The following is a 55262-nucleotide window of genomic DNA, read 5'->3' as shown; positions in this document are numbered from 1 at the left end:
TCAGCGTCATAGGCGGACATGCTAACCTCTGCGCTACGATGGCTCAATGGGTACGTTAATTAGTAGAATTGTCGATTTTTGGATTGAAGATCAGCCAGAAGCATTGCAAGAGCTACCAATGCATACATGAAAAGTCACAGTTTAGTGCGGTTTATGGGCTGGTGGCTTCATCTTCAAAGATGATGCGAATCGTTACATAACTGTGAATGGTGAGCGCTATCGTGAGATGACATCCAACTTTTTTTGCCCAAAATGCAAGAGCTTGACATGCATTACATGTGGTTACAACAATACAGTGCCACATGCCACACAGCACGCGTAACAATAAACTTATTGAGAGGCGAGTTCTGTGAACATTTTATTTCACGTTCGGGACCGGCCAATTGGCCGCCTAGATCAAGCGATTTAATGCCTTTAGACTATTTTTGTGGGGCTATTTTAACGTTTATATCTATAAAGGTAAGCCCGCTTCAATTGACGCATTAGAAGACAACATTGATGCATTCATTTGTGAGATACCGGCCAAAATGATGAAAAGAGTATGCACTAAGCGAATGGACCATTTGAGCCGCAGTCACGGTCACGGTCAACACTTGCATGAAATAATCTTCAAACATTATATTATATTGGACAATTTAACGATGTCCATGTGTCTGTCCGTCTACCCGTCCGACTGTTGAAATCACTCTAAAGGCTTCAAAAATTGAGATATTGAGCTCAGATACGAGATATTGAGCACAGATACGTCTTTTTGATGCACGCTGGTTAAGTTTTTGAACGGGAATCGGAACATATTTGGCTATAGCTGCTATACAGACCGATTTTCCGACAAAGGGTCTAATGCCCATAAAAACTTCAATTTGCATCCTATTTCGCTGAAATTTGAAACAGACAGTTGTTTAGGCCTCCCGATATCTGATTCAAATATGGTTCAGATTGGAATATATTTAGATATAGCTGCCATATAGACCGATCTGCCGATAAAGGGTCTGAAGCCCATAAAAGCATTATTTATTTCCCAATTTTGCTGAAATTTAAAACCGTGGGTTATTTTAAGCCATCTGACCTAAATATGGTTCAGATCGGAATATATTTAGATATAGCTGCTATATAGACCGATCTTCCGATAAAGGGTCTGAAGCCCATAAGAGATTTATTTTTTTTATTCGATTTCGCTAAAATTTAAAACAGAGATTAGCTTTAAGAATACAAACATCTGGCCCAAATATAGTTTAGATCGGACTATATTTAGATATAGCTGCCATATAGACCGATCTTCCGACAAAGGGTCTGAAGCCCATAAAAGCTTTATTATACCCACCACCGACGGATGGGGGTATATTCATTTTGTCATTCCGTTTGCAACACATTGAAATATCCATTTCCGACCCTATAAAGTATATATATTCTTGATCAGCGTAAAAATCTAAAACGATCTAGACATGTCCGTCCGTCTGTCCGTCTGTCTGTTGAAATCACGCTACAGTCTCCAAAAATAGAGATATTGAGCTGAAATTTTGCACAGATTCCTTTTTTGTCCATAAGCAGGTTAAGTTCGAAGACTGGCTATATCGGACTATATCTTGATATAGTCCCCATATAGACCGATCCGCCGATTTAGGGTCTTAGGCCCATAAAAGCCACATTTATTGTCCGATTTCGCTGAAATTTGGGACAGTGAGTTGTGTTAGGCCATTCGACTTCCTTCGTTAATTTGGATCAGATCGGTTCAGGTTTGGATATAGCTGCCATATAGACTGATCCTCCGATTTAGGGTCTTAGGCCCATAAAAGTCACATTTATTATCCGATTTTGATGAAATTTGGGACAGTGAATTGTGTTAGGCCCATCGGCATCCTCCGTCAATTTGACTCAGATCGGTACAGATTTGGATATAGCTACCATATAGACCGATCCTCCGATTTTGGGTCTTAGGCCCATAAAAGCCACATTTATTATCCGATTTTGCAGAAGTTTGGGACGGTGAGTTGTCTTAGGCCTTTCGACATCTTTCTTCAATTTGGCCCAGATCGGATCAGATTTGGATGTAGCTGCCATATAGACCGATTTCTTGATTTAAGGTTTTGGGCCTATAAAATTCTCATTTATGGTCCGATGTCGCCGAAATTCGGGACAGTGAGTTAATTAAGCCCCGATCGCACAGATCGGTCTAGATTTGGATATAGCTGTCATATAGACCGATATCTAGGTTTTAGGTTTTGGGGCCATAAAAGACGCATTTATTGTCCGATGTCGCTGAAATTTGAGACAGTGAGTTTACTTAAGCTCATCGACGTCCATCTTTAATTTGGACCAGATCGGCCCAGATTTGAATATAGCTGCCATATAGACCGATCTCTCGATTTAAGGTTTTGGGCGTATAAAAGGCGAGTTATTGTTCGATTTCGCCGAAATTCGGAACAGTGCTTTGTGTTAGGCTCTTCTACATTTTTCTGCAACTTGGCCCAAATCGGTCCAGATTTGTGTATAGCTGCCATGTAGACAGATATGTCTATTTAAATCTTGGCCGCATAGAAGTTGCATTTATAATCCAATTTCACTGAAATTTGACACAGTGACTTATGTTAGGCTTTTTGACATCCGTGTCGTATATGGTTCAGATCGATTTATTTTTAGATATAGCTACTACGCTTATAAGTATTTGGTCCAAATCGGATCATAATCTTATATAACTGCTATGGGACATAAGATATATTTTCACCGAATTTTGATGAAAGGTGGTTAACATATATACCCGAGGTGGTGGGTATCCAAAGTTCGGCCCGGCCGAACTTAACGCCTTTTTACTTGTTAATTGATAAAATTTAAGTCAATATTTTTTTCTGTGGTGGTCTTGTTGGGTACCTTTTGCACAACCTAACTTAAAAGTTACTTCTCAGAATTTTTTTTTTATCACAGACATTTATTACCCAATCACATTCTCATCAACTAACACATCGCCCACACGAATCAAACCGATATGAGTCATCGGTGGTTGCATTTGCCCCAAATGGTGATTCGGGCCTTACAGGCACATAATGCATTCCTCTCGAGCGGCCAGCATTGGCAAACCCCATAATTGATCTGGGGCCGCTGCATGTTTTCCTAGCCAAATCCTGATAGTCTTCGCACTGATACCCAATAAAGTTTAGCTCATTGCCGGGATAAATAGATTCGGCAAGATATTGTATGGAGATTTCATGGGAACAACGAATATTTATTCCGCATCCTTTTCTTGTGGGAGAGAGTCCTCCTGGAAAGAAATCTACATCACCCAATAACTCCTCCGTGCCAAGTTCCGATGGATTTGAGTGGATAATATCGGTGAATTGGGCGTAGCCTCTTTGTAAACTTGGAAAAATGGAAGGAGTTCGAAAACAAGGCCGTGCTGGATCTAGACCTGTGATTCGTGCTATTTTCCGCCCTGTTAGTTTGTAATAATAGCGCCCAGCAATACCCACAATATGGGCACCCAAACTATGACCAACTAAATGTATCCGATTGGGTGAAAGCCCCAGATTGCGCAAACCTATGGCCAAAAATCTACCCAGCTTGCCGGTGTTGTAGGCGGTGTTGGCATATAAAGTCGCCAGATAAGTTCCAGTGTTGTATAGCTGCAACGAGAGAGAGAGCAAATTACGATTAAGCACTTGGTTAACATCAATTTGAAGTATATCTTCTCACCACAAAGTTGTAACCTCCTCGGCAATTATAGGCTTTTGCCATGTCCGAAATAAAATATATTTCAGGTGGAGCAAAAAATCCTGCCACAAAGAACACCGTCCTTCGCACCGCATTAAACTGGGGATGATTCCTTAACATGTTCGCTTGAGTTACCGAGTATTCAATACGGCCGCATGGTAGTCTCAGTTGGAATGAGACCTTTTCAATTTGAGGGTCATTTAGGGGATTTCTAGAAACAGCTTCCGCAACAGCTCTACCTGAAACAACAGTAGTTAATAGCTGTTTTTTCAACGAATCTTTGCCACATACATGCCAAATCTGCTTTATTTGAAGTTATTTCCAAAATAAGATCCGCGAAGCCATCAGCATCAACCGTACTTAACAACAGAGCTTCTACTGTAAATAAAGTAATTGCATAGAACCGCATCTTTTACACTATACTCATTAGTATTTATCGATTTATTTGTTATGGAAGCGAGAGAAATAGAAATCACCGCGAACGCTGCACTATCATAACTATTCTGAAATATTGTCCTACTTTCCGTCCGAGGTACAAAACATACAGTGTATACAATTTTTTTAATGGGTCACAAAGCCATGAATTGTCGGATAAATATAATCGCTTATTAGTCTCATTAATTCAGAGGCTACTAGCTCTAACATTCTGAATGCTGGAAATGTAGCCAACCTCTAAACATTCAAACGTATATTAGAAAAGGTAAAAAAAGTTTTTCTATCTTTGTAGAAACAGCTAAAATTTTCTTGGCGTATAATTGCCCAGTAAAATAAATTGGAAGTTATTCTAAAAGAACCACATTTCATGTATGTAAAAAGTGAACAAGTAAAAGCGTGCTAAGTTCGGCCGGGCCGAATCTTATATACCCTCCGCCATGGATCGCATTGGTCGAGTTTCATTTCTCTTCTTAGGCAAAAAAGGATTTAAGAAAAGATTTGCTCTGCTATTAGAGCGATATCAAGATATGGTCCGGTTTGGACCACAATTAAATTATATGTTGGAGACCTGTGTAAAATTTCAGTCAATTCGAATAAGAATTGCGACCTTTGGGGGCTCAAGAAGTAAAATGGAGAGATCGATTTATATGGGAGCTGTATCAAGCTATAGACCGATTCAGACCATAAAAAACTCGTATGTTGATGGTCATGAGAGGATCCGTCGTACAAAATTTCAAGCAAATCGTATAATAATTGCGACCTATAGAGACTCAAGACACAGTTGTTGAAAGTAAGAATAAAATACGTCATGCAAATTTCAGCCAAATCGGATAGGAATTGCGCCCTCTTGAAGCTCAAGAAGTCAAGTCCCCAGATCTGTTTATATGAGAGCTATATCAGGTTATGAACCGATTTGAACCATACTTAGCACAGTTGTCGGATATCATAACAAAATACTTCGTGCTAAAATTCATTCAAATCGAATAAGAATTGCGCCCTCTAGAGGCTCAAGAAGTCAAGACCCAAGATCGGTTTAAATGACAGCTATATCAGGTTATGAACCGATTTGAACCATAGTGGGCACAGTTGTTGGATATCATAACAAAATACTTCGTGCAAAATTTCATTCCAATCGGATAAGAATTGCGCACTCTATAGGCTCAAGAAGTCAAGACCCAAGATCGGTTTATATGGCAGCTATATCAGGTTATGAACCGATTTGAACTATACTTGGCACAGATGTTGGATATCATAACAAAACACGTCGTGCAAAATTTCATTCCAATCGGATAAAAATTGCGCACTCTAGAGGCTCAAGAAGTCAAGACCCAAGATCGGTTTATATGGCAGCTATATCAAAACATGGACCGATATGGCCCATTTACAATACCAACTGACCTTCACTAATAAAAAGTATTTGTGCAAAATTTCAAGCGGCTAGCTTTACTCCTTCGCAAGTTAGCGTGCTTTTGACAGACAGGCGGACGGAGGACAGACGGACGGACATGGCTAGATCGATTAAGAATGACGTGTCGATCAAGAATATATATACTTTATGGGGTCTCAGACGAATATTTCGAGTAGTTACAAACAGAATGACGAAATTAGTATCCCCCATCCTACTGTGGAGGGTATAAAAAGTTTGTTCCTATTCTACATCTTGGAAAGTATTGTATAATAACACTGCATATGCCAAATTTAAACGCTTCTATGGAATGTAGCATGGGAGAGTTAGGAATGAATTCTTGATTCAGCGTTGGACAGTGGAAGAAAAAACAAGTAAAAAGGCGTTAAGTTCGGCCGGGCCGAACTTTGGATAATCACCACCTCGGCTATATATGTAAACCACCTTTCGTCAAAATCCGGTGCAAAACTCATAACTTATGTCCCATAGCAGAAATATGTGGAGGGGCTTAACTTAACTCTTTGTCTCAAATTTCGGCAACATCGGACAATAAATGCGCTTTTTATGGCCCCAAAACCTAAAACCGAGAGATCGGTCTATATGGCAGCTTTATCCAAATCTGGACCGATCAGTGCGATAATGCAGAAGTATGTCAAGGGGCTTAACTTAACTCACTGTCCCAAATTTCGGCGACATCGGACAATAAATGCGTGTTTTATGGGCCTAAGACCCCAAATCGGAGGATCGGTCTATATGGCAGCTATATCTAAATCTGGACCGATCTGAGCCAAATTCACAGAGGATGTCGGAGGGCCTAAGACAACGCACTGTCCCAAATCATAGCAAAATTGGCTAATAAATGTGGCTTTTATGGGCCTAAGACCCCAAATCGGAGGATCGGTCTATATGGCAGCTATATCCAAATCTAGACCGATCTAAGCCATATTGACGGAGGATGTCGAAGGGCCTAACACAACTCACTGTTCCAAATTTCATCAAAATCGGATAATAAATGTGGCTTTTATGGGCCTAAGACCCTAAATCGGAGGATCGATCTATATGGCAGCTATATCCAAATCTAGACCGATCTGAGCCAAATTGACGGAGGATGTCGAAGGGCCTAACACAACTCACTGTCCCAAATTTCAGCAAAATCGGATAATAAATGTGGCTTTTATGGGCCTAAGACCCTAAATCGGCCGATCGGTCTATATCAAGATATAGTCAAGATATAGTCTGATATAGCCCATCTTCGAACTTAACCTGCTTATGGACAAAAAAAGGAATCTGTGCAAAGTTTCAGCTCAATATCTCAAAGGCTGTAGCGTGATTTCAACAGACAGACGGACGGACATGTCTAGATCGTCTTAGATTTTTACGCTGATCAAGAATATATATACTTTATAGGGTCGGAAATGGATATTTCGATGTGTTGCAAACGGAATGACAAAATGAATATACCCCCATCCTTCGGTGGTGGGTATAAAAATCTAAATAGTAAAACATATACCGTGTGAGAACGAGTAAAGATATATCTTTGAAATTTGGTTTTTCTTTGTTTCTTTTTGAATTTTGCAGATAAAAGTGCCCTTAAACAAGTAAAAAGGCGTTAAGTTCGGCCGGGCCGAACTTTGGATACCCACCACCTCGGGTATAAATATAATCACATTTCGTCAAGATCCGGTGAAAAATTCATACCTTATGCCCCATAGCAGCTATATCGAAATGTGTTCCAATTTGGACAAAATATTAATAAGTACAAGTCATTGTTCAATTGTGTATAACAAAATATTGATCTTTTCAGGAGCTATATTTAAAAATAAACCGATCTGAACCATATACGACACTGATGTTGAAAAGCCTAACATAAATCATTGTTTCAAATTTCTGTGAAATCGGATTATAAATGCACCTTTTATGGCGCAAAACTTCAAATCGAGATATAGGTCTATATGGCAGCTATATTTAAATCTGAACCCATTTGAGCCAAGTCGCAGAAAAATTTCGAAGAGCCTAACACAACTCACTGTACCAAATTTCAGCGAATTCGGACAATAAATTCTCCTTTTATGGCCCCAAAAGCTTAAATAGGGAGATCGGTCTATATGGCAAATGTATCCAATTCTGAACCGATCTGCGCCAACTTGAAAAAGAATGTCGAAGGGCCAAACACAACTCACTGTGCAAATTTCGGCGACATTGGACAGTAAATGGTCTTTTCATTGGACCAAAACCTTAAATCGAGAGATCGGTCTATATGGCAGCTATATGCAAATCTTGATCGATAAATGCGCCTTTAAAATAAAATGGGGAGATCGGTTTATAGGGGAGCTGCATTAGGCTATAAACTGACTCACGCCTTTGACGACACGTATGTTAAAGGTTATGAGAGAAGCCGTTGTACAAAATTTCAGCTAAATCGGATAATAATTTCGCACTTTAGAGGCTCAAGATCCCGGATCGGTTTATATGGCAGCTATGTATCGATTTGTGCCAAACTTAGCAAAGTTATTGGAAGTCATGACAAAACACCTCATGCAAAATTTTAGTCAAATCGGAAGAGAATTGCGCCCTCTAGAGGCTCAAGAAGTCAAGACCCAAGATCGGTTTATATGGCAGCTGTATCAAAATATGGACCGATTTGGCTCATTTACAATTCAAACTGACCTACACTTATAAAAAGTATTTTTTGCAGAATTTGAAGCGGCTAGCTTTACTCCTTCGAAAGTAAGCGTGCTTTCGACAGACAGTCGGACAGACACGGTTAGATCGACTTAAAATGACATGACAGTCAAGTTTATATACACTTTGAGGGGTCTCAGACGCATATTCGAGGTGTTACAAAGAGAATGACGAAATTAGTATACCCCCATCCTATTGTGGAAAGTATAAAAATCATATAGAATTTACTGAAAAGGATGTAGAAAAAATTTAACACTTTTTGACAATAATCCTGTCGTAAAAAAGCGGAAGTTTATTGGGATGTGTATTACACACGGCTCAAGGAATACAATAAGATTACCAGAGCGGCAAAACGTGTCTCCTGGAAGCTTTTCTGCGAACAGTGCGATAGCGTTAATGACGCCGCCAAAATAAAAAAGTTTCTCTCTAAACTGAAACTTGGTGGACGACATGGGTGTGAGAGCAGAGACAACGGAGGACATGTTGAGGCTTTTGATGAAAACCCATTTTCCACGGGATACGAAGGGACTCACGGAGACATCTGGCCAACATTTTCACAGCGTGCCTAGGACTTGCATATACTCCAAAAGCCTGGCAGGGGGCAAGGGTGGTGTTAGTTATGCGACACCAAAGGCCTACAGACCCATAACCCTTACGTCCTTTCTACTCAAAACCACGGAACATATTATAGACACCATGATAAAGAGTAGGACATCCAGCGAACTGCCCAAATACAAACAGCATGCCTATGTCAAGGGAAGGTCGGTGGAGACTGTCCTACACGAGGTTGTGCATAAAATTGTGGAATCCTTCAATGCCAAAACGTACACACTGGCGATATGCATTGACATCGAGGGGGCTTTTAATAATGTGGGGACCGACACGCTAATCCAATCCTTAGGCTTGTACCAGGTGGATCCGGTCCTTAGAGACTGCGAAAGAACAGGTGGATAAATTGTGTCTCCCAAGGCATAAATATAAGGGAGAAAGTGGCACAGGGCACGCCACAGATGGGGCATTTTATCGCCACTCCTATGGGTGACCACCACAAATGACCTATTACGGATGCTGACCGAGGAGGAATTTGAACCCGTCTGCTACGCAGACGATGTTAAAATATTTCTAAGGGGTAAGGATCCGAAGGAGCTACGCAGAAGGGCCAAAAGGATCTTGCATATCGCATATGATTGGGCTAGACCCAGAGGTCTCAATGTTAACCCAGAGAAGACGGAAATATGCCTGTTCACGAGGAAGACGAAGGTGGGCCAATTTAACGCACCACGTTTCCTCAATAAGACGATTTCGATATCTGACAAAGCAAATACTTAGGTGTGATCTTGGACAGGAAACTAAATTGGAAGTGTCACATTCGGGAGCGTACTGAGAAGGCTCACAGATGTTGGGCACTATGTAGACGGGTCGTTGGCTCTGAATGGGGCCTGAAACCTGGGATAGTCCACTGGCTCTACAGGAGCGTGATTAAACCAATACTACTTACGCCTCAGTAGTTTGGTGGACTGCTATGGAGAAAAAGTGCAATATAAGGACCATACATCAGGTTCAGAAAACATGTTGTCTTGGCATAGGAGGAGCGATGAGGACCACGCCCACTAGGGTACTGGAGACTATTCTAGATAACCGATCCATTGACATACAGATTAAGTGTGAGGCAGCCAATGCGGCTATGAGACTTAAGGCGATGGGAGAATGGGTTGAGGATGGGAGCAGCTCATACCATCGCAGTATAATCGAGGCGATGATAGGAAACCTGGAAGGAAGGGAAGAGGTTTTCGATCGGATACCTGGGAGGATCCTTGAAGTCGAGTGCGAGGCACTGCTGCTATCGACACAGTCTTGGATTAACGGAACCCTAGTATTGCCATCTGGACGATCATGTTACACGGATGGATTAAAGCTAGAGGACAGAGTTGGCCTAGGAGTTTACACTGAGAACCCAAGGACTGAGATCTGTTTTAGACTGCCTGACTATAATACGGTCCTGCATGCGCAGATCGGGCGATCGCGGAATGCGTGGTGTGGTGCTAACGCGAGGACATCGATTGTGAACATTTTTACCGATATTAAAATTGCCATAAGGTCAATAACAAATAGGACGTTAAGTCCACAAACAGTCTTGCAGTGTAAGATGGAGATTAACGCCTACTCTGAGGATGGCAAAATCCGCATCGTTTGGGTGCCGGGACATAACCTAGTAAGGGGAAATGAAAGGGCAAACGATTTGGCGGTGAAGGCCAGAGGACTGCCGTCAATAAACTTGGTTAACCCGAAGCCTTTCAGGTCGACGCAGTCCGTGTTAAGGGGGTGGGCGACGAATGCGCATGCAACATTGGGGAACAGCGAAACGGTAGTAGGAAGGCGAAAATCCTATTGGGGGTTCCAGATCGTGAGAAGACGATGCTATTACTGAAAGGAAGCAAGAAGGAGGTCAGTATGGCTATTGGTATCATAACGGGACACATAGGACTACGAGGTCACTTATGTAAAATGGGTGCGGCAAGTGCTAGCATGTGAAGGGCATGCGGGGAAGATGATGAGACGTTGAAGCATTTCCTTTGTCATTGCCCGGCTTTCGCGTACAACAGATACCGGTCCTTAGGTGGTGAAACAATATATGACTTGAACCATCTTAGGGGAGTGGTATTGAGAAAACAATTAAGAATTTTGTAAGTAGCACGGAATTCCTATCTTAAAATGTTCTTTTTAGAGGTTACTTTATAAATTTTAAAGCGCACAACAAGCCGATTATTGGCTAAGGTGTATGTTCAAAGTGACATGGGGCGGATTTATATCTGCACCCTCTTTTCAACCTAACCTAACTGCTGTAATAGCAGAGCTACTGCCACAATATCAGTAAAATTGACTACCAATATTCAGCAGACAGTGTTTGCTATTTTCAGCAAACTTTTATCTATGAGTGTATGTTATAGTCACCTGGAACATATGTATGTAATAGTCAACTGGATCTACACCCTTGAAAAGAGGTAAATTCTTGCACCTCTTAAGATTAAGCGCAATGCCATTAACTCTGCACAAGTCCACCAGAGTGCTAAATTCTTGGAAACAATGTAATTAAAGTAAAATCTTTGTAGACGGTCGTGTAAACAAGAAGCTATTCAATTCACAAGAACTGAAGGGAAACCCATCATATCAAATTTAAACAGTAATAAATCACCACAGTATCAAAAGCCTTAGTAAAATCTCGGTAACTTATATCTGCTTGAAATCTGTTTGCAGAACCATCATAAATATGACACGTCATTTCCAACAGATTGGTCAAAGTCGATCTTCCCCTAACAAAGCCGTGTTGGTTAAGTGAATTAGTGGGATATTCATTGAGATACCAGTAGTTCATCTTTGGACTTTCAACAAACTGTTGAATCTGTCGACTGGTGTATGTCGTTGCCATCCCGCTTACAGATGCCCCCATGCTGGGATCACTAGCTGAAACGCCTTGTCGTTTCGAATATCATAGGCACTCGGTATTTAAGCAAAAGCCTGAGCCATCCGGCCCCTAACTGAGGCTCTCCTTTCGAAACCGATAGTAACCGAAGTATTGCGTAACTGTAAATTTTTGTGATTTAGCTCCAGTGTCAACTAAAAATTACCGATATAATGCACCGTTTTAAAGATTTTTTGATCTACAGTTATATGGGATACTCTCTACGCGAAAAAAAATCAAAATCATTTCCGATTTATACGATACAATTTACCTTTTTATATTGTTTTCACTGATCTATTTACCACTTCTTAGCGCTTTCATTGTAGTGTTTGTATCATTATACCCACCACCGAAAGACGGGGGTATATTCATTTTGTCATTCCGTTTTTAACACATCGAAATATCCATTTCCGACCCTATAAAGTATATATATTCTTGATCAGCGTAGAAATCTAAAACGATCTAGTCATGTCCGTCCGTCTGTCTGTTGAAATCGCGCTGCAGTCTTTAAAAATAGAGATATTGAGCTGAATCTTTGCACAGATTCTCTTTGTCCATAAACAGGTTAAGATCGAAGATGGGCTAAACCGGACTATATCGTGATATAGCCCAGATTTGGATATAGCTGCCATATAGACTGATATCTCGATTTAAAGTCTTGTCCCCATAAAAGCCACATTTATAATTTCACTGAAATTTGACATAGTGACTTATGTTAGGCTTTTCAACATCAGTGTCGTATATGGTTCAGATCGTCTTATTTTTAGATATAGCTACTTAAAAGACCAATATTTCGTTCTACACAATTGAACAATGACTTGTACTTATAAGTATTTGGTCCAAATCGGAACCTATTTCGATATAACTGCATGGGGCACAAGGTATGCATTTTTCACCGGATTTTGACGAAAGGTAGTTTACATATATACCCGAGGTGGTGGGTATCCAAAGTTTGGTCCGGCCGAACTTAACGCGTTTTTACTTGTTTTTTAATAAAATAAAAATTCTACGAAATTTGTTCGGAGCAAGAAGTCTTGCCAATATTTGATCAAATCAAATTTTAAATAAAATAGATGCTCAAACTAAATCACCTCAATGTACACGCTTTTGAAAAACGTCACTTGTGCGTAAGTATGGCATTGTAGAGATAGTTTTTATACCCACCACCGAAGGATGGGGGTATATTCATTTTGTCATTCCGTTTGCAACACATCGAAATATCCATTTCCGACCCTATAAAGTATATATATTCTTGAACAGCGTAAAAATCTAAGACGATCTAGGCATGTCCGTCCGTCTGTCCGTCTGTCTGTTGAAATCACGCTACAGTCTTTAAAAATTGAGATATTGAGCTGAAATTTTGCACAGATTCTTTTTTTGTCCATAAGCAGGTTAAGTTCGAAGATGGGCTATATCGGACTATATCTTCATATAGCCCCCATATAGACCGATCGGCCGATTTAGGGTCTTAGGCCCATAAAAGCCACATTTATTATCCGATTTTGCTGAAATTTGGGACAGTGAGTTTTGTTAGGCCCTTCGACATCCTTTGTCAATTTGGCTCAGATCGGTTCAGATTTGGATATAGCTGCCATATAGACCGACCCTCCGATTTAGGGTCTAAGGGCCATAAAAGCCACATCTTTTATCCGATTCCACTGAAATTCGGGACAGTGAGTTGTGTTAGGTCCTTCGACATCCTTTGTCAATTTGGCCCAGATCGGTTCAGATTTGGATATAGCTGCCATATAGACCGATCCTCCGATTTATGGTGTTAGGCCCATAAAAGCCACATTTATTACCCGATTTTGCTGAAATTTGGGACAGTGAGTTTTGTTAGGCCCTTCGACATCCTTCGTCAATTTGGCTCAGATCGGTTCAGATTTGGATATAGCTGCCATATAGACCGACCCTCCGATTTAGGGTCTAAGGGCCATAAAAGCCACATCTTTTATCCGATTCCACTGAAATTCGGGACAGTGAGTTGTGTTAGGCCGTTCGACATCCTTTGTCAATTTGGCCCAGATCGGTTCAGATTTGGATATAGCTGCCATATAGACCGATCCTCCGATTTATGGTGTTAGGCCCATAAAAGCCACATTTATTACCCGATTTTGCTGAAATTTGGGACAGTGAGTTGCGTTAGGCCCCTCGACATCTTTCTTCAATTTGGCCCAGATCGGTTCAGATTTCGATATAGCTGCTATATAGACCGATTTCTTGATTTAAGGTTTTGGGCCCAAAAATTGCTCATTTATTGTCCGATGTCGCCGAAATTTGGGACAGTGAGTTAAGTTAAGCCCCTTGACATTCATCTGCAATATCGCACAGATCGGTCCAAATTTAGATATAGCTGCCATATAGACCGATATCTAGGTTTTAGGTTTTGGGGCCATAAAGACGCATTTATTGTACGATGTCGCTGAAATTTGAGACAGTGAGTTTAGTTAGGCTCTTCGACGTCCTTCTTCAATTTTGCCCAGATCGATCCAGATTTGAATATAGCTGCCATGTAGACCGATCTCTCGATTTAAAGTCTTTGCCCCATAAAAAGCGCATTTATAATCCAATTTCACTGAAATTTTACATACTAACTTATGTTAGGCTTTTCCACATCCGTGTCGTATATGGTTCAGATCGGTTAATTTTTAGATATAGCTACTGTACTTATTAGTATTTGGTCCAAATCGGAACATGTTTTGATATAACTGATATGGGTCATAAGGTATGAAATTTCCACCGAGTTTTGATGAAAGGTGGTTTACATATATACACGAGGTGGTGGGTATCCAAAGTTCGGCCCGGCCGAACTTAACGCCTTTTTACTTGTTTTTATTATGGATGATCTATTAGCCTTATGGCCTATATGTAACGTTGATTAACTTGCATTTTAAGCATTCCTACCAGTTATCTTGTTTTCAATGTTTTAGTGATCAACAATTCAAAAGATTGTAACCAAAGGAAAAGTGTGCAAAGTTGTTTAACAACATAGCAAATAGCAGTGCGAAACGTTTCATTTATTGTTCAGATAACTTTAAGTCTTCTAGATTATATTTCAAAAGTAAAGATTTATATTTGATTATATATTTGCAGTATATGACTAAAGATGAAATTAAATTTAGAATGAAGCCGTATCTGCCGCAAACATTCCCTTAAGCTGAGTCAATTATTAGATGTAGATGTTAAAAGTCATAAATATACAGTGACTAAAAAAATTATTCGTATACCTACAGCTTTCAAATTCAAACATATTCTAACTGGTCAATAGATAACATAAAGAAACAGTTTTAAGTTTTTCTGATAAGTGTAAAGTAAAGTGTTCATATTCAGCATCGAAAAACAAAAAAAAGTCCAAACATTATGCAAAAAAATTATTAGTACATAGAGATATTTTTATTTTGTACAAATAAATATCTTCTTTCTTATATGTGACAAGTAAGAGTGTGCTAAGTTTGGCCGGACCGAATCTTAAATGCCCTCCAACATGGATCTCATTTGTCGAGTTCTATGCTATTGAAGCTATATCAAGTTATAGTCCCAATCGGACCATAAATGTCAATTTGTAATATTTTAGTTCATTCGGATAAGAAATGCGCCTTGTAGGGGCTCAAGGAGCAAAATCGGGAGATAAACTTATGGGAGCTATATCAAGCTATTCATCGAATCGGACCATATTAGACACATATGTTGAAAGTTATGAGAGAAGCCGTTGTACAAAATTTCAGCCAAATCGGATAAGAATTGCGCCTTCTAGAAGCTCAAGAAGTCAAGACCCAAGATCGGTTTATATGGCAGCTAAATCAGATAAACAAAATATTTCATTCAAAATCTCAGCCAAATCGGACAAGAATTGCGCCTTCTAGAAGCTCAAGAAGTCAAGACCGAAGATCGGTTTATATGGCAGCTATATCAAAACATGGACCGATTTGGCCCATTTAAAGGGTGATTTTTTTGAGGTTAGGATTTTCATGCATTAGTATTTGACAGATCACGTGGGATTTCAGACATGGTGTCAAAGAGAAAGATGCTCAGTATGCTTTGACATTTCATCATGGATAGACTTACTAACGAGCAACGCTTGCAAATCATTGAATTTTATAATTTCAACTCAGCAAAGTTATTGGAAGTCATAACAAAACACCTCAAGCAAAATTTCTGACAAATCGGATAAGAATTGTGCCCTCTAGTGGCTTAAGAAGTCAAGACCCAAGATCGGTTTATATGGCAGCTATATCAGGTTATAAACCGATTTCAACCATACTCAGCACATTTGTTGTAAGTCATTACAAAACAGCTCATACAAAATTTTATCCAAATCGGAAAAAAATGGTGCCCTCAAGAAATCAAGACCCGAGATCGGTTTATATGGCAGCTATACCAAAACATTGACCGATATAGTCCATTTACAGTCCTAAACGACCTACACAAATAAGAAGTATTTGTGCAAAATTTCAAGCAGCTGACTTAACTTCTTCGAAAGTTAGCGTGCTTTCGACAGACTGATGGACGGACGTATGGCTAAATCGACTTAAAATGTCACGACGAAATAGAATATATATATACTTTGTGGGATTTTAGTCGAATATTTCGAGGAGTTACAAACAGAATGACGAAATTAGTATACTCCCATCCTATGGTGAACGGTATAAAAATGAATTTGTGTTTGTTGGTTCGTTTATTTGTCTGTTCCGTATAGACTTAGAAATAACTGATCCGACTTTCTTGAAATTTTCACAGATGGTGCACAATGATCCCGTGATGAAAATAGAGGGCGGACCCTCCCTCTTACCCTAATTTTCAAAATCGCCAGATCTCGATGATGGGTGGTGCGATTTATGCGAAATTTTTTGTGCCGTCTTATAGTAACCTAAAACCAAAAATTTGGTATTTAAATTTCGGATGGGGTACCTAGGGGGCCACCCCATGCCCAAAACCTACCAAATATATATAAAGACCAATCACGACAAATCAAAGGTATTTTAGATTAGAAAACTTATCTGATATCCAATTGTCGGACCAATTACTTAAAGAACACCCCGAAACACACCTATATCGGACACATTCACCGACCATAGTAATATGCGACTCAAATGAAAGGACTCAAACGAAACTTCTCTAAGACCAAGTTTCTGGGGTCCATCCCTTCCCCAAAACACCCCCAAACAGGAGTTATTTACTGACCATGGCAATATGGGTCTCAAATAAAAGGTATTTAAGTGTAGAATACGAATTTGGTATTCAAATGTGCGACAAAGTGTTTGGGGGACCGCCCCTTCCCAAAAACACCCGCCAAAGAGGACAAATTTACGACCATAGTAATATGGGGCTCAAATGAAAGAACTTTGGGAGTAAAGCACGAATGTGATATCAATATTCGGGATATGTGTCTATGGGGCCACCCCTTTGCTGACAATTGCAATATGAGGCTCAATTAAGAGGTATTTTAGAGCAGAACACGAATCTGATAGATATTTTCAGAGCCAAGTCCTGAATGGCTGCCTATCCGCCAAAACACCCCCAAACCGAACATGTTTGCCGTCTATGGAAATATGGGCTCAAATGAATGGTAATTGGGAGTAGACCAAGAATCTTAAGTCAAAAACATCCCACCCCCATAGCAACCCCTAAATAGGACGTATTTGCTCGCTATGACAATTTGGGTCTTAAACAGAGTGAACCTCGATATAGATAGTTTTTAGGACCCGTACCCAAAACCGGACATATTTGTTGACTTTTGCAAAAGAAGTTTAAATAAAAGTTATTTGAGATTATAAAAAAAATTTTATATTAAATTTCGAGGCCAATGGCAAAATGGGGTTCATGCAGATTTAATTTCAGGGCTAAGTGTTTGTGGTACCACCCCACTCCCCAGAACACACCTAAATCGGATATATTTACCGACCAGGTCAGTGTGGGGCCCAAATGAAAGGTATTAGGGAGTAGAGCATGAAATTGATACCCACTTTCGGGACCACCCCCAAATCCCTCCAACCACCACCCTGGCGGCCTTCCCACTTCCAAAATCTCCATGAAATATCGGACTCACATTAAGTCTTTTAAGAATGGAGTACACCTAACATCCAAAATTAGATGAACCTAAAGCCAAAGAGCGAATTTTGAGACCAATAAAGATCAAAAGGGATTCAGATAAAGGCATTTATATTGTTATACTGTTAGTCAAGCGATTTACATATACTATTTTCGTAGCATGGTATTTGACTACGATCTATTTAATTTTCGAAAATAATAATGCAAAGGATAATTTTGTTCCATATAAAGTAAAAGAAGGCACAGCGGAGCGGGCCCGAAAACATAGGCTTTATAATTTTTTGATATCGGGAGGAGGGCGGTCCCTCACCCTAACACCTAAAGTACTTCCCAAAAATAAAAGTGGACCGATCGGGACAATATGGGATTCAAATGAAAGGTACTGAAGAGTAGAGTACGACTTTCATAATAGAAGTTGGGTCCAGGTACCAGGTACCGCTCCGTCCTCAAACCCCCCCCCCCCCCCCCCCCCAAAAAATTCGTCAAATGGATCACGGTGCTTTGCATACCAACCCAACTAAAGTAAATTGCATAGCACACATCTGAATTTGAACAGGGCTCTTTAACAAGACTTGATTCACAAGCGCAATAGAAAACCAGTAAGGAAGGACAAAAGTCTGGCGGTGCCGACTGTATAATACCCTACACCTACCCTATAAGTACAATGTGGGAGCTATATCCGATTCTGAACCAATTTTGATGAACCTCGGGAGCAAATATGTTCAAACTGTAATAACTACGATTGGCGAATGACAACATTATTGCAAATTTCCCAAAATCTGACGAACATATATATAGGAGCTTTATCTAATTCTGAAGCGATTCCGAGCAAACTTCTCAGATTATCAAACAATGCGCTTGCAGTAGTTCTTGGGTCGATTTCTATGAAAATCACCAGTACTATCGAGAGTCATAAGAAAATCCTTCCTGTAAAATTTCGAAAGAGTCCTTTTAAAACAGAGCACTTTCTTCTAATATTTCTCAAAATCGGAAGAACATATATATGGGAGCTATAAATAAATCTGAACCGATTTCGATGGGTATACTTATCAATGGGTTTATCTCTCTTCCTTTTGGGTGTTACAAACAAATTTACTAAACTAAATTACCCTGTACCACAGAAGTGGTGTAGGGTATAACACGTGTTAACATCTTCCAGTTGTGGTAAAATTTTTTGGGAATCTTAAAATCTAACAAAATAAAAAATTTTAGGAGGGTGCCGCCAAAAAAGATTTTTTAAAACCACCCAACTGCGTTGCATACATATATATTATATATGTATCTATGATCGAAGCATTAGTTAAAGTATTTCCCAAATCAAATCAATTAATGCATTAGTTTTCACATCAATAATCTCGATTGTGTCAGTTCTAATTAAATATACACTTTAAAGCATGACTGTTAAAATTTTCAAATACCGGCTTTTGCAAGAATTCTCGCTAAAAAAGAAACCTACACTCATACACAAACAGCATTGAATTCAATTGCAATTGCATATTATCCGAATTGCACTGCATTGCATTTTGGTTTTCTTCAAGCAATTAAAAATCAATTCGGTAAAAATCTTGTTCAATTATTGTTTAAACATTTTATTTAACAAATTGTTACGATACCTGGCAAAAGCAACCGACATCCATACACGTGCTATAGCCATCCATGAACGGTGTGTTCATTGCCCACGCCAAAGAAACCGCAAAATACAATTCAGCTACAAGAGCTATGGGCAATGTTTTCATGCATTTCTCAATATGGACTAAATTTTGGCTTTGGTTTTTGTTCGCAGTCGTACAAATATTAATTCGCAAATTGTTTGTATAACAAACCACAAATGTAAACACTTAGGTTGGATACAAACTACAACATGGCACCAACTGTGTTAGAAAAGAAAAAAGCGAGAAGTTTGTTGCGATCGTCCAAACAAACGTATGATATATTTTGAGCAAATATTTCTACCCCATTGGGTGTTAATTGTTTGTTAAGACCATTAAGGAAGGAACCTTAGAGACGTCTAAACTATTTTATGAAATTGTTCCATTTACTACCATATGTCACCAAACAAATTTGGAATAAATAACTAAGAGTTACTTTTCATTTAGAAAAAAATTCTATTGTAGCCGTTGAGTGGAGCGGACATGTTTTTATTTCGCCCCTCAAAGAAAAAATATCCGTATTTCGAAATAGATACCAGCTATTACGAAATATTTTAAAGCCTTTTTTGAGTAAGAGACTCAACTGCTGCGGTGGTGGCATCAGACCGTAGCATGTTATTCTCCCCTCCTATTGGTGTGGGTGCCCTGGCACCAGTAGTCGTGAGTAATGAGGAAGAGTCGAGACGAGACCGGAGGGATGCACAGTTCATCCCCAGCCTTTAAGTAAATGTGGTGTTTCCGACTCGGACTCAGACAGCGACGGTGTCAATGAAATATTCATCGCACCCGAATCGAGAGATGACAGCTATGTCCAAATCTAGACCGATCTGGGCAAAATTGAAGATGGATGTCGAGTGGCCTAATACAACTCACTGTGTCAAATTTCAGCAAAATCGGATAATAAATGTGATATTTATGGGACTAAGACCAAAAATGGGGAGAACGGTCTATATGGGGCTAAATCAAGATATAGTCCGATAAAGCCCATCTTCGAACTTAACCTGCTTATGGACAAAAATATTATCTGTGCAAAGTTTCGGCTCAATATCTCTATTTTTAAAGACTGTTGCGTGATTCCAACAGACAGACGGACGAAAATGGCTAGATCGTCTTAGATTTTTGCGATGATCAAGAAAATATATAATTTACAAGCTGACCCGGGCCCGCTCCGCTGCGCCTTCGTTTACTTTATATGGAACAAAAGTTTTCTTGGAGTATTTATTTTCGACAATTAAAGAGCTTTTAGTGAAATACCATGCTGCATAAATAGTATATCGCTTGACAAACAGTTTAACAATATAAGTGCCTTTATCTGAATCCCATACGATCTTTAGTGGTCTACGAATTTAAGTTTGAATGTAAGGTGTACTCCATTCTTAAAATACTTTATTTCAGCCCGATATTCTCATGATATCTGATTAAGGGGTGTTTTCGGGGGTGAGAGCCAAGTGTCTGGGGGACCAGAAAAAATATCAGCATCGTGCTCTTCTTTCAAATACTATTTATCTAAACCCCATATTGCCATTGGCTTAGGGGAGTTTACACGATGAGGCGGCCCCCAACACATGGGCCCAAGATAAGTTATTAAATTCGTTTTCAAATCACAAATACCTTTCATTTGGGCCACATATTGGCATGGTCGAAAAATTTTTACCCTTTGGGGGTCGTTTTGGGGGTGGGGTGATGCCCTAAATACATGGTCCTACATTTGGATATCTAATTCGTATTCTACTCCAAAATACCTGTATTTGAGCCCCATATTGCGATGGTCAGTAAAAAATTGCTGTTTGGGGGGTATTTTGGGAAAGGGGTAGACCCCCAGAAAATTGATCCCGAAAGTGGGTACCAAGTCTTGCTCTGCCCTCAATTCCTTTCATATAAGCTATACATTGACATGGTAGGTAAATATTCCCGATTTAGGGGTGTTTTGGGGATCAGCAATGTGCTCTGTTCTCATATATCTATATATCATTTATATAAACCCTATATTGCCATTGGCCGTGAAATTGGATACCAAATTCGTTTTCTAATCTCATTTAAACTCCTTATTGCAAAAGTCAGCAATTATGTCCGGTTTGGGGTAATGGCCTTAAACACTATAAATATTTAGTTACACTCTCTTTAAGACCCAAATTTTCTTGGTGACAGATGGTCCCTAATGTCGATATCAGATACATGGTCTACTCCCACATATCCTTAATTTGAGCCCCATATTTCCATAGTCGACAAACATGACCGGCTAGGGGGGTGTTTTGGGGGATGTGGCAGCCCATCCCCCCTAAGTGAGTTGGCCTTGAAAATATATATCAGATTTGTGTTCCACTTTTAAAACCCTCTTATGTGAGCCTCATATTGCAATAGTCAGCAAATACTTCTTATTTGAGAGATGTTGTGGGTGTGGGGTGGTCCCATAAACACTTTTCTTATCCTAAATACCTTTCATTTGAGTCCCATATTGTCTTGATTGGTCTAAATATATGTTTTGTGGGTTTTAGGTTGCGACTGCCACATTAGGTACCCCATCCGAAAATTGGATATCAAATTTTTATTTTTAGGGTACTATATGAGAGCACACAAAATGTCGCTTAAATCGCACCACCCATCTTCGAGATCTGGCGTTTCTGAAAATTAGGGTAAGGGGGAAGGTCGGCCAATGGTCCATGCGTCTAGTAAAATTTTGGCATACACTTTCCAACATTTCGGCCGGTATCTCACGAATAAATGCTTCAATGTCGTCTTCCAATGCGTCAATTGAAGCGGGCTTGTCTGTATATACACAAGATATATTCATTAACAGGTAGTTGTAGTTGTCTGTTTAAAGCATGCTAACTTTCGAAGGAGTAAAGCTAGCCGACTGAAATTTTGCACAAACATTTCTTATTAGTGTAGGTCGGTTGGGATTGTAAATGGGCTATATCGGTCCACGTGCAGCTATATAAACCGATCTGCGATCTTGACTTCTTTAGCCGCTAGAGGGCACAATTCTTATTCGATTTGGATGAAATTTTGCACGAGGTGTTTTATAATGACTTCCAATAACTGTGCTGAGAATGGTTGAAATCGGTCCATAACCTGATATTGCTGTCATATAAACCTATCTGGGGTCTTGATTTCTTGAGCGTCTAGAGTGCGCAACTCCTATCCGGTTTGGCTGAAATTTTGCACGACGTGTTTTGGTATGACTTTCAACAACTGTGTTAAGAATATTTCAAATCGGTCCATAACCTGATATAGCTGGCATATAAACCGATCTGGGGTCTTGACTTCTTGAGCCATTTATTATCCGATTTTGCTAAAATTTTGCATTGTTTGAATTGTTTTGTCATGCCTTTCAACAACTGTGCTAAGAGTAGTTCAAATCGATACATAACCTGATATAGTTGCCATTAAACCGATCTGAGGTCTTGATTTCTTGAGCCTATATAGGGAGCAATTCCTATCCGATTTGGCTGAAATTTTGCACGACGTGTTTTGTTATGACTTCCTATAACTGTACTAAAAATGGTTCAAATCGGTCCATAACCTGATATAGCTGCCATATAAACCGATATGGGATCTTGACTTCTTGAGCCTCTTAAAGGCGCAAGTATTATCCGATTTGGCTGAAATTTTGTACAACGGCTTCTCGCATGACCTTTAACATACGTGTCGAATGTGGCATGAATTCTTCTTCAGCCCCTTAAGTGCGAAATTCTTACTAGATTTGGGTGAAATTTTACACAATGACTTCTACTATGGTCTCCAATATTCAATATTCTTTTATCCTTTGTTTGCCTAAAGGGAGATACCGTGGAAAGAGCTAGACAAATGCGGTCTATGGTGGAGGGTATATAAGATTCGGCCCGACCGAATTTAGCACACTTTTACTTGTTTCTTCGAACATCCCCTTCATAATTAAGCAGCTGTAATTTTCAGTAAACAACAGACTTTTCAGCAGTCAGCCTGGAGCTCTGAAATTCCAGAACTACTGCTGAAAAAGCAGAACTACTGTTATTTTTGCAGAAAAATTAACTACTAATATTCAGCGGACAGTGTTTGCTATTTTCAGCAAACTTTTTTTCTATGAGTGTATGATCCGAATCCGTTCATAACATGATATAGCTCAATATTATACCAATATTTATCCATAATCTTTTGTTTGCCTATAGAGAGATACAAGTCAAAGAACTTGGCCCGACCGAACTTATACGATTTTTCTTGTTTTTTATACCCTCCACCATAGGATGGGGGTATACTAATTTCGTCATTCTCTTTGTAACACCTCGAAATATACGTCTAAGACCTCATAAAGTATATATATTCTTAACGTCATGTAATTTTAAGTCGATCTAGCCATGTCCGTCCGTCCGTCTGTCTGTTGAAAGCACGCTAACTTTCGAAGGAGTTAAGCTAGCCGCTTGAAATTTTGCACAAATACTTTTTATTAGTGTCGGTCAGTTGGAATTGTAAATGGGCCAAATCGGTCAATGTTTTGATATAGCTGCCATATAAACCGATCTTGGGTCTTGACTTCTTGAGCCCCTAGATGGCGCAGTTCTCGTCCGATTTAAATGAAATTTTGCATGTAGTGTTTTGGTATATCAACAACTGTACTAAGTATGATTCAAATCGGTTCATAATATGGTATAGCTGTCATATAAACCGATCTTGGAACTTCACTATTTGAGCCAATAGAGCGGGCAATTCTCATCCGATTTGGCTGACATTTTGCATGAGGTGTTTTGTTATGACTTTCAATAACTGTGCTAGGTATGGCGTAAATTGGTAAAGAACCTGATATAGCTGCCATATAAACCGATCTGGGATCTTAACTTCTTCCTCTAGAGGTTTAGAGGACGCAATTCTCATCCGATTTGTCTGAAATTTTGTACAACATCTTCTCTCATGACCTTCAATATACGTGTCTAATATGGTCTGAATCGATCAATAGCTTGATACAGCTCCCATATAAACCTATCTCCCGATTATGCTTTTTGAGCCCCTACAAGGCGCAATTCTTATCCGAATGAACTGAAATATTACACAATGACTTCAACAATGTTTAGCATTTATTTATGGTCCGAATCGGACTATAACTTGATATAGTTCCAATAGCATAAAAGTTTTTATTCAATATTCTATGTTTGAACTCGACAAATGCGATCAATGATGGAGGGTATATAAGATTCGGCCCGGCCGAACTTAGCACGCTCTTACTTGTTATACCCTCCACCATAGGATGAGGGGTATACTAATTTCGTCATTCTGTTTGCAACTACTCGAAATATTCGTCTGAGACCACATAAAGTATATATATTCTTGATCGTCGTGACATTTTATGTCGATCTAGCCATGTCCGTCCGTCCGTCCGTCTGTGTAGAGCTAGCCACTTGAAATTTTGCACACATACTTCTTATTAGTGTAGGTCGGTTGGTATTGTAAATGGGCCATATCGGTCCATGTTTTCATATAGCTGCCATATAAACCGATCTTGGGTCTTGACTTCTTAAGCCTCTAGAGTGCGCAATTCTTATCCGATTGGAATGAAATTTTGCACGACGTGTTTTGTTATGATATCCAACAACTGTCCCAAGTATGGTTCATATCGGTCCATAACCTGATATAGCTGCAATATAAACCAAGCTTGGGTCTTGACTTCTTGAGCCTCTAGAGTGTGCAATTCTTATCCGATTGGAATGAAATTTTGCATGACGTGTTTTGTTATGATATCCAAGTATGGTTCAAATCGGTTCATAACCTGATATAGCTGTCATATAAACCGATCATGTGTATTGACTTCTTGAGCCTCTAGTGCGCAATTCTTATCCGATTGGAATGAAATTTTGCACGACGTGTTTTGTTATGATATCCAACAACTGTGCCAAGTATGGTTAAAATCGGTTAATAACCTGATATAGCTGTCATATAAACTGATCTTGGGACTTGACTTCTTGAGCTTCTGGAGGGCGCAATTCCTATCCGATTTGGCTGAAATTTTGCATGACGTATTTTATTCTTACTTTCAACAACTGTGTCAAATAAGGTTCAAATGGGTTCACAACCTGATATAGCTGATCGGTTTATATGGCAGCCTCTAGAGGTCGCAATTATTATCCGATTTGCCTGAAATTTTGTACGACGGATCCTCTCATGACCATCAACATGCGTGTTTATTATGGTCTGAATCGGTCTATAGCCCGATACAGCTTCTATATAAATCGATCTCCCTATTTTACTCTTGAGCCCCCAAATGGCGCAATTCTTATTCGAATTGGCTGACATTTTACACAGGTCTCCAACATAAAGGGTGATTTTTTTGAGGTTAGGATTTTCATGCATTAGTATTTGACAGATCACGTGGGATTTCAGACATGGTGTCAAAGAGAAAGATGCTCAGCACTAGACTTACTAACGAGCAACGCTTGCAAATCATTGAATTTTATTACCAAAATCAGTGTTCGGTTCGAAATGTGTTCATTCACCGTAACGTTGCGTCCAACAGCATCTTCGAAAAAATACGGTCCAATGATTCCACCAGCGTACAAACCACACCAAACAGTGCATTTTTCGGGATGCATGGGCAGTTCTTGAACGGCTTCTGGTTGCTCTTCACTCCAAATGCGGCAATTTTGCTTATTTACGTAGCCATTCAACCAGAAATGAGCCTCATCGCTGAACAAAATTTGTCAAAATTTGAACACATTTCGAACCGAACACTGATTTTGGTAATAAAATTCAATGATTTGCAAGCGTTGCTCGTTAGTAAGTCTATTCATGATGAAATGTCAAAGCATACTGAGCATCTTTCTCTTTGACACCATGTCTGAAATCCCACGTGATCTGTCAAATACTAATGCATGAAAATCCTAACCTCAAAAAAATCACCCTTTATAATTTAAATGTGGTCCAAACCGGATCATATCTTGATATCGCTCTAATAGCAGAGCAAATCTTTTCTTATATCCTTTTTGCCTAAGAAGAGATGCCGGGAAAAGAACTCGACAAATGCGATCCATGGTGAAGGGTATATAAGATTCGACCTGGCCGAACTTTGCACGCTTTTACTTGTTTTATTCTTATAATCTTTCGAGTTATATACTAGTTGTTTATGCCTATACAAAGTTCAATTCGATATAATCAACAGAATGACCCCAAGCAATTGTAAAAACGAAAAACTCCAAAATAAAAACATCTTAGATAATTTCATGCAATCAAAATGACCGCATAACCACATGAACTACATTACATTAGCGTACAATTATAATCGAATAATTCATTGAATTAGTTGTGCATAAATGAATTACAGCTGAATGGATTATGCCAACTGCGGCGAAAAAATATTTTGCTACATTTTTACATCATCGCCCGTAGGAGTCCGTCCAGTGGCAGAAATAATAAGAAAAACACGCTGACTAAAATCAACATCTATGACCAATGTAGTCTAGCCTGGCTTGACTTCATCTGACTTTGTGGTTGGTGGGGAGGGAAAGAGTGCTCTCTATATGATCAATGCACCCAGGTGAAGTTTTAGCTGAATCTTGACTAAAGTAGGAAGTTTTCGGACAGTCTTTTTGCCATTGTGCTACAACTGTTTATATTGGCCATAAAACGGAGCATTTTCGTTAGTATGTCACAGAGAAATGTGGCCGCTTGGTATCTTGGAACAATTTTAATGTTTTTTGTTTAGACCAATAGTTAATAAGATGTGATGCATGTTGAGCTAAGTAATTACCCCTCTCTGTTGCAAATTTCAGTTCATTTTATAAATTTTGTGTTAAATTAGTTGAATAAAAACAACAACCATTTTCGTCATCCGATAGTGCACACATGTTTTGAAGACAATATCATATGAACTTGTTGACTTACGCCCCATGGGTTAATTTTATCTATAAACATGTGCACGCTAATGTTTTCGAACCATTTAATTTTAAGAGAGTCGATATGGCAGAAAGATAATATGATCGTCAGATATCGCTTGAGTTCTAATATAAAACAAGCAAAAGCAGGGGCACCATGGTTTGCAGTTTCACATGCATGCACATTGCACAAAATGCATGGATTGGAATTCTAATATTTATGTCTAATATTCTTGTCTAAGATTACCAGATTCCCAGCAAAAACTAGTTAAGCATATATCATTAGTTACTGGGATACCAGTAATCAAAATCGAATTACTTACTTCACGCAAAATGTCAGCCAAATTGGATAATAATTGCAAGATCCGAAATTGGTTTACATGCCAGCTATATCAGGTTATGAACCGATTTAAACCATACTTAGCACAGTTGTTGAAAGTATAACAAAACACTTCGTGTAAAATTTCAGCCAAATCGGGTATGAATTGTGCCCTGTACCGGCTCAAGAAGTCAAGACCCCAGATCGGGTTATAAATGCAAATTTTGCCCATGAATGTTCCACTAAGAAACAGGGGCAAACTTCTCACATATCAATGAGTGCAGTTCGATTCAAGTTTAAGCTCAATGATAAGGGGCCTCCTTTTTAAAGCCGAGTCCGAACAGCATGCCGCAGTGCGACACCTATTTCGAGAGAAGTTTTACATGGCATAGTACCTCACAAATGTTGCCAGCATTAGGAGGGGAAAACCACCGTTGAAAATTTTTTTCTGGTGGTCTCGCCAGGATTCGAACCCAGGCGTTCAGCGTCATAGGCGGACATGCTAGCCTCTGCGCTACGGTGGCCTCCGGTTTATACAGGGTGGCTGATGAAAGCCGCTACCAAAAAAAAATGTAATAACTTTTTTTCTATTTAATAATAATAATTTAATAATTAATTTAATTAATTAATTAATTAATTTAATTAATAATAATTTAATAATTAATTTAATAATTTAATTTAACATGAATAAAAGAAAAATGTATTCCATACACCGAAAAAAAAATGTAGCAATATTCATCATTGTAGCAATATTCATCAGCCACCCTGTATGACAGCTATATCAGGTTATGAACCGATTCGAGCCATACTTAGCACAGTTGTTTTAAATCATAACAAAACACCTCATGCAAAATTCAGCCAAATCAGATAAGAATTGCGCCCTAACGAAGTCAAGATCCAAGATCGGTTTATATGACAGCTATATCAAAACATTTACAATCCCAACCAACCTACACTAATAAAAAGTATTTGTGCAAAATTTGAAGGGCCCAGTTTTACTCCTTCGAAAGTTAACGTGCTTTCGACAGACAGATGGACGGACATGACTAGATCGACTTAAAATGTCATGACGATCAAGAATATTTATACCCTATGGGGTCTTAGGCGAATATTTCGAGGAGTTACAAACAGAATAACTAAATTTGCATACCCCCATCCAATTGTGGAGGGTATAAAAATAATATTGTAGGTTATCTATAATGAGTTAAATAATGCTCTGAAATTAAGCAAAAATCCAAAATTTAAAATCGAAAAGAGTTCTGACAAATCTTTATATAATTACAAAATTTCCAAGAAATCAATATTTTTTCATTCTTTTTATGATTTTGGGATTTATTTTTAATTTGTTAAGCTTTCTATATCATCTACAATTTTTAAAGTATTGAAATTAATTTTCCGTACTTAGAAAAGTATAAAGTATGCATTTTTTACCGGATTTTGACGAAAGGTGTTTTATAGAAATAAAACTCATAGATAAGGTGAAAGACAGGGCCCTTAACATGTTTTTTTTTCCAAAAATTAGGCTTTTTTAACCACGGTAACTCTCTACACTTTCCTGTTCTAGAAATCTTTTCAATAATTTTGGGCCACAAACATATACATTATTTAAAGTTTTTATAAATACCAGATAAGGGCTTCCTATCTACCAAAATTTTATATATTCGTTATATACACTAAATGCATTTTTATTTGAGTACCATATCTTGTAGATTGAAGGGGATACAAAAATCTCAAGACTCTCTTGGTCCCTTTCCGGACGCCGGTGTCTGACAACAAAAACCGATTTCAGATTCGTTATCCTGAATTCGAATAATGAGGGTGTGCGAAAAATCAAGAAGAAACAAGTAAAAAGGCGTTAAGTTTGGCCGGGCCGAATTTTGGATACCCACCACCTCGGGTATATATGTAAAACACCTTTCGTCAAAATCCAGTAAAAAATGCATACTTTATGCCCCACTGCAGCTATATCGAAATATGTTTGGACCGAATACTAATAAGTAAAAGTCATTGTTTAATTGTGTATAACAAAATTTTGATCTTTTTATTAGCTATATCTAAAAATAAACCGATCTGAACCATATATGAGACGAATGTCGAAAAGGCTAATATAATTAACTGTGTCAAATTTCAGTGAAATCGGATTGTAAATGCGCCTTTTGTGGGGACAAGACTTAAAATCGAGATATCGGCCTATATGGCAGCTACATCCAAATCTGGACCGATTTAGGCCAAGTTTCAGAAAAATGTCAAAGAGCTCAACACAACTTCCAATTTTCGGACAATAAATGCGCCTTTTATGGCCCAAAAATCTTCTATTGAGAGATCGGTCTATATGGTAGCTATCTGAGTCAAATTGAAGAAGAATGTCAAAGAGCCTAACACAATTCGCTGTCCCGAATTTCGGCGATATCGCTTTTTATGGGCCCAAAACCTTAAATCGAGAGATCGGTCCATATGGCAGCAATATTCAAATCTGGACCCAACTGGACAAAATTAGAGAAGGATGTCGAATGGGCTAACACAACTCACTGTTCCAAATTTCGGCGACATCGCACAATAAGGGCCCAAAACCTTAAATCGAGAGATCGGGCTATATGACAGCTATATTCAAATCTGGATCTATCTGAGTCAAATTGAAGAAGAATGTCGAAGAGCCAAACACAATTCGCTGTCCCGAATTTCGGCGATATCGGACAATAAATGCGAGTTTTATGGGCCGAAAACCTTAAATTGAGAGATCGGTCTATATAGCAGCTATATGCGAATCTGGTCCGATCTGTGTCAAATTGAAGAAGGATGACGACATTTTAGCAAAATCGGACAATAATCGGACCTAAGACCTTTAATCGGCGGATCGGTCTATATGGCAGCAATATTCAAATCTGGACCCAACTGGACAAAATTAGAGAAGGATGTCGAATGGCCTAACACAACTCACTGTTCCAAATTTCGGCGACATCGCACAATAAGGGCCCAAAACCTTAAATCGAGAGATCGGGCTATATGACAGCTATATTCAAATCTGGACCTATCTGTGCCAAATTGCAGAAGTATGTCAAGTGGCTTAACACAACTCTCTATCCAAAATTTCAGCAAAATCGGATAATAAATGTGTCTTTTATGGGCCTAAGACCCTAAATCGGCGGATCGGTTTATATGGCAGCTATATCTAAATCTGAATAGATCTGAGTCAAATTGAAGGAGGAGGGCCTAACTCAACTCACTGTCCGAAATTTCAGTAAAATCGGATAATAAATGTGGCTTTTATGGGCCTAAGACAATAAATCGGCGGATCCGTCTATATGGGGGCTATATCAAGATATAGTCCAATATAGCCCATCTTCGGACATAACCTGCTTATGGACAACAAATAAGAGCATGCTATGTTCGGCCGGGCCGAATCTTATATACCCTCCACCATGGATCGCATTTGTCGAGTTCTATGTGCGATATCTCTTTTCAGACATACATAGAATATTGAATAAGAATTGTTATAATATTGGAGCTATATCAAGTTATAGTCCGATTCGGACCATAAATGATTGCTGAACATTGTAGAAGTCATAGTGTAATATTTCAGTTCATTCGGATAATAATTGCGTCTTGTAGGGGCTAAAGAAGCAAAATCGGGAGATAGGTTTATATGGGAGCTGTATCAAGCTATTGATCGATTGAGACCATATAATCCCCGTATTTTGAAGGTCATGAGAGAAGCCGTTGTACAAAGTTTCAGCCAAATCGGATGAGATTTGCGCCCATTAGAGGTTCAAGAAGTCAATACCCAGATCGGTTTATATGGCAGCTATATCAGGTTATGTACCTATTTGCGCCATACTTAGCACAGTTATTGCAAGAAGTCGAGACCCAAGGTCGGTTTATATGTCAGCTATATCGAAACATGGACTGATTTAAACCATATTTAGCGCAGTTGTTGGAAGTGATTCCAAACACACCACGTGCAAAATTTCTGTCAAATCGGACGAGATTTGCGCCCATTAGAGGCTCAACAAGTCAAGACCCAAGATTGGTTTTTATGGCAGCTGTTTCAAAACATGGACCGATTTTGCCCATTTACAATCCCAACCGACCTACACTAATAAAACATATTTTTGCAGAATTTGAAGCGGCTAGCTTTACTACTTCGAAAGTTAGCGTGCTTTCGACAGACAGACGGACGGACATGGCTAAATCGACTTAAAATGACATGACGATCAAGAATATATATATATTATGGGGTCTCAGACGCATATTTAGAGCTGTTACAAACAGAATGGCGATATTATTATTATTATTATTATTATTATTTATTAATAGATTGATTAAGAAATACAAAATAATACATGCATGTATATAATATTGATTCTTAAGCATACAATCTATATATGGCTTAGCACATATGCTGCTTGCCATGTTAAAATATTTAATCATTTATATAATTTTCAAACATCAAAACAGTTTATTATTAATTTTCTATATTTGATACAGCTTTCTAAATAAGAGTACAGAGAGGTAAGATTCGTGCCATTTAGTATGTTTAATGTTTCATTTTCTTCGAGACTTATTTTGTTAAAATAAAGTTTCCTAAATTCTTTCAAAATAGGACATTTTCCAATAAAATGTAAAGTATTTTCAGGTTCATCTGTGTTACAGATAGAACATATGCCAGTAGTGTTACTTCGAAATGCCCTGGAATTCAGATCAAGCAATCCACCTCTGGCTTTAATGATCAAGCTGGTAGCACGAGCAGAAAGATTCTCTGTCAGTGTTGGGATCATATTATAATCAAGATGTGGGTAGAGATCGTGAAACTGAGAATTTCTGGCTGCCGATTCAAAACTATATCGTTCCTTTACATTCAAGGCATCAATTATTTCCCTCCAATAGGCGCATAAGGGCAATCTATTGTTGGCGGGCAGATAGTTCAAATCCTGACATAATTCCGACCACACTTTTGCCCAGGAAATATTTAGTTTAAGGATTTCCTCTGCTAGAATTCGAGGAAGTCTACTAACTTCTAGTTGAAGTACCCTCTTGATGTAAAGAAAATGAGTTTTAAGGGTGGAGGAGTATAAGGAGTATAGTCCGGATTCTAGATACAACATATAATTAGGTGTGTTGTTAGGTAAGTAAAACATCTTTTTAATGAAAAAACGAAACAACTTTTCAACATCATCATATTTTTCGTAACCCCATACTTGAGCAGCATAACACATGATAGACTTTGAACAAGAGTCAAATATTTTTAATTTATTATCGTGAGAGATTCTTGGGTTATTTATATATTTCGACCACGTGGAGTTAATAGCAATTTTCGATGCCGATAATTTGTTCTTTAAATGGTCTTTGAAAGACAAATTGTACGCGATTTCCACACCGAGATAAGTATATCTGTTAACTATTTCTATATCTTCATCGTTGTAGCGGAAACGAAGACCGGACGATATCCTAGTACTCTTTCTAAAAACCATAACTTTCGACTTAGTAAGGTTTACTTTTAAGCTCCATGTACTGCAATATTCCTGCAAAGTGTCAATCATAATCTGTAAATCTTTAGGTGTATCAGACAAGATCACAATATCGTCGGCATAGAGTAGTATCTTCACGTGTGTGTTCGCGATATTTATTCCTCCAGTTAGAGCATCGGGTAAGTCATTTAAATATAGTGAAAAAAGAACTGGGCTAAGAATACATCCCTGTTTCACTCCCGACTCTACAGGAAAATATTCCGAGTATGTATTTCCATCCCATACTCTGCTTTTAGTATTCTTGTACAGTAATGTCACTATCGATACAATTTTCGTTGAAAGTCCTAAAGATGAGAGTTTGTAGAACAGACTGTTTCTTGGGATAAGATCAAAAGCCGCGGAAAAATCAACAAAAAAGGCATAAGTGGTCTTACCTTTAGCCTGGTTCAACTTCACAATGCTAACTAAATTGAAAATGTTGTCAATCGTAGAATAATCCTTTCTGAAGCCAGCCTGAAATTCATTCAAAATACTATTCATTGACAACCAATTCGTTATCCTATTCAAAAGAATAGAGTTGAAAATTTTACAACCCGAGTCAATAAGCGATAAGCCTCTGTAGTTGCTTGGTACGTTTACATCACCTTTTTTGTGTAATGGAATCAGAATGGATTCAGTGAATGTGATTGGTATGTCTCCCTTAAGGAAGATTTGATTGAAAACGTATAACAGTTTTTGAAGGAAACATCTGGGAGCATGTCTGTAGAACTCATAAGGGATACCATCCTGCCCTGGGGACTTATTCGGTTTCAACTTCCTTATAACATTATATAATTCATAATATTCAATAGGGGAATCTAAGAACGGGTCTACGAAAAACGGCATGCACCAACTAATTTCCTGGGATTGACCAGACTTATCCAAAAGCGAGCTGAAATATCGTTTGAACTCATTTGCATCAATGTTTCCTTTCATGCTGTTCGAACTGGTACTTAATGATTTAGATAGTTCCCACCATTCCTTGCTACACTTTACTTCGTCTAACCTCATCAAGTTGTTGTTAAAATATTCCAACTTCTTTTCACTACACAGCCTTCGAAAACTTTTCCTTGATGAGTAATAGAGCCTCCTATTGTTCTCCGTATTCATTCTTTTGTACAATTTTAGCCTTCTGTACATAACAGACCGTGCACGGAAGCAAGACCAATCAAACCATCTTTGCCTAGGTTCAAAAAATTTTCTATTCCTCCTGTGGATATGAGCCTGTCTAATTGCCCGGGAAATGCTCTCGACCATAACATCAACAGGTAAACTATTCATTTGACCTAGATCAAGTAGCATGGAATTAAGTTTTCGTACATACTGTGCTTTATATATTCCTTTCCAATAAAGACGGTGTTGAATGTTGTTATCGCCTCCACTGCCCATTAGCCTAGGAATTCTGATTTGAAGGCACAAAGGCATGTGGTCAGAATATGGTTTAGGGGGAATCACAAGTTTCTCGACATAATGAATGAAAGTAGTGGAACAGATACAGTAATCAATAACAGAGTTACCCATTACACCGCAGAAACTGAATTCTCCCTCAACGTCGCCATCTATCCTACCATTTAATATAATACCGCCAATGTTCTCAACAATGTTCAATAGTTGTTTCCCACGAGAGTTTGTAGTTATATCTTTGGACTTTCTAACGGAATTAATATGAGAAATACCACGAATCATGTTGTTGTCTAAAATCTGGACGTTGCCAATTCTGGCATTCATATCTCCCATTAGGCAAAAGTTTGTTGGGCCAAGATCCAATAAAAAGGAGTCAAATTTTTCAGCCTCATGCTTCCAGCTAGTACAGTTTATGTAGATGGGAATTAAATAGACTGTGTTACCGCAAATATTTAAAGATAGAAATGGATAAGAGTATGACGTTATAAAGTTAGCTTTGAGTGAGATTTTTAACTCTTTTTTGAATCCATAGAGGCCTCCTCCACTTGCTCTACCAAATCTATTCATTTTAATTGCGTCCACCCAGTGTAGGTAGTAGTTTTTGAGGTATGACGAAAAGTTTGATCGTTTATTTGCAGTTACATGTGTTTCAAATAAAAGGAAAACATCAAAATTATTTAAAAAAAGTTACAAAATTACCAGAATTGAGACAACTTTGTAGATTTGAAACATTATAAGATAGTATATGGCACGAATCAAACTGCTATTGTGTGAAAGAACCTGAGCTTACATTACTTGAATTAACTGGTTTTTGACAGTGAACTTCAAAAGAACAATCTGTATCTGCTAGAATATTGTTGAGATAATCTGCCTCACGTTGAGAAGGTGCAAGTATTTTACCATCTCCCCAAGTGTATCTTATGTCGTCAACGAAAATACAGAATTCACCTAGACGAACTTTTATATTGTTTTTGCTACTGGATAGTACTTTAGACAGTTTTCTTAGATTGTATCTATTCATCTGTTCAACGGCAGTATAATCTTTTTGTATATATATAGATTTTCCATTTAGTTTTGTCCTTGAATCGATTACACGCTGCGCTTGTCCATAAGTATCAAGAGAGAAGATAAAGGATTTGCCAGACGATAACATTCTTGTTTTCACGATATCAACTTCCATTTTCAAATCATCTTTACATATTTTTTCAAATCTCTTCTTAGCTGATAAGGTGCTTTTACACGAAAGCCCACTCACCACAACATTTGCCGACCTGCTTCGTCTATCTATTTGTTCAATTCGGTTCGTAAGCTTCTCTACCTCGATTTTCAACTTAGAGTTTTCAACTTTCAAGTCTTCCACTTCTTGCTTAATTGCAGCCACATCCTCCTTCTTGGCAACGTCCTTCAATTTGTCGTCCAACATATCCCCCAGCTTGCTCCATGAGAAAACATCTTTGTGGTCAGAATTCATGCTTTGGCACGGCGAAAATTTTTTCGGTGTATGATTTGCCTGATCCGGTGATGTTGATAATAACGTGCGCTTACTATTCATCTGGCAACACAGTACAACATATGATCGACGATAACGATAAAATACTTCAGCTGGCACTTGTTATCGATTAACAGCCTTTCGACAAGTATGATAGAATAGTACAGCTGATGTTTACCTTTTGCCTTGTCTGTGTTAGTGAAGAAGAACTCACATTCCAATGAAGAAATAATTTTTTTTCGCGATAAAAATTAATAGAATGTGTAAAATCTTTACATCACAGGCAACCTCCAAGCCGCCTTCGTCAGTGGGTGTTCAGCAGGCGCTGCTGTATACTTTAAGAACTTTTTTGGTGTACGAACGGATGTATTTAAGTTTTTAATTATCAAAGTTTGGAGCACGGAACAAAAGGCAGCTGTATGTGTCAAAAAATACACGCCCATCCTATGGTGGAGGGTATAATATATAAGCAATAATTATTATTAAAGCGAAGCTATTATTTTCTGTACTTAGGTATGTTTAGCGGTATGTCATTATTTAAAGCACTTCAGTATTTATATGATGAATTAATTATTTATCATCTGGTGGCATATTTACTCTGGAGCACTTTCCTCTATTGGTATGGTCTTGTTAAAGTAACTTTGATGGTATACTTTTTATACCCTACACCACTACAGTGGTACAGAGTGCATTTGTTTGTAACACCCAAAAGGAAGAGAGATAGACCCATTGATAAGTATACCGATCAACTCAGAATCACTTTCTGATTCGATTTAGCTATGTTCAGCTGTTTGTCCGTCTGTCTGTCCATGTTAATTTGCGTACAAACTACAGATCCTAGTTTTCATATAAGCAAATTTGATAAAGCATGTTTTCGTCCTGGAGACGAAGCCTATTGAAATTGGAAATAATCGTTTCAGATTTAGATATAAAATTGCAAACAAATTTTGGCCATGAACATACCACTAAGGAACAGGGGCAAACTACTCATATATCAATGAGTGCAGTCCGATTCAAGTTTAAGCTCAATGATAAGGGGCCTACCACCACCGCTGAAAATTTATACCCTCCAGCATAGGATGGGGGTATACTAATTTCGTCGTTCTGTTTGTAACTACTCGAAATATTCGTTTGAGACCCCATAAAGTATATATATTCTTGATCGTCGTGACATTTTATGTCGATCTAGTCATGTCCGTCCGTCTGTCCGTCCATCCAGATCATAAACCGATCTGGGATCTTGACTTCTTGAGCCTCTAGAAGGCGCAATTATTATCCGATTTGCCTTAAATTTTGTACGACGATTCCTCTCATGACCATCAACATACGTGTTTGTTATGGTCTGAATCGGTCTATAGCCTGATACTGCTCCCATATAAATCGATCTCTCTATTTTACTTCTTGAGCCCCCAAAAGGCGCAATTCTTAATCGAATTGGCTGACATTTTACACAGGTCTCCAACATATAATTCAACTGTGGTCTAAACCGGATCATATCTTGATATCGCTCTAATAGGAGAGCAGATCGGTTTATATGACAGCTACACCAGGTTATGAACCGATTTGAACCATTCTTAGCACAGTTGTTAGAAGTGATACTAAAACACTATATGCAAAATTTCAGTCAAATTCGATAAGAATTGCGCCGTCTAGAGGCTCAAGAAGTCAAGACCTAAGATCGGTTTATATGGCGCTATATCAAAACATGGACCATTTACAATACCAACCGACCTACTAGATTTACTCCTTCGGAAATTAGCGTGCTTTCGACAGACAGACGGACGGACGGACGGACATGGCTAGATCGACATAAAATGTCGCGACGATCAAGAATATATATACTTTATGGGGTCTCAAACGAATATTTCGAGTAGTTACAAACAGAATGACGAAATTAGTATACCCCCATCCTATGGTGGAGGGTATAAAAATGATCATTTGTTAACCGATGTTTTTTTTTAATATGGCGGGAAGGATTTTCTAATGACTCTCAACATCACAGATCTATATACAGCTCCGATATATATGTTTGTCCGATCTGCAGTATTAATGCAATAAAATGGTCATTTGTTAACCGATTTTCTAATGACTTTCGACATTACTGGTGAATTTCATAGAAATCGGTTCAGTTTTAGATATAGCTATTTCCGATTTTCACTCCTTGAGCTACTGCAAGTGCATTTATTGACCAATATTAACAAAATTTTGTACAGGCCTTTCCTCGTTGTCATTTAATTATTTGCAATCTATTAAAATAAAAGCAAATTTTATAAGAATATTCTGAATAACAGAAACTATCAACCCTTCTTTGGAAAGTTAGCAATACATTTATATAATACTAACAAGTAAAAAGGCGTTAAGTTCGGCCGGGCCGAACTTTGGATACCCACCACCTCGGGTATATATGTAAATCACCTTTCATCAAAATTCGGTGAAAATTTCATACCTTATACTCATATACCTCATACCGATCTGAATTATATACGACACGGATGTCGAAAAGCCGAACATAAGTCACTGTGTCAAATTTCAGTGAAATCGGATTATAAATGCGCCTTTTATGGGGCCAAGACTTTAAATCGAGATATCGGTCTACATGGCAGCTATATCCAAATCTGGACCGATTTGGGCCAAGTTGCATAAACATGTCGAAGAGCCTAACACTAAGCACTGTCCCAAATTTCGGCGAAATCGGACAATAAATGCCTCTTTTATGGGCCCTAAACCTTAAATCCAGAGATCGGTCTATATGGCAGCTATATTCAAATCTGGACCGATTTGGGCCAAATTGAAGAAGGACGTTGAAGAGCCTAACCAAACTCACTGTCTCAAATTTCAGCGACATCGGACAATAAATGCGTCTTTTATGGCCCCAAAACCTAAAACCTAGATATCGGTCTATATGGCAGCTATATCCAAATCTGGACCGATCTGTGCGATATTGCAGAAGTATGTCAAGGGGCTTAACTTAACTCACTGTTCCAAATTTCGGGGAATAAATGAGCATTTTATGGGCCCAAAACCATAAATCAAGAAATCGGTCGATATGGCAGGTATATCCAAATTTGAACCGATCTGGACTAAATTGAAGAAATATGTCAAAGGGCCTAACACATCTCACTGTCCCAAATTTCAGCAAAATCGGATAATGAATGTGGCTATTATGGGCCTTACACCATAAATCGGAGGATCGATCTATATGGCAGCTATATCCAAATCTGGACCGATCTGAACCAAATTAATGAAACATGTCAAAGGGCCTAAGACAACTCACTGTCCCAAATTTCAGCGAAATCGGACCATAAATGTGGCTTTTATGGGCCTTAGACCCTAAATCGGAGGATCGGTCTATATGGCAGCTATATCCAAATCTGGACCGATCTGAGCCAAATTAACGAAGGATGTCGATGGACTTTACACAATTCACTGCCCCGAATTTCATCAAAATCGGATAATAAATGTGGCTTTTGTGGGCCTAAGACCCTAAACCGGAGGATCGGTCTATATGGCAGCTATATCCAAATCTGAATCGATCTGGACCAAATTAACGAAGGATGTCGAAGGGCTTTACACAACTCACTGACCCAAATTTCAACAAAATCGGATAATAAATGTGGCGTTTGTGGGCCTAAGACCCTAAATCGGCGGATCGGTCTATATGGGGGCTATATCAAGATATAGTCCGATATAGCCTATCTTCGAACTTAACCTGCTTATGGACAAAAAAAAAGAATCTATGCAAAATTTCAGCTCAATATCTCTATTTTTAAAGACTGTAGCGTGATTTCAACAGACAGACGGACGGACATGGCTAGATCGTCTTAGATTTTTACGCTGATCAAGAATATATATACTTTATAGGGTCGGAAATGGATATTTCGATGTGTTGCAAACGAAATGACAAATTAATATACCCCCATCCTTCGGTGGTGGGTATAAAAACTAAAATATAAAGAGATCATACCTCAGCTGTAATTCCAACTTATTTTCTAAAGGATAGATCAATGACATCATATCTTTTCAATCGTCGAACATCATTAGTTCCATCAAGTAATATAATAGCTGATGTATTAATGTGGTTGCTTAGACTTTGGAGGTAAATGTTGCTGTATTTGTATATTTCATCAATAACGAATGGGACATTCAGATCGTTGTGAATTGTTTTATTTGTAACACACCATGAGGCATTTGTTGAACATCTCAAGATTTTCAATTCCATTGTTTGAATTTTTTTAATGTTTGAGTCACTGCATGTTCCCCATAGTTATACGCCGCAGCACCATTTAGGTCTTAAAATATATTTATACAATAGAATCTTCTTTTCTAAATTTAATTAAGACTTCGTTCCTCACAACTTTTGAACTATTTTTTAAGGCTAGGTGTGCTTTGCAAATCAATTTTCTGTCAAGATGGATACCTAAGTATTTAATAGAATTATTGTGTGGGATCAGACATCCGTTTTCGAAGACATTGGGACAGTTTCCCCTTCTAAAAGTGTTATATGATACGATTTCTTGTCTAATACTCCAAGCGATAAGCCAAATAAATAAGGTGTCCAATTGCAATTGGATTATTCGGGAAGCTTCCGCCAAATATTTATTTGAAAAGAGAATGGCTGTGTCATTAGTATAAGTTGCAATTGTAACATCATCAATACAGGTCATATCATGTATGGAAATTGTGTGCAATACACGACCTAAAACACATGCCTGGGGTATCCCGGCTGCTATTTTACATATTCTTGAGTGTGGTGCTGGGAGAAGTTTCTTTAATTTGTACAGCAGTCCTTTGAGCCAAACTTTATCAAAAACTTGTTGTTCATCTAATAATAACGCAGAGCAGTACAATCTTAGCTGGAGATCGGTGGAAATAGAAATTGTGAAACTTCTATTTCTTGACAATGGAACGAAAGCACATTGGCTTAATAAGTAATGAACGCAGAGGCTTTCTGAGAATCTGTGCGACACCATTAATACATTGTATTCTGCATTGGGACATTTCGTTTAGCAGATCACGCACGCTCCGTGTTCTGTTTCACTATCAAACATCTTCAGTTAAGTCTATAATTTAACCATGAATCGTCTTACAAACGAAAAACAACGCTTGTGCTTCACAAGCAGATGCGTGAAGTTCACCTTCTTTATATGGAACGAGAGCGTTTCATGTGATGATCGTTACAACTTTACAGGATCCATTTCGAATTTGATTTTTTATCACAGGATTTTCCTTTTTCTCTTACTCCCAACAAAAAGTTGCCACTATAAGACCAAAAAAGTGTTATTTGTAAATTTCGTTTCTGGTAATCAAAAGTAAATCACGAATTGTATGCATCCCGCACAGAAATCAAATCTCCGAAAGACCCCACCTTCTCAGCGTAGGTGTCGAACCAAAATACATTGAAAAATATTAAACGGCATATCGATCTATTGCAGACTAAGCAAAATGTGTGCAAAAAATTATGACTTTAATCTACACAATGTGTAGTACACATCCTACATTTCCCACATTCGATGCTAATTAATAAGCCCTGCAATATATATGCTTATGCAGAAATTGGCCTCTCAATGGCTACAAATGACAAAAGTGAGAAATTTGATTTGTAATTTGTGGTGTAATGCGGGTAATACCCACTCAAAACAAAAATATAAATAAAATAAAAAATATGGAAAAAAATAGTTATTGACATTGTTGGCTAATAACTAAATCATAGTATTTACTTAGTACGACTATAAATGCGTTGTGAGATGAGAAATAAGTCAGTTAGTTGTCTACGAACATCAATTCGGTTGTATCTATTTCGGGAATACAAAAAAATTTTACCATGAAAACATACGCTTGTGTTTTGGCTGCCATGCTAGCGGTGGTAGCAATGCCCACAGAAGCATTCTTTTTTAAAAAAGGATTAGGAGGAGGCTCAGGCGGCGGAAGTGGATATGGTGGAGGTTATGGTGGCGGTGGTTATAACTATAACCGTCCTGTCTGGACTGGCAGCAGCTCCAATTACGGCTGGGGTGCCCAAACTTATGGCAGTGGTTATACTGGAAACTCTGAAGTTATCAAAGTAATTAAAGTCATTGAGCAACCCACCGTCTCTTACCCAACAAATTATGCCAGCAGCTCAGCTTCAGCCTCAGCTTCGGCATCATCTTCTTCAGGAGGTTGGATACCCATTGGTGTTCCAGCACCAGCTCCTGCCCCTGTAGCGTCTTCACCACCGAAACAAATTTTCGTAACTGTTACCCATTCTCAGCCCCAGTCATTTGCTCAACCTACATACGTGCCTCAACCTACATACGTGCCACAACCTAAGCCTGTCTATGTTTCAGCCCCTCAACCTAAGCCTGTGTACGTCCCGGTGCCACAACCTCAACCCCAGGTCATTGCTCCTCCCAGGCCAGTCTATGTTTCGAGACCCCAGACAGTACAATATGTACAACCTGCTCCTCAACCAAGACCTCAGCCCATACAAGTGACTTTACAAAGGCAAGTCTCTTATGAACCAGCTCCTGCTCCAGTACCCGTTGCACAACCTCAAGTCCAGCCCCAGCAACCTCGAGTAGTTCCCATTCAGTTCACCATACAAAGGTCTGAAGAGTCTCAATATCAACCTGCAGCTCCAGTGGACCAAAGTGTTAAAAACGTACAGTTGGTAGTCGAGGGAGCTTCTGCTGAGAGTTTTGATGTACGTGCCCCTGCTCTCACCAATGGACCACCGCCGGTTACCTCTAGCGCTGCCTCCTGGAATACCGACTCCTGGGTCACAGGAAGCTACGCGGACGCAGAAAACAATGGCATTGGATGTTAAGCATTGTTTTCACTTGACGATATTTCAAAAGAGTCTATGATATCAATTAGCCTATAAATAGTTAAAAGTTAAATCCTTCCATAATTTCAAAAGTACCTAATTTTTTCCAAACGAAAAATATTAAAATTTTAGTAACTACCAAACGAACCGAAATACTTAATATATAACTATAATAATTATAAAATTCATGAAGGTTTTTTGATGGAATTATCTTAAAATACTTATGTCTCAGGTGACCTATAGGCCTTTGAAGTCCATGGACGCAGCCAAATATTGGTATAGCTCCCTTATTTTTGTTTGCCTGATCTTTTATAATTTTATGCCCATTTCGAAAAAGACCTCACAATTATGGAGCTCAGCTTGCTATTATAACTCTTATTTTAGTTTTATAGAGATTCTCATTCATTACCCGATTTGATTAGGGTACATTTTTATCCGATTCCATGTTGGTGGTGGGCGTACCCAAGATTCGGGTTATACCAAATTAGGTATGTGCCAGGTTATGGATCGATTCGGTCTCTACTTACCAGCCATAGTGTGTATGGGAGATATATCAAGTAATGAACCGATTCAGACCACACTCGGCTAAATTTTGAGGTCATTGTGTAAAATATTCGCAAAATCTGATTAGAATTGCGCCATCAAAGGATCAAGAAGTATAATCGGAAAACCGGATTGTATGTGAGTTATATCTAAACATAGCCCGATTGGGCCCAATTGCAATCCCTAAAATTGCAGCGATCTAGATCTTTGTGACTGCCGCGGCTGACCTTGCAAAGCTTAGAAAGCACATCATTCTAAATGTCATTCATAAATCTGTGTCACTAAAAGTTAAATAGAGAGATGATTTTACATTGAATAGCCTTATCATGTTTTAACTTGAACGTATATAAAAGAGTTTTTTTTTTTTTTTAAATTTCACCTTAAATAGATGCAAATTACAATTTATGTGTCCTCAAAAAATTTACCATAGGTTACGGTTGATTGGATAGACCACCATGGAAAGTTGAGTCCACTCTGAGGCCAGTCAGGCCCAGTGTGATATACTAGAGAGAAAAAGAAAAGTAGGCGAAAAAGGAAAAGAAAATGTGAGCAAAATGTGAAAATAAAGGAATAATTGCACGGAGAGAGACGGGGACAAGCAACTATCCGACACGCCTTCACGTGAGAGTCCACTCGGTGAGTGCTCGTCTTCGCACTAATGACCGTCTGTGTAAACCACTCCGTCTTATCCACGTACTTGAGGAGTCTACCCTGTAGACCCAGTCATAAACAAAATTGGTACTAGATAGTCTACTCCTGCTCATTATGGTAGCTTCCACAGTAATCATTATGTGGGACTCCCATGTGCACGTCCATACGCCCTATCGCACAGCACCCGATTATTACTCCTATAATAGTAGCAGCAGTTACGTCGTTCTCTTCCTCCTGTCAACGGTAGGCCAGCGCTACAATTGGCGTATATAAAAGCCGGCGAATAGTTTTCTACCAGCTGGGGGCCACTAGGCCACATACCTCGACCTCACTCTCTTAAAACATCAAGCCTTGTGAGCCGACATATTAGCCACTTCTTTGGCCGTAAAAAGAGTACCGATCGACTGAGAATTACTTCCTAGTTCAATCTAGCCATCTCCTTCTAGGCGCAATTCCGATTGTACGTCTTTCCGCGTTTTGTAATCAGGGTACAGGTAGCATTTGGTATCCAATAATCACAACATTTTGCACATATAATTTTTTAGACTAAGTAAAAAAAGGAGGCAACCGTAGCGAAGAGGTTACTATGTCCGCTATGACACTGAATGCCTGTGCTCGAATCCTGTGGAGACTGTCAGAAAATGATTTTCAGCGGTGGTTCTCCCTCCTAATGCTGGCAACATTTGTTAGGTACTATACCATGTAAAAACTTCTCTCCAAAGAGGTGTCGCTCTGCGGCAAGCCGTTCGGACTCCGCTATAAAAATGAGTTGTAATTGTAGGGCGTAAAAATCTCTGTCTTTTTTTCTGGAAATTTTTTGTCCTCCAGTTCAATATGAAATTATTCCACTTTACCACAGGCAATAATACCGGCCTTGTACTTCACAAGCAAATCTGCTGTTGTTCAGAGAGACCGTTTCGTGTGATGATCGTTATAACTTTACAGGATATTTACATTTAGAATTTTATTTGTTTTCACAGGATTTTTCTTTTACTCCCAACAAAAAGTTACCACTATAAGACCAAAAAATGCTACTTGAAATTTCGCTTCTGGTAATCAGAAGTAAGTCCCGAATTATATGCATCCCGCACAGAAATCAAATCTGCGAAAGACCCCACCTTCACAGCATATGTGTCGAACCAAAATACATTGAAAATATTAAACGGCACATCGATCTATTGCAGACTAAGCAAAATGTGTGCATAAAATTATAACTTTAATGTACACAATCTGTACTAGACATTCTACATTTGCCACATTCGATGCTAATTAATAAGCCCTGCAATTTATATGCTTATACGGAAATTGGCCTCTCAATGGCTACAAATGACAAAAGTGAGAAATTTGATTCGCAACGTGAATTTAAGTGCCAAATTGGGATGAGTGTGGTGGTCTAATGCGGGTAATACCCACTCAAAACAAAAATATAAATAAAATAAAAAAAAAAACAGAAAAAATACTGATTGACATTGTTGGCTGATAATTGATGCATTAAATCATAGTATTTACTTAGTACGACTATAAATGCGTTGTGAGATGAGAAATAAGTCAGTTAGTTGTCTACGAACATCAATTCGGTTGTATCTATTTCGGGAATAGAAAAAATTTTTACCATGAAAACATACGCTTGTGTTTTGGCTGCCACGCTAGCGGTGGTAGCAATGCCCACAGAAGCATTCTTTTTTAATACAGGATTAGGAGAAGGCTCTGGCGGTGGTTATAACTATAACCGTCCGGTCTGGACTGGCAGCAGCTCCAATTACGGCTGGGGTGCCCAAACTTATGGCAGTGGTTATACTGGAAACCCTGAAGTTATCAAAGTAAATAAAGTCATTGAGCAACCCACCGTCTCCTACTCAACAAGTTATGCCAGCAGCTCATCTTCGGCATCATCTTCTTCAGGAGGTTGGCTACCCATTGGTGTTCCAGCACCAGCTCCTGCACCTGTTGCGTCTTCACCACCGAAACAAATTTTCGTTACTGTTACCCATTCTCAGCCCCAGATATTTTCTCAACCTACATACGTGCCACAACCTAATCCTGTCTATGTTTCAGCCCCTCAACCTAAGCCTGTGTACGTCTCTGTGCCCCAACCTCAACCCCAAGTCATTGCTCCTCCCAGGCCAGTCTATGTTTCGAGACCCCAAGGAGTACAATACGTACAACCTGCTCCTCAACCAAGACCTCAGCCCATACAAGTGACTATACAAAAGCAAGTCTCTTATGAACCAGCTCCTGCTCCAGTACCCGTTGCACAACCTCAAGTCCAGCCTCAGCAACCTCAAATAGTGCCCATTCAATTGACCATACAAAAGTCTGAAGAGTCCCAATATCAACCTCCACGTCCACAAATTCAGACAGTGCAAACTCCCGTGCAAACTGTTGTATCATCGTACAATGTACCAGCCACAAAACCACAACAGGTCCAGCCCATACAGGTGACTATACAAAGGCAAGCCTCTTATGCTCCAGCTCCAGCTTCTGCTCCAGTACCCGTTGCACAACCTCAAGTCCAGCCCCAGCAACCTCAAGTAGTGCCTATTCAATTGACCATACAAAAGTCTGAAGAGTCCCAATATCAAGCTCCACGTCCTCAAATTCAGACAGTGCAAACTGTTGTACCAGCTCCACAACCACAACAACTTCAGCCCATACAAGTGACCATACAAAAGCAAGCCTCTAATGCACCTGCACCAGCTCCAGCTCCTGCTCCTGCTCCTGCTCCAGTAGCCATTGCACAACATCAAATCCAGCCCCAGCAACCTCAAGTAGTGCCCATTCAATTGACCGTACAAAAGTCTAAAGAGTCCCAACATCAACCTGCAGCCCCAGTGGGTCAAGGTGTTAAAAACGTACAGTTGGTAGTCGAGGAAGCTTCTGCTGTGAGTGCTGATAGACGTGCCCCTGCTCTCATCTATGAACCACCACAGGTTACCTCGGGTGCTGCCTCCTGGAATAGCGACTCCTGGGCCACAGGAAGCTACGCGGACGCAGAAAACAATGGCATTGGATGTTAAGTATTGTTTTCACTTGACGATATTTCAAAAAAGTCTATGATATCAATTAGCCTATAAATAGTTAAAAGTTTATTCCTTCCATAATTTAAAAGTATCTAATTTTATCCAAACGAATAATATTAAAATTTTAATAACTAGCAAACGAACCGAAATGCTTAATATATAACTATCGTTTTTTTATATATAAAAATCAATTCGTGTTTGTTTGTTTGTGTGTTCCTTGTAGACTCAGAAACGGCTGAACCGATTTTCTTGAAATTTTCACTGATGGTGCATAGTGATCCCGTGATGAAAAAAGGGTACTACATTTTTTTGATATCTGTAGGGTAAGCGGACCCTCCCCCTTACCCTAGTTTTCAAAAACGCCAGATCTCGGAGATGGGTTGTGCCATTTAAGCGAAATTTTGTGTGCTCTCATTTGGTATCCAAATTGCGGATGGGATACCTAGGGAGGCGCCCCATCCCAAAACCTATCAAATATATATATATACACCAATCACGACAATATGGGACCACTAACCCCTAAATCGGACATATTTACCGACCATGGCATAATGGGATTCAAATGAAAGGTATTTGCGAGTAGAATACGAATGTGATATTCAAATGTAGGACCAAGTATATGGGGGTCTACCCCTTCCCCAAACAGGACTTTTTTACTGATCATGGCAATATGGGGAATAAAAGGTATTTGAGTGTAGAATACGAATCTGATATCCAGATGTGGAGCCAAGTGTTTTGGGGGCCTCCCATCCCGAGAACATACCCCAAAATAGACAATTTTATGACCATAGCAATATGGGGCTCAAATGAAAGGTAAAGCACGAATCTGATATCAATATTCGGGAAAAGTGTCTATGGGGCCACCCCACCTCCATAACACCACCCAAATAGGAGGTATTTGCTGACAAATGCAATATGAGGCTCAAGTAAGAGGTATTTTAGAGTAGAACACGAATCTGATAATTATTTTCGAAGCCAAGTCACTGAATCGCCGCCTCATTCCCCAAAACACCCCCCAAACCGGTCATGTTGGCCGACTATGGAAAAATGGAGCTCAAATGAAGGGTATTTGGGAGTAGATAATGAATCTGCCATCAACACTCGGGCCCAACTGTCTAGGGGACGTTCCACCACGATAACAACCCCCAAGTAGGACGAATTTGCTATTTTTAGGGCCCATATCCCAAACCGGACATATTTGCTGTCTTTTTCATAAGGGGTTTAAGTGATTGGTATTTGGAATTAGAAAAAGAGTTTGATATCATATTTTGAGGCCAATGGCAATATAGGGGTCAAATATATGAGAATAGAGCACGTTGCTGATATATTTTCGGGGCTTAGTGTTTAGAGGACCACCCCACTCCCCAAAACACCCCAAAATCGAGCATATTTACCGACCATGTCAATGTGGGGCTCAAATGAAAGGTCTTTGGAAGTAAAGAACGAATCTAATATCCAATTGTCGGACCAAGTGTTTGGGGGATAGAATAGAACACGAATCTGATATATATTTTCAAAGCCAAGTCACTGAGTGGCCGCCCATCCCCCAAAACACCCCCATAACCAGCCATGTTTGCCAACTGTGGAAAAATGGAGTTCAAATGAGAGGTGTTTGGGAGTAGACCATGAATCTGACATCAACATTCGGGACCAACTGTCTAGGGGACATCCCACCACCATAACAACCCCTCAAGTAGGACGTATTTGCTCACCAAGACAATTTGCGTCTTCAAGACAGTGGAGCTCGATATTCATAGTTTTAAGTGCCCAAACCGGACATATTTGTTGGCTTTTTCAATAAGGGCTTTAAGTGAATGGTAATTGAGATTAGAAGACGATATCCAATTTTGAAGCCAATGGCAATATGAATAGAGCACGTTGCTGATATATTTTCAGGGCTTAGTGATTGGGGGACCACTCTACTCCCTAAAACACCCCTAACCTTCTTTTCCAAATTTGATTCCGACTTCGTTCCTCACAACTTTTGAACTATTTTTGTGGCTAGGTGTGCTTTGCAAATCAATTTTCTGTCAAGGTGGTAAGTATTTAATAGAATTATTGTGTGGGATCAGACATCCGTATACGAAGACTTCGGGACAGTTTCCCCTTCTAAGAGTGTTATATGATACGATTTCTTTGGGCTTATCTTAATACTTCAAGCGATAAGCCATGTGAATAAGGTGTCCAATTGCAATTGAATTACTCGAGAAGCTTCTGCCAAATATTTATTAGAAAAGAGAATGGCTGTGTCATTAGCATAAGTTGCGACTGTAATGTCATCAATACAGGGCATATCATGCATGGAAATCGTGTGCAATACACGACCCAAAAACTCTCCTGGGGTATCCCGGCTGCTATTTTACATATTCTTGAGTGTGGTGCTGGGAGAAATTTTATTTATTTGTACAGCAGTCCTTTGTGCCAAACTTTATCAAAAGCTTATGGTTCATCTAAAAATACAGCAGAGCAGTACAATCTTAGCTGGAGGGCGCTGGAAATAGAAATTGTGAAACTTCTGCTTCTTGACAAGAGAACGAAAATCCCTTAAATACATTGGCTTAATAAGTAGCGAACGCAGAGGCTTTCTGAGAATCTGTGCGACACCATATTATACATTGTGCTCCTCATAGGGACATTTCGTTTAGCAGGTATTTTTAAAAATTTCAAAGCTGATTTTATAGCTTTTATCTTTTTGGCAGCACTGGTTAAAACAGATCACTCACGTTTCATGTTTTGTTTCACTGTCAAACATCTTCAGTTTCTTCTATAATTTAACAATGAATCGTTTTACAAACGAACAACGCTGGTAAATTATTGAATTTTATTATCAAAAGGTGTGCTTAGTTCATCGCGCTCTTCTCCTTCTTCATAGACGAAGCACATTTTTGGCCCAATGGGTACGTAAATAAGCAGAATTGTCGATTTTGGAGTGAAGATCAGCCTGAAGAATTGCAAGAGCTACCAATGCATCTAGAAAAAGTCATAGTTTAATGCGGTTTGTGGACTGGTGGCATCATAGGACCGTACTTCTTCAAAGACGATGCGAATCGTAACGTATAGCTGCCATATAAAGCGATCTGGCATCTTGACTTCTTGAGCCTCTAGAGGGCGCAATTCTCATCCGATTTGGCAGAAATTTTGTATAACGGCTTCTCTCATGGCTTTCAAAATACGTGTCTAATATAGTCTGAACCGATCAATAGCTTGATACAGCTCCCATATAAACAAATCTCCCGATTTTGCTTCTTGAGCCCCTACAAGGCGCAATTCTTATCCGAATGAACTGAAATATTACACAATTACTTCTACAATTTTCAGCATTTATTTATGGTCCGAATCGGACTATAACTTGATATAGCTCCAATAGCATAACAGTTCTTATTCAATATTTTTTGTTTGCCTAAAAAGAGATACCGCGTATAGAACTCGACAAATGTGATCCTTGATGGATGGATGGTATATAAGACTAGCTGGACAGGGCCCGCTCCGCTGCGCCTTCTTTTACTTTATATGGAACAAAATTTTTCTTGGAATATTTATTTCCGACAATTCAAGAGCTTTCAGTGAAATATCATGCTACGCAGATAGGATATCGCTTGAAAAACAGTTTAGCAATATAAGCGTCTTTATCTGAAACCCATGTGATCTTTATTGGCCTACGAATTTAATTTTGGATGTAAGGTGTATTCCATTCTTAAAATACTTTTTTTTCAGCCCGATATTCTCATGATGTCTGATTTACTGGTGTTTTCGTTGGTGAGATCCCCCTGCATCGTGCTCTTCTCTCAAATACCATTTATTTAAATCCCATATTGCCATTGGTTTTGAGGAGAGTTTACGGGATGAGGCGTTCCCCAAACACATAGCCCCAAATTGGTTATGAAATTAGTTTTCTAATCTCAAATACCTTTCATTTGAGGTACATATTGACATGGTCGAAAAATTTTTACCCTTTGGGGGTGTTTTGGGGAAGGGGTGAAGCCTTAAATGCATGGTCCTACATTTGGATATCAAATTCGTATTCTACTCCCAAATACCTTTATTTGAGCCCCATATTGCGATGGTCAGCAAAAAATTGCTGTTTGTGCGGCATTTTGGGAAAGGGGGTTAGCTCTCAAAAAATTGGTCCCGAAAATGGGTATCAATTCTTTCTCTACCCCCCAAATACCTTTCATTTGAGCTCCACATTGACATGGTAGGTAAATATGCCCAATTTAGGGGTGTTCAGTGGTTTGGGGTGGTCCCCCAAACACTAAGCCCGGAAAATATATCAGCAACGTGCTCTATTCTCATATATTTGAACCCCATATTGCCATTGGCCTCAAAATTGGATATCAAATTCGTTTTCTAATCTCATCTAAACTCCTTATTGTAAAAGTCAAAAATGTCCGGGTTGGGATATTGGCCCTAAAAACTAACATAACCGATTTAGGGGGGTTTTGGGGGATGGGCGGCCACTCAGTTAGTTGGCCTTGAAAATTTATATCGGATTCGTGTTCTACTCTAAAAATCATCTTATTTGAGCCTCATATTGCAATAGTCAGCAAATACTTCCTATTTGGCTGGTGTTGTGGGGGTGTGGTGGCCCCATAAACATTTTTCCCTGATATTGATATCAGATTCGTGCTTTACTCCTAAAAACCTTTCATTTGCGCCCCAAATTGCTATGGTCGTAAATTTGTCCCCTTTGGGGGATGTTTTTGGGGAAATGCGGCCCCCCAAACACTTGGTCCCATATTTTGATATCAGATTCATATTTTACACTCAAATACCTTTTATTTAAGCCCATATTCCCATGGTCAGCAAATAAGTCCTGTTTGGGGTGTGTTTTGGGGTAGGGATGGACCCTCAGAAACGTGGTTCATCATTTGGATAGTAGATTCGTATTCTACTCGCAAATACCTTTCTTTTGAGTCCCATATTGCCATGGCTGGTAAATATGCCCGATTTAAGGGTGTTTTGGGGATTGGGGTGGTCCCCCAAATACTAAGACACCCCATAGACACTTTTCCCGAATATTGATATCAAATTTGTGCTTTACTCCCAAAGACCTTTCATTTGAGCCCCATGTGGCTATGGTCGTAAACGTGTCCCCTGTTGGGAAGGTTTTTGGGGAGAGGCGGCCCCCCAAACACTTCGTCTCATATTTTACACTCAAATACCTTTTATTTAAGCCCCACATTTCCATGGTCAGTAAATAAGCCCTGTTTGGTGGGTGTTTTGGGGAAGGGGTGGACCCCCAGAAACGAGGTCCGACATTTGGATATCAGATTCGTATTCTACTCGCAAATACCTTTCATTTAAGTCCCATATTGCCATGATCGGTAAATATGTCCGATTTAGGGGTGTTTTGGGGGTTGGGGTGGTCCCCTAACACTTGGTTCGACATTTGGATATCAGATATGTTTTCTTATCCTAAATACCTTTCATTTAATTTCCATATTGCCGTGATTGGTCTAAATATATGTTTGGTAGGTTTTAGGGTGGGGCAGCCCCCCTAGGTACCCCATCCGAAATTTAGATACCAAATTTTTATTTTTAGGGTACTATATGAGAGCAAACAAAATTTCGCTTAAATCGCACCACCCATCTCCGAGAACTGGCGTTTCTGAAAATTAGGGTAAGGGGGAGGGTCCGCCCCCCCCTTCAAATATGATAAAATGTAGTACCCTATTTTCACCACGGTGTCATAATGCACCATCTGTCAAAATTTCAAGAAAATCGGTTCAGCCGTTTCTGAGTCTATAAGGAACACACAAACAAACAAACACTAATTGATTTTTATATATAAGATTCGGCCCGGCCGAACTTGGTACGCTCTTGCTTGTTTCTTTTATGCGACCGATGTTTTTATTGAATGACAAACGACTGACTTCTTTGCTTGCCCTTCAACAGGATTGAAGTCAAGCACAAAGAAGTCCACGAAAAAGGCAACAACAACCACAACACAGCCCCTTTACCTATGGTGGAAAGTTTGATGGTATTTAGAGGACACTTCTGTGTTTACATTCACAGCAAACCACCTCATTTTCTCCACGTTCTCTTTTTTCCTGCACACGTACACACACCAGTTCAAGTTTCTATGGATGTGTTGAAAACAATGTAATTTTGGAAAAGACATCTTGTGCACTCCAGTGTCCCAGTTGGCGTTATTCTCATCGCCCCGCCTATGCCAAGACATAATGTTCTCTAAAACTTTCTTATTATGCTTATGTAGCACTTTTTCTCCATCACAGTCGACCAAACAATCGATTTTAAGTATTAGTCTAATCAGGCTGTTGAAGAGCCAATAGACCTTGTCAGTATGGAAATCGTTTTGTTGAGAAAACGTGAAATTGGGCCACTCTCATATTCCTCGTAAACAGTCAGATTTCAGTCTTCTCTGGGCTAACATTGAGACCCCTAGGTGCCATCTCCAAGCTCATTTCGGCGTTCTGCACAGCTGATTCGAACCCTTACCATTTGCAAGTATTATAACATTATCTGCGTAGCAGACGTGTCCCAATCCCTCCTCAGTAAGCATCCGTAATAGGTTATTTCTCCCTTATCTTAATGTCATTTCTGATACGCCATTAAGCTTTATCAAAACCTTTTTCAAATTGATTAAGGTGCCTTACATACCCAACGACTATTGAGTACGGCGTAGAGAACGCTTTTGGCACATTGACCTACAGCACAATGACGGGCCGGTTCGTTTGGTTTGTCTGTTTGCGCTATTCTATTTTGATCTTTAACAAGTAAAAGCTTGCTAAGTTCGGCCGGGACGAATCTTATATACTCTCCACTATGGATCGCATCTATCAAGTTCTTTGAATTATGTTTTCAGATATATATGAGCTATATCAAGTTATTGAGCGATATGTTCATGCCGAACAAGTCATAGAAAAATGTCACCTCGAAAATTTCAGGCAAATTAAATAAAAACTGCGCGGTTTATATGGCGACTTTATCAGGTTATGGACTGCTTTAGACCATACTTAGCACAGTTGTTGGAAGTCACAGCAACAAATCACCTCACACCAAGATCGGTTTATACAGCAGCTATATCAAAACATGGACCCATTTACAATTCCGACCGACCTACACTGATAAGAAGTATTTGTGCAAAATTTCCAGCGCCTAGCTTTAGTCCATTGAAAATTAGCATGCTTTTGACAGACAGACGGACAGACACGGCTACATCGACTTAATATGTTTATATTATATCTTAGCCATTCCTCCACTTCCTTAATTCCAAGGATCTTCGCTTGACATACACTGCAGTTGTCGGGTAACCTTCCCGCCATATCGGGATAGATCTTTAGAGTACACACCAAAGCCTATCTGGTCGTCTCTATTGGAACCATCCTTATAGAAGTCTATGTAACTTCTATTACCAGGGATATCGTAGTTCCACTCGGTTCTATCAGGAATATTGGTACAGTACTTTTTATCAAAAAAGGGGCTCAGGTAGGGTGTGGAACATCGGACATTGTATCAAGGATAACAATTTGTCTAGCCACAATGTTCAGAGGCATTAGATGTAGCATTAAATACAGGAATCAGAAGGTGTCGTCCTCAGTGCGGCCTGCGATGCAAGCCTTCTGCCTGTTCCAGGTAATAAAAGTCGGTTTATCGCCTTTATTACAAATCGCCAGATTGCAACTTATAATATATTCGATAAGCAGCTTATCCCTTTCGTTGACATCCAAACTTCCCCATATCTGGTGATGTGCATTAGCATCACTTCCTACAATGAGGCTCTTATCCCCCACAGGAGCGGCTTCAACCAGCAACTTAAGGTTTGAAGGTGACATCTCTGAATCGTGTGCCATATATAGGGAAGCCAGCTAGTAATGAGACTTGTTTATTTCAAGGCTACCGAATCTTCAGTGCTTAGTGACTGAAGAAGGAAAACATTTAGACTGAAGAAGGAAAACATTCAGACTACCCTTTGCAATAATACAGGCTCTGTGTCTCCCATTCCCCATACCCTTGAGAAGTTTAAATCCCGGAATTCTTAGTCCACGAAACATTCCTCCACACACCCATGGTGCGAAAGCAGTGGATCTACTCTTCCTCAGGACATTGGACACTTGCAGTGTGGACGATTCCTCCTTAAATACTTCACTAGCTGCTGCTGTCGAAATACTTTTTAAGTTCCGTGCTTCCCCGCTGGGGCACACCTTGAACCACATGGTCCCACCGGATGACCCACTCACACAAGGCTTGCCTAGTTCCGTTTTGATGCCATCCCCTCCTGTCTCGATTGTGCAGAGGTATTTTTTTTTTTTCAATCCACAAATCCGCTTCTATAGACCTTCAGATTCAA

At 39.2% G+C, this 55262-nt stretch overlaps 2 protein-coding genes across 2 annotated transcripts; one reads left to right on the top strand and one right to left on the bottom strand.

The window, feature by feature from the left end:
- Nucleotides 1-2843: 2843 nt before the first annotated feature.
- On the bottom strand, nucleotides 2844-43748 carry LOC106091850 (vitellogenin-1-like). Its single transcript, XM_059367478.1, has 4 exons — nucleotides 43706-43748; nucleotides 3994-4080; nucleotides 3685-3941; nucleotides 2844-3614 (listed from the first exon to the last, which is right to left on the bottom strand). Exons 3-4 carry the CDS (start codon nucleotides 3820-3822, stop codon nucleotides 2946-2948), a joined length of 807 nt encoding a protein of 268 aa, XP_059223461.1. The 5' UTR covers nucleotides 3823-3941; nucleotides 3994-4080; nucleotides 43706-43748; the 3' UTR covers nucleotides 2844-2945.
- Nucleotides 43749-45577: 1829 nt separating this feature from the next.
- On the top strand, nucleotides 45578-46948 carry LOC106093939 (uncharacterized). The gene has a single exon (XM_013261102.2). The coding sequence runs from the start codon at nucleotides 45593-45595 to the stop codon at nucleotides 46946-46948; it is 1356 nt and encodes a 451-aa protein (XP_013116556.2). The 5' UTR covers nucleotides 45578-45592.
- The last annotated feature ends 8314 nt before the right edge of the window (nucleotides 46949-55262 follow it).

This window comes from Stomoxys calcitrans, chromosome 4, assembly GCF_963082655.1.
Source record: "Stomoxys calcitrans chromosome 4, idStoCalc2.1, whole genome shotgun sequence".
NCBI lineage: Eukaryota > Metazoa > Arthropoda > Insecta > Diptera > Muscidae > Stomoxys > Stomoxys calcitrans.
The sequence above is the reverse complement of the archived record's forward strand: the minus strand, read 5'-3'. Positions and strand labels throughout refer to the sequence as shown.

Excerpts from the sequence above, each read along its gene's own strand:
- LOC106093939 (XM_013261102.2), top strand. The coding sequence starts at position 45,593 with ATGCCCACAGAAGCATTCTTTTTTAATACAGGATTAGGAGAAGGCTCT.
- LOC106091850 (XM_059367478.1), bottom strand. The coding sequence starts at position 3,822 with ATGTTAAGGAATCATCCCCAGTTTAATGCGGTGCGAAGGACGGTGTTC. Across the intron at positions 3,615-3,684 it reads GAGGAGGTTACAACTTTGTG|CTATACAACACTGGAACTTA; the intron begins GTGAGAAGATAT and ends CTCTCGTTGCAG.